Genomic DNA, 70,698 nt, shown 5'->3' with positions numbered 1-70,698 from the left:
ATTTTTTGTTGTGTGATTGATGCTAAGCATCTAATTTAACATTTTCATTTGTATCTGTATGGTTTGTATTCAATTTTGGTGTATTATAAAGAGAAATATGCTCTTCATGCTTGAACAATAGTATATGTATATAAAAATGATGATATACTGGCACTAAAGTGCCAGTGCCCTTCTTAGCATGTTTTGCAAAACATTATATTAATTTCTGCCATAACTGACTTTGGAAGCTCCATGCTGTATTGTTCATTTTTTTTATTTTCTTGATTGTATATTATTATTGTTATAATATGATGTTCAAAAGTATTGATGTGCTACATTCCTCCAATAATTTACATCTTTGCAAGTCATTATAGAACCATTAGAGGAGATTAGTGGCCTGCTGTAGGAGTAGGTGAAGGTCTTTTCAAGCAGCGTCATTTAAATTTAATCCATTTAATCAGAAGAATAGCTCTCTCTCTCTCTCTCTCTCTCTCTCTCTCTCTCTCTCTCTCTCTCTCTCTCTCTCTCTCTCTCTCTCTCTCTCTCTCTCTCTGTGCTGGAGTGAATTATGATAGATGATAATGGTAGTTTAGTAAAATTGTTCCAAATGGTACCCATGTTTTTTCTTTTGCATTTGAAACATAGACTAAACTGTAGAATGTGCCAATGATAATTTTTGAAGGACTGTCATAATACTTGGTTAGTTTTGGGCAAAGCATATAATTGAGTTTCTTAGGGGCTTACTTGATTTGGATGGATAAAAGTCTTGTAAATTTTCAGTGATGTAAATGAATATTTAAAATTCGTCTGTGGTAATCATCACTCCAGGCTAGATTTGGCAAAAGTTATGCCCAAAGGAACAGCAGGGTCATTCTATACTGTTGGTACTGTCTGTGAAAGATAGGTGACCATCTAGAAAAGAATTTTTATGCTCTTCATTGATGGATTCTTTGTTTGGTTATTTAACAGGTTATGCAAAATAATGCAGAAAAGTGAATTAGTTTTAAAATTTCTCACAAAAGAAGAAAATTCGGTTTGAAGCAGTTGAAAAGACCAAGGGTGCAGCAATCTATTAAAAATTATAAAATTAACCTGTGGCAAATATTGTATGCAGCTGAGTACAACACTTGGTGTGCTTGAATTTAATGTTTTAAGTGCCACATTTTATGTTGATAAGTATGTTTTGCTCCTTTGGTCACACCTAATGTATCACCATTGGTACGTTAGAAGAGAATTTTGATTTATATTTTGTTTTAATAATTAAGAGTGAGGTCTTCACCATTTCTTTTCGTTTAAAAATAAGTTGAAGAAAAATAAATTCCATCTGCAACTTTTATCTTGATTTTATTTCCTGCTCAAGCAATTTAAGCTCCACTAATACAGAAAGTGGTGGTGGTGGTCACAGTTCCTCAGATGTTTTAAAGTTTGTGTAGTACATAGGTACAGGCAGTCCCTAGTTATCGGCGGGGGTTCTGTTCCTGGGGGTGCAACGATAAGTGAAAACCACCATTAACAGAAACTCGGTGATTTATGGCGCGCCATAAGAACCCTTATGATGCTGATAACCGGAACTCGTCCCGTTATTGTGCCATAAGTTGCCGATTTTATGGTGCTATACATGCCCCATAAAACCGGATAGCCAATGACCGAGTCTGCCATTAACTGGGGACTACCTATGTAATCAGTTTTAGTGATGCTCCTAAGTCTTAAAATGCACATTATATGAAAGTAATTTTGGAGCATCCAAAATAAAACCTGTTTCTGATGTTATTTTGTTAGTTCCAAAGGAACAGTTTTGTTGCGTTAAATTTTATCTTGCCAGTTAGTTCACTTTAGAGAATTCACTGTAGATGTTGGATATTTAGTAACATTTCATGGAGTTGGCTGATAGGATGGCCAGTATTACTGAATGTAATAAAAAAAAGTGACTTGATCCTGAAGGTTAGTGCCTCATAGTACTTGAGTTAGACCGTGAGGAGAAAAGTGATGGAATGAATAGATATCAAGAAAATTACGAAAAAATTGTATAAAAAATGAAGGTGTTAACAGTGAGCTAGGTGGTCTTGTATTGATGCTTAAAATGAAGCACCTTGAATGTTGATCGTTAATTAATTATACAATAAGCTTCAGCCTTTCAACATGACCCAACAAATTTTTAATGCTGTAGACTGTTCTGATGGTCCTTATATCCCCTCCATACCTCCTGACCTTGCAGTTGTGATCTCCCAAACCATTTTTGTTTTGGGGTGGGGTTGTTTATAGAGGGCAACAACCCCCAGATCCTAGACTCATTTCTGTCATTATGGACTTAGGGAAAGGCATCTGAGAGGTTATGTCCCGGTGCTTTGATGGCTAGAGTTTCAAAACCTTGCACTTGGTCAGGCCTTGGTAACATTTACATTTTTCTTTAACTTTTTGTTAAGTCAGACTATATGATGAAGATGTAATGATTTTGATTATGGAAAATAATGTTCTTGAAACTTTGAAACAGGGCACTTGACTGTTAAAACTTGCCAGTGGTGCTGTGTCTGATATCAATGGACTGATAACCTTAAGGCTCAGATGGTAAGATGTATATTTAGTTGGTGCCTCCCAGGGTAGCTGGGCCATATTGATCTTTCCTTTGTAGGCCCCCCTGGATAAAGGAAGCCCTTCTTGAATTGATTTTATTTTGATGTACTTTGAATATCAATTCAGAACCTTTGACCTCTGACACACCCTAGACACTCGTTCTGTCTGGATTATTCTAGTCAAAAGAAAAAAAAAAAAAAGTTGCAAAAACATTCCTTGACTCATTTTTATACTACCCCCTTTGTAAAAGAGAACTGCTCTAAGTACTTGATACTTGAGAGTGAAAAATTATCATTGCAAAAACAAGAGAAATACTTGTTAAACAGACATTCAACAACTATGACACTGGGCTTGAAAATAAAATCATGGTTGATAGCAGCAATTGAAAAGAATCGGTCTAAGACTCACCTTGTAATATACAGTGGTACCTCAGGATACGAAATTATCCATTCCGAGGCGGCCTTCGTAACCTGAGTTTTTTGTATCTTTAACCGCATTTTACATGTAAATTGCCTAATTCGTTCCAAGCCCTTCAAAAACACCCCAGTAAATTTTATAATAAAGCTAAATTGACCAATAAACAATGAAATACAACAATTTGGACCATTCAATACCCAACATAATCTTTATTGTAGTACGTACCTGTAAATAAAGTGTATTAGTGTGCATGGTACAGTAAGTTCCAAAACTGAAGCGACAATTTTCAGAGGATTTCGTTCGAAATTCACTAACTGGCAACTACAACGCTTAGCTGAAAAATTAATTTTTTTTCTACAGTGAAAGCTCTATCAAGCAAAATAAAGCTAACATATGATGCACAAATATCAAATCTATGATATTTATAACAATCATAAGAAAAAATTACTTTAATAGTTATTATTTTAAAGTATAGTAATTACTTCAAACTATAGAAACGAAACAATTTGAAATTCTTGTTCCACACAGGATTACCAACGTTACCAATGTATATTTCGAGCAATGTAGAAACAAACATTTAATATCATAGTGTATTATCAATTATTTTAGCGAAGATGCATAAAACCATGAAAGTATCAATAGAATGTAAAGGAAAATCTCCGCGACATTAAACATAATCAACCGTGAATACACCTAGATTCATTAGAGAAGTTGGATGTGGTTGGTAGTTCTGATTTTATCTTCTAGGTCTGAGCATAAAATACCATCTTCGAGAAAGGCTCTAACTGCTGCTGCTACCTTCAGGTGACTAGGCCTAGTTCCGGGCATAGCAAAGCTTAAAATGCAGGGCCACTGTCTGTTATTTAGGAAAAAGTAGAACCATGAGGACCGACACCAGGACCTGTCCTTACACCTAGGAAACAGACTTGCTAAATGAAAAAATAAGAAAGACGGTCGCAAGCAACCAGAACAGCCTAAAATCACCTGGTTAAGTAGGGAGACAATAGACCCCAATAACCCCGCCTCACCCTCTACCTCTACCTATACCCACAAACCTAACCACCTTTGTCACTTCAACCTTTTACCTCAAATCTTCTAATCATTCCAAACATGAAATTTAAGACTGAATGTGCACAAGTGGGCGTATCATCAGGGAGTGATATCACCCATTTTCATATTTCCACGGGCAACCAGTAATCAGTTCGATCCAGTCAAGCATTATATATATATATATATATATATATAGATATATATATATATATATATATATATATATATATATATATATATCTCTATACTTATATCTCTATATATATATATATATATATATATATATATATATATATATATATAATATATATCTATATATATATATATATATATCTGTTATATATATATATATATATATTATATATATATATATATATATATATATATATATCTATATCTATCTATATATCCTATATCTCTATATCTCTATTTATCTCTCTCTCTCTCTCTCGCATATATATTTTATATATATATATATATATATTTTATATATATATATATATATATATCTATATATCTATATATCTATATACTTATATCTCTATCTCTATATCTCTATACTATATATATATATATATATATATATATATATATATATATATATATATGATATATATATATATATATCTATATCTATATATATATCGATACTATATATAATATGTTTGTATTATATATCCTATATACTCTATATACTATATATATATCTATATATATATGATATATATATATATATTATATTAATATATATGTAGATATATATATATATATAAATATATATATATATATATATATATAATATATATATAGAAGCACCGAGCATGACCAATAGGCCTAGTGCTCGTTTCTTAAAACAGGCCTCTGGTTATTCCTGACTAGATAAAAAAGGTCCTGAGAGAGAGATAGCATAACAGGAGATACTCGATACTGAAATAATGCTCGCCAAGCATATTCACACTCCGGATCATATGGACAAAAATAGTCTCACTTATGCACTGAAAAAAAAAAGGTGGAAACCTACGAAAATAATTGCTTGATGTGACCCTGAACGCAATTCCACAAGCAAAGATTTGCACAATTGAGGAATTAGATGAAATTATTAACTAACAAGCTGGAAAATATATTTCCTTGATTCTTGAATAGGCCTAACCATGTAGCCAATGCTAAACGCGCATATAACTTGGATATTTCTTTTAGTTTTTTTTTTTGTTTTTTTTTTTTTTTTTTTTTTTTTTTTTTTTTTTTTTTTTTTTTTTACAACTTGTGTCCTATATATCATTTAATCAGATACTAAACTTCTTTGTGCTTTATCAAAAGAAATCACAATAACTTCCGATACAACGCTATAAAAGTAGAAAGTTAATTTGTAAATTATGTTAGGCCAATGCTTATGCACTCGGTTCCTGCTGCCACTCATTGGTGAACACTTGATATCATACATTGAGAGCCACAGATGTTTCTATAGGGAAATTCGTTTTATTTTTTATTTTTTATTAAACAATTATTGAACAAACATTGATCATTCACTGGGGAAATACTTTCTGTGCTTCTACAGTTGATCACTGATACGTATTGTTAGATAAAGAGGATGACAATCATTGGAGTAAAATATACTAACTGGCAACCCCACAAGTTTCTAAAGAAATACGATCAATTCTGAAATTTGTCGCTTCACTTCTGGAACTTACTGTACAAGAAATACTTTACGTACATGTATGTACATATGTAGTAAAATGTGGAACCTAACCTTACCTTTCGAGTGAGGCGATCTCCGAAAGTGGCAACAGAGGAGGAGGACAAATGGCAGAAAACATGAACACTAACTTTACGAAACATTAAAAAATGGCAGAAAACATTAACACTAAACTTTACAAAACACATTAACAAATGGCAGAAAACATTAACACTTCTTGATTATCTCCATCTTCGTTCTCCATAGAAAGCATCCTCTTCTTTCCGTGAACTTCAGCAGCATTCTTGGGACCCATGGCTAATAATGTAAGTAATTAAGGTCACAAACAACACGATAAAGTAACTTACAGTGCAACGAAAACGAAATCACTAACATGAATTTACGTTAACAAACGAAATACGTATATGTGAAGGCACGAATTCCAGTGTTTACGATAACGCTGCTGCAAAAAATGGTCAAGGAACGCCTTTACATAGAGGCATGATGCTGACCAATAGGAGAGCAGGATCCTATGGCGGTGACTAGCATCAGGAACCAATGGGAGAGCGGGAGGATGGTGACGAATCTACTGTTGGCGGCGCGCGAGTTTTAAAATTGTTCTCGGTGGTCCGGGCGAATCTTGGGACTTTACAGTAACACCCTTTCGTAACCTGAATTATTATCGCATGCAGAGGCAAAAAAATCTTTGTATTCGCTTTCGTAACTTGAATTTTTCGTAAGTTGGGACTTTTGTATGTCAAGGTTCCGCTGACCTACTTATATATATCACTTATAAGTGAAAGGAACTAAATATGACAATGAACTGTATACAAGGAACAATTTTTGCACAATACGAAGAACTAGTTGAAAAGGATTTTGTTTGATTATAATTAGATACCATAATGTGTAAGTTTGAAACATATTCCAAGGGGTGAAAATAAAGAACCTTTTTTAAAGTAGCAAAAGTTAGATTTGAAGGACGATCTTTGACTAAAAATAAAAATTATTGTTCTAAATAGAAAAGTAAGAACACATGCAGATGAACTCTAAAAATGCAAAAATTTTAGTAAATATGGGCACTACAAAAAATGCCAAAGAAAGTCCAGATGTGCATTCTGTGAACCAAATGATAACACAAAATGGAAATGGTATACCAACTTGCACAAACTATCTTAAGAATCATCTTGCAAGATCTGAAGAATGGGCACATTCTTCAGATCTTGCAATATAAAACAACTAAAAACTTTTACGTAGAACTGGAATGACCATAGGAGACGTTAAAAGGTAACAAAGTGTGTTTAATGATCCAGCAAAGTACCTATGTTCATAAGCATGGCAGAAAAAAGCAACTAAAACCAAAATAACCATCTTAGTTAAAAAATGAAACAATCAATCAATCTACAAGGAATAACGAAAATAAAAATGATTAGATGAAGAGAAGTCCAACAGAATATTGCATCATAAATCCAAACCCATATGATGTACAGTCACAATTGAAGTTGAGGAAATTGATAAAAATATAAAGAAAGAAAACCACCAAAATAATGTTTATGAACTTCAAGTTAATAAAAGACCATTTGAAAGAGCTAGCCTTGAAAACAACAAATAAAGGTCATTCTACTGATGGGTGACAGATGTGTATTTCTTGTAATAGAAGTTCACTCTCGACGTTGTTCAGAAGTCACGTAAAGCCATTGGTCCCATTGCTGAATAACCACTGGTTCCATGCAATGTATGAACACCATACAAACAAACAAACAAAGCAATAAATAAAATACTAATGCTTTTTATGAAACAATCCATGAGTAAAAACCAAAAACAGGTTCTGATATGGAAATATTTTTTTTTTTTTTTTTTTTTTTTTATTGTAGGCACTGTGAGACCTCAAAGGAGTTATGGGATCCTTCAGACAAATTAGACAGCTATAATACTGTAAGGAATTCTCTCATAACGTATCTAGTGAGATGTAAATGAACTTTATTCTGCCTTACAATGACTACTGGGAAGGTCATGGTTCGTCCTTCCACAGATGTGGTAACAGTGCCACAGGCTTGCCAAGCTGTGTCATATCTTACCAAGTCTGTGAAAGAAACTTTCAGTAAAGATTCTTATGGTGGTTATGGAAAGTGAGTGGGTTTTAGAACAAACAGCAACTGCTAAAAACACTTTTCCCCACATCGATCAAATCTGTTTAATGAAAGTGTTGCCTTTGCTCATCCTCAAAGGAAAATATAAAAGAAATTGACAAAATGGCTTTGTACATTGTCCTCAAACTGGAGGCTCAGAAAATTTAGAATTGTTTCATTTCCAATTTCAACTGGGCTTTCCTTATGGAAGTAATCCAACCCTAGTTTCCATGGTATTGCTGGATAGATGGAGTCACTTCGTGTCTGTATCAGGTACCTAGCTCTTTAGATGAATTATATGTACAGTACAACAGATTTGTGAAATCTGCGCATGAAGGTGACGGCTCGGAAAGGAGGTTGCGTAGATGACTTTCTGGCTGTCTAGGATAGAACAATGGATGGCTGTGGGATTGATTTCCTTGCCTGCTGTTATAGGAAGATGAACCATTGACTTTGGCCAGTTTGGGGCCACCAGGTAAGCAGTTTCATTAAAGGTTAGCAGTTTGTTAAAAACCTTTGAAATCTGGAACAATGGAAGAAAGAGGTAGATTACCCTCCATTTGATCCTTTCCCGTAAGAATGTTTCTTGCTGTTACCTGAATGACCAGGTTTGGATTTTAGAAATAAATTTTTCCTGGGTACCAGCCCACTTAGGCATAATGGGCAATGAAAGGAAAGACAGTCTAGCAAAGATTATTGAATCAAATGATACTCTAAAATAGTCTCCTTTGTCCTTTATGGACTTGAACAGCAATCCTGATGAATGTAAAGGAGGTTTGGCAAGGCTCATGGGAAATTCCTGTTGGCAGGAATGAGATAATTTTGGAAATTACCAGTCAGCTCTCCCTTGGTACTACAATAAATGTTATCTGAGGGTTGTTAACTAAGAATTTGTCATATGTTTAAGCTGGTCTGTTTGAGGGTGTGGAAATCTCGGGAATGTTGTACCTAGGGTACCAACTAATCCAGGAAGGAAAGTACAGTACAATTCTTCTGTTGACATGCTTATTCTGTTGGGTTAAGTTATAACCGACTCTTCAAAGAGATAATGGCAGAGGGGAGGAATGTAACAGCAAGGTGACACTGGGAGCAACATGTTTGAGCCTACCTATGCTGCTCTTTGGGCCTTGAGGCACCATTCCATATTATCATAGAACAGTCCTCAGAGTGAACTTGAGTCTTTGCAACAATGGCCAGAACCGTTCTAGGCTGCTCCCTCATAGTCACTTCTGAGATAGTGATAGAGGGCAGACTGGATAGAGGTGGTGCCTCACATGCGGAGCTCAGAAATGGCAGTTCCACTTTACTTATAGGGGTGCCAAATTCCTAGGTAGCCATATTCATTGGGAGTTTTTCTTGTTCAAAAGGAAGGACAAGTGTTGCCCATTTCTATGTGTAGTTGTCAGATGACTGGGATGATTGAAACAGAATGGTTTTATCTATACTATTGACCCACACTTCCCAGCAACTGTGAATATCTGAAATTTTGCCATCATATACACAATTTTAAAGGTGTAATGGCAGAAGGCTGGAGATACCCAGGTTTGGGGTACTGGTTTTCCAGGATGGCTGAAGTACTGTAATAACATTTAAAACAGAAAAAAGTTGTTTTTGGCTTGGTTGCCATGCCAGCTGAGAGGGAGAAAGTCCCCTTTTAGCAGAAAGAGGGACCAACCCCTGTTCTGTATAAGGTAACATGGCTCTCCCTGAATTTCCACATTTTCACCATCAATCATTGTTATACAGTACAGTAACACTATGGTACATATCATCTAATGTATTGTGTTGTGTACACACGCTCAAACAAGTGGTGCAGAGTTTCATAATTTTTAGTTCACTTAACTGATGCATGATTTATGCCTTAATAAGGGATTTTGATGAAGGAAAAATCTATTTCTGGGCAAGGGCCCGTGTCGCCCAGTGAAATGTCCCTTTAGCACACATTTCTAAGGTAAATTATTGCTAACATACCAGAGAAAAAATCTAATAAGGAAATGCCAATATTCTGGCTCGCTCACCTTATTTAAAGGTGTCGGTATGGTTTCTGGGGCGAGTGAAACCACTACCAGAGGTCCTTTGCCATTTAGATTCATCCTCCTTCAAAATCCCTCTACTAGAGAGGAGCCGACCTAAGGCCCACTCCTCGCTACCGTTACGGTACGGTACGACCTAAGGCCCACTCCTCGCTACCGTTACGGTACGAAAGGAATGACGTCAGAGGCTAGCGCCTCTGACGTCATTCCTTTCGTTAGCACGATCCACACCGCACATATTTTTCTGCTTAGGGACAAGGCTCAGCTCTTCTCCGACCCTGAGCCTTCAACTTCTAAAGGAACCCGACCTAGGACTCCCAAAGAAAAGGTGGAACCTTCCCCTTTCAACCCGGACACCTTCTCTGCAAATATCTCGGCCAATATTATGCAGCAGATGGGTAGTCTGGTCGGGAACTTAGTACAGAATAAGTTTCAAGAGATGTTTACCCAGATCTCGTCTTCTTTGGAGGAGTCAGGCCAGTCAATCCGTGCCACCTCGGAGAGACTAGTCACTCAGGAGAACCTCATTGCAGGTCTCCGAGAAAATCCTGCGACAGTTCTTGCACAGCCCGGCATGGTAGCTCAAACCATGTCGGACTCACGTCCTACCTTTATGGCAAGCAATCCCTGGAGGATTTCTTCCCATGTTCCCTTTGTAGACGGGATGCTGACGTTGGAGGGCTGTGGAACTTGAAGGCTTGAGGACTTCGAGTTCCATCCGGAAGGTTTACAGCCCCTCTTCATCAGCTATGCCCGCCTTATGGAAGCGGAGATGAGGAGAGAAGACAAGATCCCGAGGGAGACGGTCATCCTTTCTCGGGATCAAGCTCAACGTGAATGGCTAAGGAACCTGGAGGAGTGGCAATGCAACAACACCAGGGGCCAAGCCTTTAAAAGCGCCTTCACGATCTTCACCGTGGACTGCGGAGACCCCCATCCCATTCACATCGAAGGTAGCAGAGCTCACCTTACAGGCCATGATGAAAGATGAGCCAATGCAACAGCTCCAGGAGACGGAACCAACATCCCTCCTGCTCCCCGGAACAGACGATCTATGGTTAGATCTCCCTCCCAGCCACCTTTTCTGTCGGAAAACTCAAACCAGACTGTGCCATCTCTCAGTTTAGCGAGAGATTACCTATTTTTCTTTTCGAAGATAGAAGAAATCTATGTAATGACGTTAAAAACAGTCACTGATATCTTTAGAACATCATGTTATATTATTGTGTAAAACTATTTTCCGTAAAGCAAAATTTACATGAACGAAACAAAGTGATAAAAAACGTTATATCACAACCACTGACATACATTACTAAGTAGACAGGAGACACCTATCACTATACTCTGTTTTTTTTCATCTGTCCACCCGCCTGTGGTGTTTTTGTATGGCAACAACTGCGGTCCCAGGGCTTTAGATAGTTCACATTCAGCTTACATTCAACGATTAAAATAATATCCTATTTCGAATATTAACGGTGTAATTCGCATACAGTAAATTATTAAAACACTTTTCAGATGCAATGTACACCCAGATATCCTTTTATTTACCTAAAACTTACACATAGCGTAACTATCTAAAGCCCGGGACGCAGTGTTGCCATACAAAAACACCACAGGCGGATGGACAGATGAAAAAAAACAGAGTATAGTAGTATCGCATAAACATAGTCCGTACATTATCGTTTCAATATTAAGTTGAAGGTAGTTGAATGATTCCATTTGTTAAATTTTACAGAAAACATTGGAAACTCACAAAATGCTATCAAAGATAAAAAAAAAGATAACCTAACAGTGTGAACCATGCGACCTCACTCTATTGCTTTTGATGTTGTTATGTGTGTGGGAATCTAATGCCAATGTGCCATTTATCTGTCTAAGAAACATCCTTTGCTGACCAAGAGAGAATAATTGCACTGCATTTGGTGCAAATTCCTGTTAGAGAGGTATCAAGAAAACTTGATATACTGAAGAGAATCGTGCAGTCAGCTCAAGAAGAATTGGTGTAGTTTCTTAATTCATTGTTCGTTATGGAAATATTGCCATATGCAGGTGCCAGATTATTTACTTAACGATAAATAATATTTCTTTTCAAAGGTGCTATACTTGAAATAAATTACATTAGAATTGGGTAGACTTATTCAACGTATCAAAGATAATTATTTTGCAAAGTAAGGAAAATATATACCAATGGGTCCACGAATTCTAATTTCTCAACTTCTAGCTTCTTGCCATCATTAGCATTTTGAAGTTGGCTTTGCTGCCACTTGAGTCTTGACCCAACGTATCGTACTGCACTGGGGTGTTGTCATTTCATCTCCTACAGTCGATAAATAATACATTAAGGCGTCAACATTCTTTAATAGCAATGTTTAATTAAACTAATTTTGTCTGTTGATGAATAAAATAATTTGCATGACACATTTAGAAGGGCCTAAATGTGACTTCTGATTTTCACACATGAACATGATTAGCCTAGGTCTATTTTCAGCAGTATACTCTCTTGGATATGTAATGTGAATGAATATTTAAATCGTCAATATCTATATTAATCTGCTTTATTTGATTATTCCTGTTATTCATTTTTTATTGGCCATGTTCTCCATTTTTCTTATCCTTTTCATAATTGCTTAACATAATTTACTCAGACCTAGCTATTCAAAGTAAAAAAGCAGCCATAAAAAAAATCAAACGAATATAATTCAATCTTATTTTTATAGAATTTCTTGCATATTGTAATAAAATGACATTTAATTTTCATTTCCATTAAAAGGAAAGGTGTTAATTTCTTTATCATTAACTTTATTTTAGATTTTGTGATTTACTAATTAATGATTATTAATTATTTTCAATTATAAGTGATATTTTTTCGCCTTAATGTTGGGGTAATGTGTGGCTGTCCGGGTTACTGTACACACGTGACAATTTAGGGGACAATCGTGGGTCCCAGTAGTGGCGAGCACTGCCATTCTTTATTGGTTATACCATGTAATTAAGTGTACTTATCTTCCTGAAGACGACGAACCAGCTAAGTATCTTATATAAGTTAATTAGCATGTTTGGCCAAATGTGTATAGGGGTTATATAAGAATGCTAGGTTAGTTCTCGTGTCTGCGTTTGGCGACTACCAACGAGTTTCACATAAGTGACTTACTAAACAATTACATTAGTTGTACGCTTTCTTACCTGGCAGTCGAAAATTCAAATTCCTGGTGGCGGTAGCAGCGCTGCCATTGTTCATGTAGGTGATACAGATCCCGCCCACTTTCGGGAATACCTGGTACTGCTGAGCTTTTAGACTTCAATTCGTTTTCTGCCAGCCACGGGCTAACACCGGTGGTTTATTGTTGCAGTCGACTTTCGTCGCCATTGTGGTGTTTTTCTTTTTGGTGATGTACTATTTCTTGGTTAGCTTTTTTGCTTCATCAGTTAGCTGCCTAGTTATTAACGATTGATTACGAAGATTTCTGATGCTAGTTCTTCTTCAGTTAGGTTTTGCAGCAGTGGTTGCAAAACTAGATTAGCTAAACTATGTTACGATCCGCACTCCAAATGTGTTAAATGTAGGGGTCAGTGCTGTAGCAAGGAATTAACTTGTGCTGAGTGCCGTAGTTTAGATGAACAAGGTTGGAAGACTTCAAGCTCATTTGGATAAGATGGACAAAGATAGGAAAAGGAAAGCAGCTCTTAGAGCGGGTAGTAAAACTAGAGTAGAGACAACTCCTGTGCCTTTAGAGGCAAACACTTTTATTGAATATTTCATCTATTGATAGCCCTCCAACTTCAGTACCAATTACTCCAGACCAGGTATCCCATGTTTCCGATCCCAACACCATTTCCTTGTTAGAGTCCAAGATGGACAAGAAATTTGAGTTATTGGCGAAATCTGTTATGGATTTGGGTATGTCGTTTCGTGCGTTTGTAGAGAAGTCAAGTGAAAAGGTCAGTGTTAGGCCAAGTGTCAGTGTCGTGTCCGAGGAGGCGGCTGTCCGTTCCCCCTGTTCTTCTAGATGAAGGTCACTGTCCCGCTCCCCAGCTCCCAGGAGAAGACATACCGGAGGTCGAAGGGAGACTGGGGGAGTTTGCCCATGGTCAGTCGCCGACTCCGTTGACGTAGTCGACTCGCGAGTGCCCAGGGAACGCCGCTGGAAAGGCGTAGATATCAGTGATGCGCAGTTGTCGTCCGACTCGGAAGTGCAGTCACCTGTGTCGAGGCGAAAAATGTGGAGTGATTTAGTGTCGCATCCTTTGAAGAGACATGCCCAGCGTACGAGAGGGATGTCGCCGCCTGTTAAGAAATCCAAGGAACACTGGAGTCCACAACCTTCATGCAGTTTCGCACTGGACCAGTTTTTCCGGGAAGATTATCAGTCCTCTTCGGATAGCATAACTTCGGACGGAGTCAGATGCTCACGTGCGTTACAGCGCTCCTCGCTGGCGAGACTGACTCCACTTGCCTCGTTGTGTATCGGTAGGAGTTTCGACTCGTTCGCCTCATTCGTCTTGAGCTGTTTCAACCTCGTCGCCTCATTCGCCTCGAGCTGCTTCGACTCGTTCGCCTCATACGTCTCGTGTTGTTTTGACTCCCAGTCGTTCGTTTTCAAAGAAGAGCCGTACGACAGCCACGACTTCGTCTTCACCTAAGGATGTTACGAAGGCCAAACCCTCGCTGGAGGATTCCGCTTTGGGTCCCTTTAAACATCAACTTCAAGAATTGATGGTCTTTTTGAAGAAGACAACGAGCCAGACAGAAGAGGAAGATGGGGTATCGGCTGTCCTGTCGGAAGAGGAAACTCAAGACCAGGATTCGAAGCCCTCTTCTGCTTATTCTAGTCTGTTAAGGTTTCTTTTGCAGACTTATCCAGATTTCTTTGAACCAGCTTCGCCTTCTTCACCTCCGTCGATGTTTGTGAAGGATAGGAGATCAGCGCCTTCGGGGTTACCGAAACCAGTTCTTTCTCAGTCCTCGAAGAAAGCACTGAAGGAAGTAGAAGAGTGGCTTGCTAAGAAGAGGGAGTCAGGTAAGGCTTCGTTTACCTTTCCTCCGTCGAAGCTGCAGAATAAAACCTACAGGTTTTATGCGACAGGAGAAGTTCCTTCTTTGGGAGTTTCTGCCTCCTCCCAAGGAGACTTCTCCGGTCTTGTGGACTCTCACAGAAGAGCAGCGTTCTCGACTGCGAAAGTGTTGTTCTCTTCACCCGAGTTGGATCACCTGGTGAAGAACTTATACAAGTTGATCGAAGTCTTCAGTTTTCTGGATTGGACTATTGCAGTGTTGGCCAGGAAAATTGAAGATTGCCAGTCTCTAGATGAAGATTTTTCTGCCGACTGGCTCAATGTGTTGTCCTGTGCGGACAGGGCAGTGAGAGACGGTTCAAGGGAATTGGCCGCCCTATTCGCTATGAGAGTACTAAAGAAGAGAGAACGGTAGTGCTCCTTCACATCTTGAGGAGTAACCACGAACCAAAAATTGGCTTTGTTGTTCTCCCCCCTGAGTAAATCTCACCTGTTTTCAGAAGAAACCATTAATGCTAAGGTCACACATTCACGTATCAACGCACGCACGCCCACGCATGAGCGGAAATTGGTAGTTGGTAACAGCTTACGTCAGTAAACCGTAAATGTAACGTAAAACATACATACGTAAAATCGTAGACGTACGGTGACAGGTCGTCCGGGCGCTAAGCTCCGCCCACTAGGTCGCCGTAGCCCACTCCAGTTTTGAAATGTTCAAAACAAGTCGTGGGTGGTCACGCCAAATGTCGCCTGACGTAGCTCCAGGCATTGCACGTGGGAGCCATGGTGACTGCTGCGGGGTAAGCGCTAGGGTCACCAGCATCGTTCGCCATCGTTGTTTTCTTTCCGCGGCGAAGCACGCGGGCCTCCTAATTGCGCTGTAGCCTACGGCAAAACCGATTCACACATTTACAACCCTGTACAACATGGCAACGCTGTAGCGTGGTATAAAAGGTCAGGTCGGCGCCCTTAGGTCAGCTGTTGTTTCCGTCTCCCAAGACCAGCAGTTTCCTTCAAGCTCTCCACAGCGCCCTTCAAGATCCCGAACCTCCTAAAACAACAAGGAAGGGACCATCAACGTCACATCTTGCAGGACCTTCTTTCGGCCTGGAAAAGACTCCTACAGCCACTCCTGCAGACATTCAGGACAGGGAAAATGTCAACTTCCACCTACAGGAGTCGGAGTTGGATGAGATTCTGACTGATGACAGCGACACGGAAACTCCATGAAGCTACCCCCATTGACGAGGGACAGAACGTTCCCTTGTCGAAGATATTTATTTCTTCTGAATAGCAGTCTTACAATAATGGTGTAACAAATAATGTAAATATCTGAGAGGAATTCTTATATACATCTAAAAAATATTATCTTGAATAGGTAGAATTCCTATTTATTTCCAAGAATGTTTGATAAGTTATTAGATGTTATTCTATATCGCTTAAATATAAATCGCCCATAGTCAACAGTTTTATATGTCTAAGTGTATGTCTGAATGGTAAAATCGAAGCAAGAAAATTCTAGTGCTAGTCTTATATAGTACTTATCCTATGTTCATTTATTTGTGATGTTACATTAATTACATATTATATATATTACAGATGGCTACTATCAAAAAGTTACTATAAAACTAAAATAGATAAATTTGTAGGAAAACAACGAAGAGACTAGTTGTTACAATGATTGTTTACGGAACGGCAAGCTCTGTTCACAGGCCCGCCCTTTTGTACCCTACGGCACCACAACGGTGGGCGTGGTCTTGATGTGAAGTTGATGTACATAGAACATTACAATATTGGCGTTAGTTTCAGGTAGACGTCCGACCTTGCTTTCTTTGGGCGTACATTTGCGGCACAATTTACGGTGCTGGCTTTACGTCCGTTAGCCCGTGTCTTATTTACCAGCTATTCAAGGTCATTTCACCGCGATGATGCCCACGATCCACATACGTGGGCATACGCCGTCGTGATACGTGAATGTGTGACCCCAGCATAAGCATGTGCTGTCGGACCTCGAGAAAAAGTCCACCAATGATCTTTTTCAGTCAGCGAGAAGACCTAAAGAGCCTCCAGCGACAGGAGCCAAAGCTTCTCCTCTACAAAAACATCCCTTTCGAGGAGATAAGTCGAGGTGGCAGCAGAGACCAAGAACAAATCTGCGAACCACCTCCAAGTCTACCAAGAAACCTTCCTTTAAGACAGAGAAATGATCGGAAGGTCCTTCACACACCCGTGGGGGCAAGACTCCACGACTACTGGGAGGAATGGAGTCGAAGAGGAGCAGAACAGTGGGTAATTCAGGTGCTTCGAGAGGGATATGTGATCCCTTTTACGCAGGATCCACCTCTGTACAATACACCTGTCTGTTTGACAGCATACTCGACAGGATCAACAAGAGCTTTGGCTTTAGCCAAAGAAGTAGAAGAGCTCATCAACAAAGAGGCCACAGAGGAAGTAACAGACACGAACTCCCCAGGGTTTTACAACAGGCTCTTCGTAGTCCCCAAGGCATCAGGGGGATGGAGACCTGTGTTGGACGTAAGTGCTCTGAACCTCTTCGTCCGGAAGACGAAATTCCGAATGGAAACCAGTCGATCGGTAATGTCAGCCATCCAACCGGGCGACTGGATGGTATCTCTCGACATGAAGGATGCATACTTCCATGTCCCCATCCATCAGGACTCCAGGAAGTTCCTGAGATTCGTCTTCAAGAAGAGAGTCTTCCAGTTCAGAGCCCTCTGCTTCGGTCTGTCAACCGCCCCTCAAGTATTTACTCAGATTCTCGCTCCTCTGGGAAAGTGGCTGCATTTGATGGGGATCAACACAGCTTTTTACTTAGACGACTGGCTCCTGAGAGCCAGATCCAGGCATCAGTGTGTGAAGGACTTGGAGAAGACACTTACTTTGACACAACAATTGGGTATCATAGTAAACACGGAGAAGTCCCAATTGATTCTAACTCAGAGGATTCTCTATTTAGGGATGATACTAGACTCTAGCTTTTCGGGTTTTTCTCTCCCCGAAGAGGATAGTCCTGCCTGTCGACAGTCCAGCAATTTCTGGTTCGCCTGTCCTGCTCAGCGCTCGAATGGATGAGCCTACTCGGGACCCTGGCTTCAGTGGAGAGTTTTGTCAGGTTAGGACGCCTACACATGAGGCCGCTTCAGTTCTTCCTGAAAGCAAATTGGTCTCGGAAGACACAGGGACTCACTAGTTTTCCCCCTGATGGAAGAGATAAAAATGGATCTTCGTCGGTGGCATTCGAGGAAAAGATTACAAGTAGGAATCTCCCTAGTCGTGTCGAACCCCGACCTGCAGTTCTTCTCAGATGCCTCAGACAGCAGATGGCGAGCCCTCCTAGGAGACAAGAGTGTCAGGTCTGTGGACAGAATGAGAAAAGACCTTGCACATCAATGGGAAGGAATTGAAGGCCATCCTCTTAGGGCTACAAGCGTTCGACCACTTAGTCACCGGAAGAAACGTAGCGATCTACTCGGACAACACCACAGCGTTGTCATATGTACGGAAGCAGGGAGGGACCCACTCGTTCTCTCTCAACAAGATAGCCGAAGATCTCCTCACCTGGACGAAAAGAGAAGAGGATCACCCTTTTTCCAAGATTCGTACAAGGGAGAATGAACGTACTTGCAGACGAACTGAGTCGGGTAAATCAGGTGTTACCAACAGAATGGACTCTGAACGAGAGATGTGTCAGGACCTCTGGAGGCTTTGGGGAAGACCATCGATAGATCTGTTTGCCACATCGAGGAACAATCGCCTTCCCATTTTCTGTTCTCCGATTCCAGAACCACTAGCGTGCAGAACAGATGTGATGCTGCTAGATTGGACAGGACTGGATATTTACACTTTTCCTCCCTTTGGGATGATAAGAGAGGTCTTAAACAAGCTTCAATCACACCAGAATGTGACAATGACCCTAGTAGCGCCATTCTGGCCCAGGAAAGAGTGGTTCCCGGACCTTCTCAATCTGCTGGTGGATTTTCCCAGACTACTTCCACAAAATTCATCGCTTTTCAGACAAGCCCATTTTGACCGATATTACCAAGGGTTGTACGCTTTGGCCCTGACAGGATTCAGACTGTCAGGAACCTGGTCAGGGTAAAAGGGTTTTCGTGAAGGGCGTCAGAGGCTATTGCTAGCTGCAGAAGAAGCTCTTCTGCCAAGCTCTACCAGTCCAAGTGGAGAGTTTTTAGGTCATGGTGCAGACGACATAGCATCTCTTCTTCTGAGACATCTATAACAGAAATTGCAAAATTTTTGTTATTTCTGAGGGACACCAAGAAGTTGGCCACTGCAACTATTGAAGGATATAGGGCCATGCTTTCTTCGGTTTTCAAGCATAGAGGCCTCGACATTTAGTCAAATCAGGACATCAGTGACCTGATCAGATCCTTTAGTTCCTCAAGACTTTCAAGCCTGAAGTGCAATGGAACTTGGATGTAGTTTTAAGGTGGCTCAACGGGCCCCTATTCGAACTGTTGAATTCTGCAACCTTGAGGGATGTAACTAGGAAGACACTATTCCTAGTTGCCTTAGCCACAGTGGGAAGGGTAAGCGAGTTGCAGGCGATGAGTAAGGAAGTGGGTTTCGCCCAGGGCAATGCAGTTTGCTCCTATGTAACAGACTTTCTTGCTAAAAATGAGGATCCTTCGAATTCTTGACCCCGTTCTTTCAAGATAAAGAACCTAACGGACTTAGTCGGGTCAGAAGATGAGGAACGTACATTGTGCCCAGTCAGAGCCATCAGACACTACCTGACTAGGACAGAAACTGTGAGAGGAGAGGAGAGCCAACTCTGGTGCTCGGTGAAAGACCCGTCTCGGCCTCTTTCAAAGAATGCAATGTCCTTTTTCCTGAGGAGTTTGATCCGAGAAGCGCATGCCCAAACTCAGGAACATGCTCTTAGGGTGCTGAAAGTGAAGATGCATGAGATTCGTGCAGTAGTAATGTCATTGGCTTTCAGACAGAATATGTCTCTATCCTCCATTATGCAAACTACATTCTGGAGGTCGAAATCGGTGTTTGCATTGCATTATTTGAAGGAGGTGGAAACTACTTACGAAAACTGCTTTAAATTGGGACCGTTGTCAGTAGCGGGAATGGTGTTGGGAGAGGAAGCATAGGGGGACTCGGTTTTTTCCCCTCTACTATCTCCTCGCCTTGAATTTGAGGTTTTTTGAGTTTGTGGGAAGCCTGGGGGTACATGTACCTGAAGTACCTACCAGTCCTTATATCTGGTTAAGGGTACCATATGGTTTTTAGTGTAGATGATGGTTTTTTGTATGGTTTTTTATCTGGTCTTTTCGCCCAGGGCAAGGGCAAATTATTGTTGTTTTTTGTCAATCATCGGTGAACTTCCATGATTGCAAAAAATCCCATTAGTAGGGACGACCCTGGCCTTTACTGCCACGTCTCCTACATGTGATGAGAGCGCCGACCACAGGCAGTATCTACCTGTAGCTGCTCTCTCACAAGGTAAGGTACTGCAGACATTATATATAATGTGAGCACATGACTGTTATTTTCATTCAGAAAGCTGTCCATATACCCGCCTTCCGGGTAATGTAGAGTCAGCTAATGTAATTGTTTGGTAAGTCACTTATGTGAAAATGATATTCTAATGATAAAATAAGGTTTCACGTATACTTACCAAACAGTTACATAATCAGAGCCCTCCCTCCTCCCCACAGATGGACGTTGCGGCTCCACGAATTGAAGTCTAAAAGCTCAGCAGTACCAGGTATTCCTGAAAGTTAGCGGGATCTGTATCACCTACACGAACAATGGCAGCGCTGCTACCGCCGCCAGGAATTTGAATTTTCGACTGCCAGGTAAGAAAGCGTACAGCTAATGTAATTGTTTGGTAAGTATATGTGAAACCTTATTTTATCATTAAAATGTCATTTTTAAGGTAAACACAAGTTGATTTCCGGTTTGTAATGAAATTCCATTGCCTAAAATTCCTACCGTTGTTGCCTTCTTAAAGAAAATTATGTGCTGTGGACCATGTTGAGCAATCGGAGGATATAATTTCACCACAGTAATAATTTTTTCTGGTCCTTTCAAACCGGATCTGCGATCGTCCTAGCCTAACCTTTCCCAGTTCTTGGTTTTCGTTTGCATAAACCATTCGCCGGTTATTATCGTTACGGCAGAGCCCAACCTTGTTTACATTCATATAGGCTAGGCTATGATTTCGCTATTGTTTGGATTTGGTCGTAACTTGTGTTTACCTAGCATAACCTTTCAGTAACTTGGAAGTTAGCCCGATTTTACTCTTTAGTATATTTATCTCCAGTTTTTAAACCTACCTAATAATTTGACATATAGCCTGCTCATTATATTCACGCAAATTGCAAAGAAATTTGTTACATTATTACTGTAAGGCATATTTATTTGTTTTCTGGGTTGTATTGAGAAGACAAAATTTTGAGAATTTGGGTATTAGGTATTAGGTAACCATTTTGGAATTTGTTAACATTTATTTCCAAGTTAGTGTATTTGTGTATTACAGTTTATTTTTGGGTAGCCTAGTGAGTTTGAGCTTAACCTTATTTGAACACTGTTGTCAGCTGCACATTTATTTGTGGATTTGCCTAGGCTAGCCCAAGGTTTTGGCTATTTGTAACAGCCTTTGGATTTGGCTTTTAGCCCATTTTGACTGTATGGTCAGTCTTTTGCTGTTGCCTTTGCTAGCCCAAGGTTTTGGCTATTTGTAACAATCTTTGAATTTGGCTTTAAGCCCATTTTGACTGTATGGTCAGTCTTTTGCTGTTGGCTTTGCTAGCCTGAGGTTTTTGGCTATTTGTAACAGCCTTTGTATTTGGCTTTTAGCCCATTTTGACTGTATGGTCAGTCTTTTGCTGTTGGCTTTGCTAGCCTAAGGTTTTTGGTTATTTGTAACAGCCTTTTGATTTGGCTTTTAGCCCATTTTGACTGTATGGTCAGTCTTTTGCTGTTGGCTTTGCTAGCCTAAGGTTTTTGGCTATTTGTAACAGCCTTTGGATTTGGCTTTTAGCCCATTTTGACTGTATGGTCAGTCTTTTGCTGTTGCTTTGCTAGCCTAAGGTTTTTGGCTATTTGTAACAGCCTTTGGATTTGGCTTTTAGCCCATTTTGACTGTATGGTCAGTCTTTTGCTGTTGGCTTTGCTAGCCTCAGGTTTTTGGCTATTTGTAACAGCCTTTGGATTTGGCTTTTAGCCCATTTTGACTGTATGGTCAGTCTTTTGCTGTTGGCTTTGCTAGCCTCAGGTTTTTGGCTATTTGTAATAGCCTTTGTATTTGGCTTTTAGCCCATTTTGACTGTATGGTCAGTCTTGCTGTTGGCTTTGCTATCCTAAGGTTTTGGTTATTTGTAACAGCCTTTGTATTTGGCTTTTAGCCCATTTTGACTTTATGGTCACCTTTGCTGTTGGCTTTGTTAGCCTTTTGGTTTGGCTTGTTTAGCCTTTTGGTTTGCCTACTGATTTGACTATTTTACAGCTAGCAATTTGCTGTTGCTAACAAGTATCTGAAATTTATGATCCATATTGCAGTTACAATTTGCTAGTGAATCATATTTCGTTAAATTGTATCAAGGCAAATTTCAAGATTACTGATCGCTCGCTTAATGGGTTCAAGGGAGCTGTTACTAGAGCGCTACATAATGCTACAGCAGCTATTGGTGTAGCTAGTCCAACTTTGATGACTGTAAAATCCAATGTGGAAACGTTACAAAAGCGTTGGAACAAATATTTGGAGGTATGGGATCAATATATATCCGAAAGAGATTCTTTGAATGATGAGGAGTTTGATGCACTTGAGAAGAATCATGCTCAATCTGAATCTTCTAAGTATTAACAGGTACTGTACTGTTTATACATGAGAAACTCCGATGGAAGTAATAATACATATGTAATAAATACATTTTAGAATTACATAATCTGTAAATAAAAACCCATGACCTGAGGTCATTGGCATTAGGAGGGTCCTACGTGACCAAGGCAGATCTAGATTACGCTATGCGATGTCTGCAGTAGCCTGGTTTAGGTTTGTTTAGAAATGTCATCATGTTGTATATTGTCAACCTTTCACAAACACCTTCCATGGGAAGCGGTTGACCTGTTAACCTACGCCGGAAACTTGTAACTTCCGAGCCGGCGGACTACGTATGTTTTTATGTGAATCGCTGAGATAGCTAATGTTTCGCTATCGACGTGATGCTCTAATGTAGCAGTTCATTTCTATCGATCAAACGAAACGGTCTCACGACCGAACTGTCTCTCTTGTTATGGAGTTACAGAATAAAGTTGTTGTACTATTTTCAACTTATCCGTTTGAATCATCTCCTTTAATTTAAGAAGAACCACTCTACTAAGATATCACATAGAAGAAAGAAGGAACCAGAAATACTTACGAATGACAGTCGTAAGGAAAAACAAACAGTCTTTCGCAAAAGCGAAACGACTAAAATTTAGTGGCAGCTATTGACGAAGAATAAGATTAACAAGACCCATATCAGCCGACCGAAGAACTGCAATCACCAACTTCCACCTATAAATCAATACTAAACAGAGGAAACGGGATCTTCAATCAACGCAACATTTTATGAAGACGAAGATATGTCCTTCATCGAGAAGAATACAAGCATCAACATCGACGATTGAGTGACTGTTGTCACATATCTCCGAGAATCAACACCGGACGAGAGCAGCATCGAACATCAACAGAAAGAAGAAAACACATAAAGAAAACAACGCGCGATCACTAGCAAGGACGCAAAGAGTAGGCCAAGAGGAAGCAACGCGAGGAAGGAGGCTGTGACGTCATCAATCTTGGACTTCTTCATGCAACGCGAGAAAGAGAAGAGACATTGACGTCATCACGACTTACGACGCGAAGATGACAGGAAACTGACGTCGTCCCATGTCAACAATCCTTCAACATATAACCCAGAGCTAAGTACAATTTTATCTATTCAGGTTTTTTCTCAGTGAAGTGTTGTTCATCAGGAGTCGATCGTCCAGTATTCTGGGGGTGAGTTATATAGTCTTAATCTTCATTCATTACAGGAATCAATCTTCAACTACGAGTTCTCGCCCGCAGACTTTTTTTTTTTCTCGTTGTTGCTAATCGTTTTCTTGCAGGAATTCTCCATATAATATCTTTATCAAATTATCTGTACTTATATGATCCTTTTTGTGGGTTTTTCCTATTATTTGCAACACATTTTTATTTTATATTGAATATGCGTTTGCGCAGTGGACGTTCGTATCTGTACAGTGCTAGTGAAACAGTTAGGAATCGTATCAGTCGGAAAAAACACGCATACAAGAGGAACACCTATAAAACCAAAAATCCGGAAGTAAAACTAACTTGGTTCAGGACACTAATTTTTCCTGTTCAAGGTCCTGGAGGTAAATATCGTTATGGGTTCTTCGAGTTCTACGCGTAAACAAGCTTCTATGGCTCAGCCTAGTGTTGTAGAATGGGAGGCAGTAATTGCCGACCGGTTAAATGAACATCAGGAAAACTTACGTAACTCCACGTGGGTTACAAGATCCAATATTGCAGTGAATGTTTTCATACACTTGATATATTAAATCTGTATGGCAGTCATGTTGCCTGTAGCTTTGGTGCGGTATTGTGTTAAAAAGCTAACGCCTGACAGTACGGAACTAGGTGTGTATAAACAGATAAAAGCACACATGTCTAAATGTACTGACTTTGATCCCCTGCTTACTCAAGCTTTTGCAAAAAATGAGGATAAGCCACAACAAGTAGACGAACTTAATCATAATCAAACAGCAGGGATGACTTGTTACAATTGCAATAGGCCAGGTCACGTAACGTCAGACTGTCGGACGCGTTTTTGTTCAATTCATAACAGTACCACACATTCATATAATCGTTGCTACTCGCGGAATCAATGGCAGAATCCTAATAACACGCAAACAGTTGCCTATGTAAACAAAAAGGAAGGTCCTCAGTACTATAAAAAGAAACAAGCAAACGGAAATGCTGCTCAACAGCAAAACAAACAAATCGTGCTTCAGGTATACCTCTGTTCCTGGGCCGTCTAGCCAGAACTTGCAAGGTCAAGCGAATTTTCAAGGAGTGCTGAACAAAGCAAATACCACGTATGTTTCGCTCCAAAGGGGCGGAGGGGGGGGAGGAGAGGACGAATTTGAGGGTCATCAATATCAACATCTTTTGTATCAAATAATCAGTTTAATCATTTATCAGATCATTGTGAGGCAATCAATTTTCCTATGAAACACGGCCGAATCCAAAAAATCTGTGCAGGTTCCCGTAGATTTGCAACAAATTCATGCAATTATTAGTCAAGACGAATTACGACCAACCTTACATGCAGTAAATTTGGACCATAAGTCATTTACTTAGTTCTTTGATTCTGGTAGTCCACGTAATATCATGGATTTTAAGGACCTCATCATTTACTCTTTTCAAACTTCCCTATAGAGAAGTCCGGAATAAGACTCTCGGGCATAGGAAATAATGAATTAAATGTGGTAGGAGTAACTCATGTTCAGTACAAGGTCGGTAAGCGCACGTTTTCCGATACCTTTATCGTTGTACAAAACATTAATATGTATCCCTCAGTAATTAGCGGATACCCGTCTATGGGCACTCAAAATATTACCTTAGCACCTGCAAAACACGGCGTGTATATCAAAGGAAAATTCTATAAGTCTTCTAATACCCTAAAATCAGTTTTAGATAATAAGGAGACAGACAGAGTAGTCACTTATATCGAAGAACCAATCACTTGTCTCATGAACCAAAAAATAATACAGGCGACCCAACAGAATTCTCGCTTGCCCGTAATATCAGCTTGCATGCAAACTCTCGAGCCGAACGTAACTTCGAACATATTAGTGCGTGTAAAGAAAACCTTGCCAGGATCTGAAATGTTAATCCTTTCCGACACTCTGAAAACACACGGATTATCCGTCACACAAGCCATTTATACAGTCGGCTCACAACAACAATGTAACATGAAGTCTGTAATCATTTGAATACCACTTTAGTAATCCACAAAAATCAACATATCTTGGATGTGAAGTTTATAAAACATCGCATTCTTACAGTAGCTGAGATCAATCACGCTCAATCAGTTGCGGATGAATCCCTTTTGCAATCTATAAAGAACAAAATCAATAAGGACATTCAAGAAGAAGAAATTCAGCAGAAATTTTTTAATCTTTTAACTGAATATCATGATGTTTTTTCCACTACGGATGGAACCTTAGGAAAAACGGATGTCATCGAGCATCAAATAAGGCTAAAGGACAAACAGAAAGTAATCTATGTACCTTCGTACCACTTCCTATGAAATTTCAGAATGAGATAACTGAGGAAGAGTGGTAAAATGCTAAAAGAAGGAGTCATTAGGAAATCAAACAGCCCTTATAATTTTCCGTTAATAGTAGTACCGAAAAAAGATCGAACTTGGCGGATATGCCGTCGATTTTCGTCGCTTAAATGAGGAAACAATCCCTGACCGATTCCCAGTACCATGTACTGACGATATTCTATCTCTACTAGGTCAGAACAAATATTTTACCAGCTTGGACCTACTAAAGGGCTTCCATCAGATTCCGTTGGAAGAAGAGAGTATCCCATACACTGCCTTGAGCACAGCCAGGGGACATTATGAATTTTTGCGTATGCCTTTTGGTTTACGTTGTGCTCCTATAACTTTTACTAGAATGATAAACATTGTGTTTGGAGACTTGTTAGGAATAAAATATCCTATATGGACGACCTAGTAATCTTTTCTAATACCTTAGAAGAACATCTACGTAAATTAGAGTTAGTGCTACAAAGACTAAGGCAGCATAACCTAAGGGTAAAGATAAGTAAGTGTGAATTTTTAAAAACAGAACTAGTCTATTTAGGTTTCACGGTGTCTAGTGAAGGTCTTAAAGTAGTCCATAATAAGGTATCGGCTATCCGTAACTTTCCGATACCTATTAACGTCAAGGGAATACAGCAATTTTTAGGCTGTAGCGGATATTATCGGAGGTTCATTAGGAACTACTCCATCATAGCCGCTCCCCTAACCGATCTTATAAAAAAGGGCGTAGATTTCATATGGTCTGAAAATCATCAACAGGCGTTCGATAAATTGAAAGATGAACTGTGTAGTTCTCCTATCTTGAAATTTCCTGACTTCAGTAAGGAATTCTTTATAGCAACAGACGCCTCAGACCTAGGAGTAGGTGGGGTATTGCTTCAACAATATGATAAACAGTTTTTCCCTATAGCTTTTTATTCACGTAAACTGAGACCTTCCAAAAGTAAATATGCAGTAATAGACAAGGAAGGGCTCGCTATTGTTAATTCACTCGTGCATTTTAAATTTATAATATACGGTTATCCCCTCAAGGTTCTCACTGATCATAAGCCCCTAACCGACTTCTTTAAAGGCTTTAGTCACAGCCCTAAGCGAACTCGGTGGCACATGATCATCCAGGACTTTGGCGCGAGGATCGGGTATTTACCTGGGAAAGCAAATATCATTGCTGACGCATTATCACGCAACCCCTCTTCATCTTGTACCGAGCCATTAGCTGAATTAATAGATATCTCAACCTCCACGCCCATTGTTAAAACTATATCGAAGCAGGAAGATCTGGGCTGGAGTGCTGAACTATTACAGACGGAACAAAGAAAAGATCCGCAAATAGAAAAAATCATAATTGCATTAAACGGAAATCCGAAGGAAAAGGAATATATAAAGTATAAGCAGCAGAATTATATAATCAAAGATAATATCCTGTGTAGATCCGTGACGAGGAAAACCCGCAACACACCACAGTTGAATAATAACCAGGTGGTGGTACCTATCTCACTCATACCCACTGTCTTAAAATGGTTGCATGAAAATCCACTGCATGGACACCCGGGTTATTCCCTAATGTCACAGAAAGCCAAATCTTTATTTTATTGGCATACGATGCTTACAGATATAAAAAAGCACATAGCAAATTGTCGCACTTGTCAAGAATACAAAGGGCACACGAAGACACCTGTCAGCCTAGGGGCTTACCCCGTGCCAAATCAACCCTTTGAAAGAGTACACTTAGATTTATTATCAGGATTTTACGAGTCAGACAGAGGAAATAAGCACTTCCTAGTAATCATAGATGCTTTGACTCGATATACAGAACTGATAGCGCTTAAAACAAAAACCGCAGTCGAGTGCGCTAGAAAGTTTTACGAGTGCTACATTTGTAAACATGGAATTCCACACACCATTATATCAGACTCGGGCGGGGAGTTCAATAATCATTTCCTTAACTCCTTGTGCGAATTCCTTTGCATAAAGAAAATCAATACCATGATCTATCACCCAGAGTCTAATGGGCTAGTGGAAAGGGCAAATCGTAAGGTTTTAAACATTTTAAGGGTCACCTTAGGGGGGGCAGACCCTAACTGGGACATTGCCATACCTGCGGTACTAAGCACACTTAATCACTCGTATCATGTATCTATTAAAATGACACCGCACGAGGCACTGTACGGTATCCCAGCTAGAACACCTTTCCATGTATTAACGCCTACAATTAATTTATCAAATCCTCTAAAGGATGTTATGGATGCAAGCATAAGTCGATATAATATACTTCGTAAGAATCTAGAAGAAGCACAAATTATAATGAAAAGAAATCATGATAAAATAGCTAAGCCAACTAGAACATATATATGCCGTGGGCGATCAGGTATACATACAAGTATACGTATGTAAAGGTTTAAATTATAAACTGACACCTAAGTTTGAAGGCCCGTTTAACATTTTAGAAACATTAACGGCCAATAGATTTAGGGTTCAAAATGTATCCAAACCCACTGATGTGAGAATAGTTCCATTGGCACATATCAGAATCTAAAGAAAGGTAGATGGAGTGAGGGAAAAAAACGGTTGTATTTATGAAACTTGTATAATAATTTATGTATATATATATCAATCATATTTGTATGTAAACATATTCTTTTACACGAGTTATTACATATATTTTACTCATTGCAGGTTTTCAAAAATGAATCTGTTATTGTTAGGAGTGATATTGTGTGTTCAGACATCTTTGTTGTATGGAAAGAGCGCTAAGACGAAAGAAATAGAATTTAATCATGGCTCGATTATCGAGAGAACAGAAGACATTTGTATGGTGTCGAGTAATATAGTCATAGAAGTGGATATGCAGGCCATATTTTTGCCTGAAGATGACGTCCTTAACTTAAAGAATGACCTGATGAGGTTTGCCATTTTGCTTAAGGAAATGCACCAACGTAATTTTCATGCTAACTCAGAGATTTCGCTAGCTCAAACCCTAAGCGTCGCGGAAATGTTGTCTTATGACATACAAAATAAAACCGCTGAGGCAGAGGAACTTGCTCGTGACTTGCTGATGTGGTCTGTGCGGCACAATAATCTTGAACGCCGCAACCCGCTTATTCTGGCTGGACTAAACATCTTGGGATCTGTTGCGAGTCTAGGCTTAGGAATTTCAAATCGCCTTAAGATAAATAATCAAAATAAAAGAATTGAGTTTTTGCAACACAAAACCGAATTAGCTTTGTCTGAACTTCACAGCCAGTTATCCTCAATCAATCAAATAATGAGTTTGGTAAACGAACATTCAAATAATATCGATCAGATTATGGAAGTTCAACATTTGCTGGCTACGTTAGCTTACTATAGTTCGAAAATAGATCATATCCGTGTGAAAATATCACATTTTATTGAGAAATCAAAAGACTATGTAGAAGCTATTACGTTAGCGACAAAGGGTGTGTTATCTCCACACCTCATGCCTATTAAAGATCTGACGTTAACTTTGGAGAACGGACGGGAGAAACTAGGTTATATTCCTTTATTAGACGCCCATAAAGTAGAGTTCTATTATAGCCTAATATCAGTCAGCGTTGAAAATTATAGGATTATGATCACCATACCTTTTGGCAATCATATAAAATAGCACCGTTTCCTACTTTCATGACGAATAACTCAAGTCCAGTAATATCCAATTTGACGGGGCATGTTCTGATTTCTTCTGATAGGAAATCATTTACAGTCATTAAAGACTTAGATAAACTCACTCACTGTTCAGAAGCCATGAATAATAAAATTTGTACAGCTGACTCTTTGAATTCTATCCTATATCAACGGATTCATGTGAGTTAGGCATAGTGCTAAACGGCTCTCTCTCTCATACACGCGAAGGTTGTCTGAAGAAACTTTATCCCTTTTACAGTAATAAGTTCAATTACAGAATGAATAATGGCTCCTGGATCCGATACGACAAAGACGGTTTTAAAGTCGAATGCCCAGATGGGACCACCGCCCATTCCCCAATCTTTGTAGCAGCTGATGGTTGTACGGGGACATCTACAAACTACACCGTCAGAGGGGTCAACACGATAATACGTGAGAAGGCGTATTTTGCGAACTATACCTGGGCGTCTACAATTATCCCATCACTACCTCTCCCATACAACGCGCGGGTGGCTCATCGTTTGACGCAACTGGCTGAGATGAACCACGCATCACCGACTTATGCAGGTGGAGAAAATCTTCGTTACTACGTTCTGCTGGCCGTGTTCAGCGTGACGGCCATATTGGTTATCGCCGTCAACATCTTTGCTTGGCGTAGGCTGAGGCGTACACAGAAGGATCTCCAAGGAAACGTATTGTCCCGTCCAGATGACGTACCCGTTACACTCAAGGCGTTTGCGTTCAGGGCCGCTTGAAACTGGCCATTTCATTTGGTGCCTAGGAAAATTGTCTGGAATTGTGTTGTGTGTGAAAAGCGGTCTGTATGCTGGCAAAATGTAGGACAAGAAAGACTCACGCCTTTGCATTTGAACAGTTAAAGTATCTCCTGGGCACCTAATAAAATATTATAGCCCTATATATTAATCTGTGCACAATTATACTATTATACAATTGTATATACTCCTAAAGGTATTTTTTGGGCACCTAATAAAATATACCAGCCCTATATATTAATCTGTGCACAATTATACTATTATACAATTGTACCATTATATTTACTATTACAAAGAGTGACAAGTACTCTTTAACAATTATCCATGATCATGTTTGTAATCTATCAGTAACCGCTATTCTTAATCAGGTTACCTATTACCATAATCTACCAGTAACCACTATTCTTAATCAGGTTACCTATTATCATAATAATCATGTATACATGTTAACCTTTTGATTTTTACCTTTTGATTATTTTTGGGTACCTAATCATTATTATTACCAAACATGGATCTAGATTTTCCATGCATTTATCTTTGTTTATGAATATGTCCAAAAGGGTATGTAACAGAACCTTTTTTATGCATTTAATCACTTATTATGTTTATATCTAAACATATGTTACGAGCACGCTCCTAAGAAACCATGTTTAAAGTAACTTTTGTTATTCAAGGCTTGAATGGTAGCTGTCCGAGCCTAATGTAATAAATACATTTTAGAATTACATAATCTGTAAATAAAAACCCATGACCTGAGGTCATTGGCATTAGGAGGGTCCTACGTGACCAAGGCAGATCTAGATTACGCTATGCGATGTCTGCAGTAGCCTGGTTTAGGTTTGGTTAGGAATGTCATCATGTTGTATATTGTCAACCTATCACAAACACCTTCCATGGGAAGTGGTTGACCTGTTAACCTACGCTGGAAACTTGTAACTTCCGAGCCGGCGGACTACGTATGTTTTTATGTGAATCGCTGAGATAGCTAATGTTTCGCTATTGACGTGATGCTCTAATGTAGCAGTTCATTTCTATCGATCAAACGAAACGGTCTCACGACCGAACTGTCTCTCTTGTTATGGAGTTACAGAATAAAGTTGTTGTGCTATTTTCAACTTATCCGTTTGAATCATCTCCTTTAATTTAAGAAGAACCACTCTACTAAGATATCACATAGGAGAAAGAAGGAACCAGAAATACTTACGAATGACAGTCGTAAGGAAAAACAAACAGTCTTTCGCAAAAGCGAAACGACTAAAACATATACAAAAACCTAACATACAATGGCACACACTGACAGCTTTGTCAAACTGCAACAGGTAAACTTTCTTAAATGAAAAATTAAAAACGAGTCTCTCTCTCTCTCTGTTGTTTAATTGACTGAATATAAATAAAAAGTATAAACAAAAACGATTCTTTCGTGCCAGCCCTGTGAGACCAATAAATTATTAGATGTTTTAGATCAACTACAGAGTGCAGTTCCTGGAATTTCCAATCCTGTTCCAAGAAAACAGAGTGCCAGGGTACGTTTACCTGAAGTAAAGATTAACAGCTTTGATGGAAGGGTAGAAGAATGGCAAACTTGGTGGGACAGTTTCCGTTCATTAGTTCATGATCGTAAGGATATGGACAAGGTATTGAAAATGACACACCTTAAGTCCTGTTTGAAAGGTAAAGCATTGTTAGTTGTCTCAGGATTTCAGGTCACAGACCAAGACTATGATGATGCTATTGCAGCTTTGCAAGATAGATTTGCTAACCCAGAGAAAGTAAAACAAACATTAGTGCTTCAGTTGTTCAATATGGTTAAGCCTAAGAATACTGCTAAGGAATTGGAGCAGTTTAAGCTAGATTTTGAAAGAATTATGAAGACTCTTCAACACTATGTTACTGATTTACAGTCTTCCCATTGGCTTATTGCTGTTCTGTTACAGAGCAAGTTGCCTACAGAGGCAGAGGCCAGAGATGTTCATTTTTCAGAAATTTCAGACTAAATATTTTACGGTTGATCAAATCAGCACAGGTCTTGCCGACCACCTTGAATTTCTTGATAGGATGCCAAATAGTGGCAAATTACAGTCTGATAGTGATAAATTTCCACAGGATAGTGGCAAATCTCAAGTTAGAGATAAAGTGAAATCCTCCAACCAGACACAGCAGGTATTTACAGATAAGACTCAGATTGGAACTTATTCGATTGAAGCAACATCTTCTAAAAACCAATGTTTATTGTGTTCATCAGATAGTCACAGAACCAGACGATGCTCAAAGTATGCTGATGCAACTTCCCGAAGAAGTAGGCTGATAGATATGGGACGGTATTCTAGATGTTTTAAGAAATAAGCATAATGGCCGGTGTTTGCAGCCTATTAAATGCTTTGTCTGCAATAAGACTAATCATAATGAAGTTTTTTGCTACAGCAATTTTGGAGGCAAGTTGCAAAGTGAGGTGAAATCAGATGGTACTGTAAAGTCAGATAAGCAAGTTAACAATACTACAGACAGTGAAGTTAAGAGTGTAGTTTCAAGTACAAAGAGTGCTGGGTCCAAATATTCTGCTTTAGCTACGGCTCAGATCAAGGTATCTAATAATGATAATTCCAAGACAGTATGTTCGCTGCTTTTTCGATCCTGGATCCCAGATTTCATTTATTACTTCCAAGTTAGCTACGGCACTACAACTATAGACTGTTGAGAGTCAACAACTTGTTTTGCAAGGTTTTCAGTCCCAGCCAAAGGAGGGACAATTTGATATCGTGACACCTCTAGTTTCTCTAGGTAGGAGGATTAAGAAGATGAAAGTTGTAATTGTGGATGAGTTACCAGGTAGCATTTCTGCACCAGGCATGCATAAGGTTTATCAAATGCTGCAGGTTAAAGGGATTAAAACTGCAGATGAAATTTCATCCGAAACTGTCTCAGGGATTGAATTAATGGTGGGTTCTGATTATTTTGCTGATTTTGTTGATGGTGTTACCAAGTATGAAGGTGTTAGATTGCTTGAGACACCTAGTGGTTACATTCCATTTGGTAGGATTTCCTAACAATTTTCCAATAACTTGGAAACTTCCGTTAAGACAAATGTTGTTTGCAGATTAACTGCTAATATTTCTCCTCTTCATGTTAGTGATTTAATTGAAGAGAATAATGAACAAGTTCATTAATTATGGGAATTAGAATCGATAGGCATCAATCCAACTACCCCATCTGTAGAAGATGATTGTGTCTACAAAAGGTATGTCAATAGTGTTGAGTATCAAAATGGACAGTATTTTGTTCGTCTTCCCTGGAAAGAAAATTGCCCTCTTTTGCCCAACAACCATAGAATGGCTTTAGGTCAAGTGTATACCTTAAGGAAAGATTTATCTAAGGTTCCTGGACGCTTGGATGCATACCATAATATCATCCAGGATCAGTTAAAACAGAAATTTATTGAGAAAGTTCCTGATGCAGTAGCTGGTGCTAATACACATTATATTCTGCATCATGGGGTGTTTAAAGATTCAGACTCTACCCCCTTAAGGATAGTGTATAATTGCAGTACTCGAGATGGAAAGGATAATCCTTCTCTCAATGATTGTTTAATCAAGAGACCCTCCCTGACAGAGAAGTTAGGTGATGTTCTGTTAAAGTTTAGAGTCGATGATTTTGCATTTTGTGCAGATATTAGCAAGGCCTTTTTGCGGGTAGGCCTGCAGAATGTTGATCGAGATTTTGTCAGGTTTCTGTGGTTCCGAGATCCGCAGAATCCAGAAGCAGGTTTAGACACTTATAGATTTGCTAGTGTGCTGTTTGGTAGCACATTATCTCCATTTTTGTTGATGGCAGCACTTGACTATCATTTGAGTAGGTCAGGTAGCCCCTTTAAGAATTTGATTGCCAAATCCTTTTATGTTGATAATCTTCAGGGTAGTATGTCCAATGAAGCAGAATTGTTAGAATTTTATACTGAGGCTAACAGGCAACTGAGGAGTGCCAATATGCCCACTCAGGACTTGGGTAACTAACAATGAGAAACTTAAAACTAAAATTGAAGAAGATAACAGTGGTTATGTTGTTCCTACCACTACTTCAGTTCTTGGATTGAATTGGGATGTCAACTCAGACATGCTTAGTCTGAAGTCTGCTAAAATATTTGTACCTAAAGTAATCACAAAATGCAATTTACTTAGTTTGGTCTCAACGGTTTTTGATCCACTAGGATTCCTTTGTCCAGTAATCGTATGGGGTAAAATCCTTATTCAAGCTGTTTGGAGGACTAACGTCTCCTGGAATGATCCATTAGGTGAAGAATTTTCAAGTAGTTGGATGGAATTATATGAAGAGTTCAAGCCACTTAGTGATTTTTCAGTACCTCGCAAAGTTGCAACTTAAGGAGTAAACTATGTTTTGCACATATTTTGTGACAGCTTGACCAAAGCTTATGGTTGTGCAGCCTATTTGGTAGGAAATGGAGAAAGTTATCTTATTATGGCAAAAGCTAAGGTTGCTCCCCTTAAAACAAAAACTCTTCCACAATTGGAACTGACATAAATTTGGTTAGGAACTAAATTAGCCAACTATATTCACAAAATTTTAAGATATTAATATTTCAAGAACTGTGATTTGGTCTGATAATGAGGCTGCTATTCAATGGGTCAGAAATGATAATTGCAAAATTACTTATGTCAAGAACAGGGTGGCTGAGATCAGAGAAGTGTCAGCCAATTATCAAATATTTCATGTATCTACTGGAGAAAATCCTGCTGACTTAGTGACTCGCGGAGTTGAAGTTAAAGACTTAGTGTCAAATTCTTTATGGTTTAAAGGTCCTTCTTGGCTACCATGTGAAAGTTTGTGGCCAAGTCAAAAGGATGAAGTTGTAGTTTATGAGATAACAGCGGAGATACAAATTGATCCAGTTAAGGTTGAATGTTTGTTTGAAGTTAGAGAATGTTCTTCTCTGAAGAAGATTTTCATGATAACGAAATATGTATTTCAGTTTCTGAAAAAATTGTTACTCAAGATATCACCAAATCGAGTGTCAAAGATAACTTTACCAGATCCAAGTTTATTGGCTGAGATATTATCAACTTACTAAGTTTAAAGAAACTTTTTCTTGGCCGTTTTATTCTGTGAATCCTGATCCTATTGAATTTGAGAGCTTGTATGATCTTTTGCAGAGACCAGATAGCTTGTCTGTGGAATGTTCTGATTTGATTAAGGACTTAGGTCTGTATTTTGATCCATCCATTGGACTGATGAGGTCAAGAGGTCGCCTCCAGCATGCTGAGATTGCTGTGAATTCCAAATATCCTGTACTAGTTCCACCAGGAGAACATTTAACTAACCTTTTCATTTTAAAGGCACATAGGTATATTTACATGGAGGAGTACAGGAAACTCTTGCTACTATTCGTTGACAACTTTGGATTCCCAAGGGAAGGCAAGCAGTATGCAAAGTGATTAGAAAATGTGTTCTCTGTAGGAAAGTTGAAGGTAAACCTTGTGTTTACCCTGGTCCCCCTTCTTTACCTTTACATAGAGTTGAACAGGCCATTTGAGAATGTAGGTGTTGATTATTCTGGACCTATTGTCATTACAAAGACTGAAGATAATGAAGGTTTATATCTGCTTGTTTACCACTACAGCTACAAGAGCAGTTCACCTAGATGTGGCTTTAGATATGACAGCAGAATCATTCTTATTAATTTTTCGTCGGTTTTGTGGCACCTGGTCTGTTCCCAAACAAATAATTTCAGATAATGGGACAAACTTTAAAGCAACTGCCAATTTTCTTGAGGAAATATGTAGTGATCCTCAAATACGAGAATATTTTAGTAATCGTGGTATTGTTTGGAAATTCATCGCTCCCAGAGCACCTTGGCAAGGTAGCTTCTATGAGAGGATGATTAAGGTTGTTAAGAATTGTTTGCGAAAGGTTTTGTATCATAAGAGAGTCAGTTTAGATGAACTTCAGACTGTGGTTGTTGAGATTCAATCTTGTGTTAATAATAGACCGCTCACCTATATCAACAGTGATAGGATGTCTCCAGAACCCTTGTCACCTTCATATCTCCTATATGGCAGATCGATTGAAGCTATGCCACCAGTAGTTTTAGTGGATGAATCTGATCCTACTTACATGGACCACGATCAATTGAATAAGCAATTTTCCTTATTGTCTTGTATCATTTCCAAGTTTGAGAAGGTCTGGAAGAATGAATATATAATTTCCTTAAAAGAACGTCATTATGGTTCTGATAGAGCTAGGGAATTGAATACTCTTAAAGTTGTGGATGTTGTTTTGGTCCAAGTTGAATCTCCAAGAAGTGAGTGGCCTCTAGGTAGAATTGTTGAAATTCGACCTGATTCAGAAGGAGTCATACGTTCTGTAGATGTGTACTGCAAAGGTCATGTCAGTACACGAACAGTTGAAAATCTTGTACCTTTAGAGGTTAGTGAACCAGTGAATGTGGAACTTATAGGTAATCTTGATGATAATGTGAACACTGATGTTCCTAGTTCTGAAATGCCTCATCCCCCTGGTCAAATGATTGAAACATGTCCTCAACGTGCTAGCAAAACTAGAGCTATACTAGAGAGGAGGGAGCTCTGTAAGTCGAGTTTAATTCTTATGTGAGAAATCACCCTTTTTTGTTGCTTAATTTTTTTTTTGGCTTGGCCCAAGAATGTCATAAAATGACACATTTAATTTTCATTTCCATTAAAAGAAAAGGTGTTAATTTCTTTATCATTAACTTTATTTAAGATTTTGTGATTTACTAATTAATGATTATTAATTATTTTTAATTATAAGTGATATTTTTTCGCCTGTATTTCGCAAATGCGACAAGAGTTTCCCTCCACTTTTTTTCCCGCCTTAATGTTGGGGTAATGTGCGGTTGTCCGGGTTACTGTACACAAGTGACAATTTAGGGGACATTCGTGGTTCCCAATAGTGGCGAGCACTGCCATTCTTTATTGGTTATACTATGTGTAATTAAGTGTACTTATCTTCCTGAAGACGACGAACCAGCAAAGTATCTTATATAAGTTAATTTGCATGTTTGGCCAAATGTGTATAGGGGTTATATAAGAATGCTAGGTTAGTTCTCGTGTCTGCGTTTGGTGACTACCAACGAGTTTTAAGGTAAACACGAGTTGATTTCTGGTTTGTAATAAAATTCCAGTGCCTAAAATTCCTACCGTTGTTGCCTTCTTAAAGAAAATTATGTGCTGTGGACCATGTTGAGCAATCGGAGGATATAATTTCACCACACATATCATCTCGTTTCATCTGGCCACGTTTAGTCCTGGCCCTAATGTACAGTCCCGTATGCATTCTTTTGTGCCCTAAATTTTTCAATTGCTGTGAGTAGTATGACCCTTGACCTTTATTCCTCATTCTGTCAGACATCTGGTTAGTTGGGCATAACTCCAGTACAAGCCCATTTAAATATGGTGTCTGTTGGTCGTACTAGAAAAATAACTTTTTTTAGTTAATAGGCTTCAGAAGTAAATTATGCTTCTACAATGGCAGGGAATCCATTTCTGACCTTAGTTTTAGAGTTAGAGATGTCATTAACCCACAAACCCAAGATAGTAACTACTGGCCAACGCAATTTCTTAACCCATTCTAAAAGTCTTCATGTATAAGTATTGATCCTTTTAGGGTGTGATTTGTGTGTAAAAGTGCATTAGTGTATGTGGAATTTTTTAAATATACATATTTTTTTATCATCTATTTTGTTGTGCTGTGTGGCCATTGGGCTTCAGGCATGGCTTTGTGCAGTAAATTTCATAGATCAGTCTAGAATTCATGGATTTTATTTTTGGAATTACTATGACAGTTTGAAAGATATTTGGGGTTTGTCAAGGACGGGTAATATCATCTACATTGTATTTTGAAGAATTTTAAAACAGAATGGTGATTCACAACTACAAATGAAGCAGTGACAAGAGAAATTCACCTACTTCTACGTTTTTATAGATTGATGTATCTATGAGTTTAATCTTTAGAAATGCCCTATATTTTTTTTTTAGTGAGGAGGGCATTTCATGCAATGAGTAATATAATATCCACACACTTTTTTTCTTTATAAATTACAATACAAGGTTAATTTAACTATAAATGAAACTTTTTTTTAAGGGACATATCATGGTGCAAAGAAAATTATAACTTATTTTGGTTTCAATTAGTAGTACGTTAGGTAAAATCGATTCAGTATCTGTATTAGGATAAAGATAGCTCATTATTAATCGTTGCCATCATCAGATGTACATGCCTCATTGCTTTTACAATCACTACTGTCTTTGTAGCAATATGTGCTACAAGAGACACTCCATGCAATGAGTAATATACTATCCACACACTATTTTACAAATTACAGTACAAGGTTAACTAAACTCCAAAGGAAACATTTTATGCGACATATCAAGGTGAAAAGAAAATTGTAATTAATTTCTGTTTCAATCAATAGCATATTGGGTATAATCAATCAGTATCTGTCAGCTTTGCAACAGCAATGATTTGTTTCACCACATTTGCTAATGCACTGCCAGGTAACTAACTACCTTGTCATCTGGAAGTGTCCTTAGGAATTTCATTGGTAAGAGATGGCTGCTTTGTCTTTACCACCCGAACTTTCCTGGTTCAGTTCATTGGTTGTACCTGGGATGAGTGTTAGTGCATTCTGTAACATAAAGAACCCACGGTATAAGTGCCCATGAACAGAACTTGATGTTGGAGGCAGCATTTCCAGTCCCTTAAATGCTGGCGACATATAGATCTGATGACGTAGCTCATCAAAAGTTGATGCTGCAGTCTTTGATCTTGCCCCTGCCCATGCTCGTACTAAGAATCTTTCAGCCATATGCAGATCCTCATCTGATAATACATCAGTCTCTGGAAAGTTCGCCAGTAGTTGGGTAGGACTGCTCTGAGTTGTAGGCATTTTTTGTAAATGTCATGTCAGTATGAATAATTTCACCAATGCTTGTGAAATGTGTAAGACCCCTTTACTGGCGAACCTTAGACATAAAATCCAGTAAAACATGGGTCTTCATTGGTGACTGCCAGCTGAATTGATTGTAATGCTCTGTTGTCAGGCATTGCTCAAGTTCAGCCACAAGCTGTGATTTACCTGTTTTTGTGGTGAAGTCGCCATCAAACAAAGGAGAAACGGGAAGGAGGTCATACTTCATAATCTCTGAAACTGGATTACCCCTCTCTTTCAATTTCCATAGTCCTATGTGCATGTGCAATTTCCTTAGCCACAACAGCAGTTTTGGGAGTTGTGACCAAGCTTTGGACACTGGCATTTGAGTCGAGATGAGGTAGATTGACTTAAAAAATTGTGGCACTTAGCTTTTTAGATTTTAATATAAATCTCACATGTCTGTATGCCTGATATTGTTTCTGACCATTTTTTCAAAGCACTGAGGAATTGTTCCTGTACCATGGGATTAACAATCTCTTTGGTGACAATGTTGTGCAATGGAACAACAACCTTGACATCATAGGGGTTCTCACTCTGAAGAACAAAGTCCAGTAACTTTGATACATTGATGTCAAACTCCATCCCTTTATGACCACATAGCTGTCATGGTAATGGCTTCATAGCATTGAATGATAAGTTAAAGGAAATGAAAATGCATTTTCTTCAAGTAGGTCTGCAGCAAAGAGGCTTTTGCGCGTGTGTTGGAGGCGCCTGTTCTCATGATGATTCTAGAATCGGCAGGAGTTTTGTGGAACGCGACACGGGCCGTCACATCGTGAGAAACGCAGCGATTCCTGATGCAATAATTCGTCGAGATCCTTCTAACTAAGAAGTTCCGGTAATCTCGGGAGCCTGTGATGTTCGCTGGTAGGCCACGCCCCCAGGTTGCCATATAAATACGACTGACGAAGTAGGAGGGAGCAGATCATCAGTAAGAGTCACAGATCAGATTATCAGTGAGAGCCCAGCAGCAGAGATCAGAGATCATCAGAGAGAGATAAGAGTAGAAGGAACAGACGAAGGATCAGAGAGGAAAAGGCGCTCGAGAATTTGGTCAGATTCTGGTCAAGTCGTCCAGTTAGGGAGAATGACCGAGGTATTTTCGTCGTTGAGCAAGCCTTGTGAGCAGAAACTTTCTACAAGAGGTTTCGAGGAGTTCCTGCCCTTCAAGTATCAAGAATAGACATTGCTTTCCTCAGTACGGAGTCAAGAAGACATCTAAAGTTCCGCAGTTCTCCTTTTGTGAAGCCACCGCTTCGAGCATAGATCTCCGACAGCGCAAAACTGGCCAGCAAGTACTTTCATTACCCCACTGTTTCCCCAGTTCGTGCATTGTAAGATTTTACCTTTATGTAAATAGGAGACACCATTCTGCATTTATCTTTGTTAGTAAGCTTGTAAATAAACCTCTGTCGTGTTTGTGTATCTTTCTATATTCGTATCCCCAATTTCAACTGTTGGTGTTGAATTCTTTTTGTTTATTTTAATATCGAACTTGGAGCGGACCTCTCGGAGTTCGTAACAATAGCTCATGATGGACACCACTTGCCTCTAAATGTGTCATGACCCCTGTGTTGTGAGGGAATTAAGGAGGTTAGAGATTCCTATAATTTCATGAAAGAGAAGCTCAAACTCGGCCTATGGACACATCACCTGAACTATCGACAATGACAGTTCACCTGGGCCTTTCTCAGCTCTATTAATGGACTGCTCCAGCTTCATATCAGGTGCGCCTGCACAAAACTTGCCACTCTCCCTGTCCTTGACCACAAACTTTCCCTTATGAAGTGTTGGAATAACAAGGGCTGTTCTACTTCAAGAACCGTGATCCTTTCAAGGTACCAAGAGGCATATCTGAAGTAGTTGATGCAATCGTAAAGCTCTCAATATCTTCATCGATGATCTGATTGCAGCAACTTGTAGTAACCAGTTCCCATCATGGTCAGCAGTAATTATTTGTTTTATTACATGTACAATGGACTGAAATATACCCAAATAACTACAGAGACCTGATCTGGCTTCACATTCTGCTGTAAACTTCAAGTACCTCTCTTGCAGCTCGCTACCCTTAGCACTCACAATGTTGAATTCTGCTGTAGAATTACACTCTCTAGCAAGAGAAGTCAAGAGGTTGGCAAGCGACTGCAATAATGAGTTGGATGTCTCAACTGAGTTCTGAGCAATGAAAGCTTTCCATTTGAGAGAGTCAATCATTTTCGAGACTATCAGCAGACCTTTGAGTGAGCGAACATAGTGTGAACCTGATAGGACAGATTGGAGGACTTTCTTCCCAAAATATTTCACACTCAATTATCCCATCATCTGGTTGTGTGCCTATCAAAAGTCGTCTAGCACAACCCAAGAGAATTCTGGAGTAGTGAAACATACCCATCATGGGAAATGTCATTGAAAGCATTTGGGTCATGTATCACAATATCCGCACCTGTATGGAAAACACCTTCATCACAGAACAGTGGTAGAATAGTCTGGCCTAATTGGTGTCGCACACTCTGAAAGTTGACGAGTACTTTATGAACTGTAGCATAGTATTTAGTGACAGGTGGAATCACTGGGAGAAATCCAACTCTCATAACAGGAACTTTAGACTCAGTACTGTTATGAGAGCATGTATACCACTCCAAGTTGGCAGCTCTCCTACGACTGCAGCAGAATGTGGTAAGCCACAGCGAACAAGAGTGAGGAGAAATTCTACTTTTTCAGACTCTCTGGCTGCACACTCAACCTTTTTATGATCTATATTGCAGTTTTCCCATGTTAAAAACTCAGATGGTAGACTGGGTCTGTGAATGGGCTTATGGTGAATGGGTACAATCTGGCATGGTAAATTCAACCTTTGCATAGGTGAGGATTTTGACCAGAGTGTTGATGAAAGTGGGGACTTTTAACCCGGTTTTTGTGCTGCATCTTGGAATAGTGCCATTTGCTGTGTAGTGCTTGCTTTGAGTCCCTGACAAAGATGATTTATCAGCATAATCACTGTTATTCATTGCTCCAATACAAAAGCCACTGTCACTAAAGTGGCTGGGAATAGGGGTACCATTACCCTCTGAGGCATGCACAGCATACGATGCCAGGAGATTTCTGGCTCTTTTCACTTCATTGTAACTTGTTGAAACACCAATGTGATTCAGTGTGGTTATAAAAGCCCGACTTCTTGTCTTACCACATGTACTTTGACTAACCATCGCCTGTAATGGATTCTTTTGTTTGCCTTTATGGAGATGGTAAGTGAGAATCTGGAATAGACAGTGAAGTTGGGTGAGCTGATTTATAGCACCTCTGGAACCATCACAATCATCATTAGCATCAGGTATCACAATTGGATGGACATCAACCATGCTAGCTTTTGGAATATTAAATAACGCTGAAAAGAATGTCCTCAAACCATCTGCCATTGTTGTAGCCTCCCAAGAGTTTTTCAGCTCTTCAGCATCACAAAACTTATCCCCAAGACCAAAGTTAACCTGTTGTAATATCCCTCTCATTATGTAGCGCATCATGAAGGATATTCTGGTTTTTTATCTTGGTTGCCAGCTCGCCAAGATGAATAGCTGATGAATACACCAACTCAGAAGCATTCCGGCTAGGATTCATATGAATATATATATATATCTATATATATATATATATATATATATATATATATATATATATATATATACACACACACATATATATATGTATATATATATATATATATATATATATATATATATAACCTCATAAACACATGAATAGCTCTCTGAATTTTCTCATGACACTGCTAAGAAAACCTACCCTGTAAATATATAAATAATTCTATACATTTGATTTCTGGGTTAATGGCATGTCAAACTTCAAAGGTAAGGTCAGAAATGGATTCCTAACCATCGAAAACCCTTATATAGAAGTATTATTTACTTCTGGAGCCCATTAACTAAAAAAGTACATTTTTCGTACAACAGACAGACGTCATATTTAAACGGGCTTGTCCTGGAGCTATGCCCAACTAGCCAGATGTCTGACCAAATGAGGAATAAAGGTCAAGGGTCATACTACTCATGGCAACTGAAAAATTTAGGGCACAAAAGAATGCATAAGGGTCTGTACATTAGGGCCTGGACTATTTAGCGGTTTTTGACCAAGTAACAACGTTAAGCATATATGAAAGGGCTGTTGCCTTATATAATAAGGCGCCCTATGAGGTTATGTTAGACATGTGATAATCTTACGCTAAGTCGGTTGGTTATGCACTTCCATACTCATTGGAGTGTCTTGGGGTTTGAGGATAATTTACAAAGTCAGTATCTTCTTTCGTTATGACGACGATGTGTTAAACTCATGATATCTTCTTTCTGATGTGAGGTTTCTAGAAGAAAACACTGAGTACAAAAAATAGTTCTATTCTCTGAGATTACATGATGAAGATCAGAGGAAATTTGTACAGGTCTGCCAATGATGATGGCTAATTCAAATCTACATGATGAAGCTTAGGTAAAGATGTACAGGTCTTCTAATGACGATGGCTTGATCGCTTCTGCCAATGATGATGGCTAATTCAACTCTGACTGCCATCTCAGTTACAAATCATAAAGGAAGCAGACAGTAGCTCGAACATATGAACATACATACAGATGACACATTACAAATCACGCAGGCTGTTTGAATTATAGGTCGTGGTAGTTGTCTCAAGCAGGAAGCTTTGACTAATGTTTTCGAAACAAATGAAGGACCACAGGTGACGGCACGTCATCTTAGCCTACTTTATTGTATACGTCATCTTAGCATACTTTATCGTCACTGGTCTGATCACATTCCTGCAAGCAATCTGGTTGACCTCTTAGTTTTAGTTTTTTATATATATGGAATAACATTCCATATTTTTATTATGTAACACTTACATAAAAGCTCGGTCGGCTACAAAACCAACCACTGAATATTACTCAAGCTTGACTTGCATTTGACTTATAGGAGTGTGATACAGACACTATGTGAATATATATAGATATATAGAAAATACTTATAAGTAAAAAATATTCATGGTGTACACAAATACAGATTCAAGTAATAAGATATAAGACATATGCATATGATGATATTCGTAAATAATAGTGATCACGTGATATATACTGATACAGTTTTTCACTTCATCTCATTAAGATACATATGCTACAGAAAATACTAATGTACTCTGATAATTGCATAGGATAAAGATTAACATGATAAAAATCATATTTTAACTGATAAAAATTCATATATGAAGTGGTAAAAATGATTAATTTTTATGCTGATTCATTGATTTTCATGCTAACTTTTATATAACTGCAGTTATTGGTAAGATAAATAAAAGGTAACAGATTGATTATAGGCTACCTGATTTGTTTATACATACACACACACACACCACACACACACACACACACATATATATATATATATATATATATATATATATATATATATATATATGGATTCATATAATTATGATCAATATATGTGCACTTAATGCAACTGATTAACATAAACGACTAATCTAAGTGATTAATCTAGGTGCACTTTAAATAGATTCCTAGTGCGTACACGCACAGATATATTTCGATTCTGTTATTTATGATCATTTATATATAGGATACATGATACTTTATATATAGGATACATGACCGAGGTGATACCCACTGCACATTCTAGCATTTCAAACAACTTTTCGTCCATTACACAGTTCCAGACAACCACCTATAGCCAAATGAAATGGCCAATTCCAAATGGTTAAAAACAAGGGGGAATTGCCTGGGCAGGGTCCAACGTTCTATTTTGCGCTCATGCATTGTTCTCTGCATCCTATGCCATACGAATACGTTCGCGATGAATGAAATCATCCCCAGCACGAGTCCTGCGCCAGCAACGTAGAGTTGAATATTCTCTTGGTCGTAATTGTCGGAAGTATGTCCCTTTGTAGTCAATTCCGCCGGAGCATTCCGCATTAAAAATGAGATTAACGATGGGATACGGGTGTCGGTCGAAGAAGTCCACGAAATAAGCTTGTTCACTTATGATGGTGCTTATTCCCTTCACATTGTAGGCGGTTGTTACTTCACTGCTGTCGTCCGCCGCGACGAACGGGGTTTGAATCTGTAGACGATGTGAAACTCTCGCACTGCAGGATACTGTAACCAGGTTCCGTTAATCAGCCTGTAAGTGAAATTATACTTGTCACAAGGCAAAGTAAATTCAGACAACATCCAAATATGGGAGGGAGAAAGCCATTAAGAACCAGACTTAACCCACATGAATTCGCTGATATTTTATGGAATTCAAAAGAGTCAGCTGTACAAACTTTTTTATCCATGGCATTATAACAATGAGTGAACCTATCCAGGTCTATGATGACTGTAAAAATATCCATAATTATAAAAAATACAGAGATATCAATATGAATCCCAAAGAAAATTCGATATTACTGGTAGTAAGTTACTAGACAAAGAAATGTGAAACGGAGCTATTTATAAGATTGCCAGGCAACATGAGAGTCAAAGAGAATACTAATCATGATTCTGTATTTCTCTACGCTTACTGAAATTAAGCTGTGATAAAATCTGATCCTATGTGCCCCTAACAAAAGTTTCATATTCAATTTTATCGCGCGCATCCTCTGAGGTTAATTTTTAGAACTTTAATAGGCAGGAGATGCAACGAAAGAACCCACTATGTAACTAATTTCTATATAAACTTTGGGTTTTTCAAGAAAATGTGACATTTTCCCATGAATATGATTTACTTGAATTGCAATAGGCTAATGTTGCAAGTAAAATTTTCATATCCATGACCTGATACTTCTAAATGTCCATTTACCAATGTCATTAAGCTGATTTATTGACTAATTGTCTATGAGGTTCAGAAAAAATTAATTCATTTTGATGTTATAGAAATTCTATTTGCTTATTTTGTTCATTAATTTTAAAACGATTGCAATTCCTTAACTAAAGTTGCTTTGCACACACGTATAGACACTTGTACCTAACGGCCTGCCTTGCCCATGAGAAGTTCGTGCTAAGCATTCCTCTCTCCAGCCAACCTGCTTTGCAAGCGGTTTATTGAGGTTAAAAGGAACAATGATGATTCGGCAAATGCGCCAGGCACCTTCAGGACTGATGACGTCGTCACCTGGCAGGAGATTGCTCTCAGCCAGCTAAGAGTTATGTTACTTGCTGTAATAAATACGACTTTAGTATAAATTGGGTATTTTTTGTTTTAATACTCCAACCACACGAGAAGAATGTCTTAAAAAACAGTACCAAAATTGAACAATATAATATTAGTTTCATGTTGGAAATCTGCATGATTGTAAAATATATGTAATTACTTATGTTAAACTAGATATTCCTTATTCAAACTAATGAAAAGGGTATCCATACAAATTCTATATATATTATTTGCCCTGTAAGATCCATATAGGATTATTCCATAGATATACATTTTCACTTCTAGACTTCCTGACTTTAAAATCTCTTTTATTTTATATATTTATTTATTTATTTATTTTTTTTCATTGACTACGAATATAAATCACCGGGACAGACAATATGCTAGTAGGTTTTGATATGTGTTTGAACTTTTAGCTTATTTGTTGTTACTAAAGCGTTAAGTTTGAGTTCAAATCTTTACGCATATGTATTTGGATATTTTATAAACACTTGCTGCATATGGTTACGTTTTGCTTATTGAGTTTATCGTGATTCCTTTCTTATTATAATCTGTAACCCTTCCAACTTCTTACGGAGTATATTATATCGACTCCACTTGTATCCATATTTATTTATTTATTTATATTATTGTTTTCTATATATATTTGATAAATTAATGGTTAGCTTGAATGTGTGGAAAAGTGTTCTAGCGGCGTACCGTATAAGGCTACTTGCGGTATCAATTCAATAGATACAAGATATGAATGATAGAGGTATTTAAAACCGCGAGAACCGCTATAATCCAGTTCGGATCCAATATCACGAGTGTAACTCGTAAGACATGACACTTTCTTATTTATCCGTTCTACCAAACCGATTGACTCTGGGTGATAAAATATGGTATTGGTTTTCTTAATGGAAAGGAATTCACACAACGAGTTAAGGAGATTATTATTGATTTACACCACCCGAGTCAGAGATTATCGTGTGTTGAATTCCATGTTTACTGATTTAGCACTCATAAATATTCCTAGCGCACTCAATTGCGGTGTTTGTTTTTTAGTGCTATTAATTCTATATAACGTGTCAAGGCAATTATTAACACTAAGAGGTGTTTATTTCCTCTGTCAGACTCGTAACTCTGTTAATAATTCTACGTGTATTCTTTCAAGGATTGATTTGGCACATGATAGGCCCTTAAACTGACAGGTGTCTTAGTGTGTCCCTTGTTTTCATGACACGTGTTACAATTAGTTATGTGCTTTTTATATCTGTAAGCATTGTAGGCCAGTAAAATAGTGATTTTGGCTTTCTGTGACATAATGGATTGAAATGCAACCAGTTTAGGACGATTGGTATAAAGAGATTATTACTACTACCTGGTCGTTAGTCACCTGCTGTGTTCTTTGGGTTTTCCTCGTCACGGACCTACATATAATATTACATTTGATTACATAATTCTGATACACATACTTTAAATATACTTTTGCTTTAGGGTTTCTGTTCGAAGTGTTTATTGTTTTGCTTAGCTGCTGACCCTTGTTTCCGTTCGAAGTGTTTATTGTTTTGCTTAGCTGCTGACCCTGTTTCCGTTCGAAGTGTTTATTGTTTTGCTTATTGCTGCTGACTCTTGCTTTGTTCAGTTTGTAACAGTCCTGTGCTCCAACCCAGGTATTCAATGTTCACGATCTCTTGGGTTAATGAATTTTTTGTTTAGATACGGTTTTAACAATAGGCACGGATGTTTCTATATCTTTTAGTCCAAATAATGGTTCTTTGCAGTATGGTGCGGGATTGCGGGATAATGCGTCAGCTATGATATTTGCTTTCCAGGTAGATATTGTATCTTGGCTCCAAAGACCTAAATGATCATATGCCAACGAGTTCCTTTGGGACTGTGTTTAAAGCCTTTGAAAAACTCGGTAAGTGACTTATGGGCAGTAAGGACTTTAACAGGATAGCCGTAGATTATGAACTTAAAATGTACTAGTGAGTTAACGATACCTAGCCCTTCCTTGCCTATTACTGCATATTTACTTTCAGAGGGCTTTAGTTTACGTGAATAAAAAGCTATAGGGAAGAACTGTTTATCATATTGCTGAATTAGTACCCCTCTTACCCCTTGGTCTGAGGCGTCTGTTGCAAAAAAAAAAAAAAAATTCCTTATTTAAATCAGGGATTTTTACGATAGGTGAGCTGCATATTTCCAATTTTAAGATATCGAACACCTGTTGATGCCTTGCCCTTCTTCGTAAGATCTGTTAAAGGAGCTGTCATGATTGAAAAGGTACATATTTACATACGATTGTAATACCCACTACAGCGCAAAAGTGCTGTATCCCTCTTACGTTAATAGGTACCGGAAAGTTATGAATAGCCGACACCTTACCATGGACTACTTCAAGACCTTGACTAGACACATAAAACCTAGATAAACATGTTCGGTTTTTAAAAACTCACATTTAGATGTTTTACTCAGAGATTATTTGTCTTTGTCTCTGTAGCACTAGCTCTAGTTTATGTGAATGTACTTCTAAGGTATTAGAAAAGATTACAAGACCAACCATATAGGCATGTAGGGTATCCCCTAAAAGTCTCCAAACACTATATTGTAATTGGGGCGCAACGTAAGCTGGAGGCATATGTAAAAATTGATAATGTCCCCTGAGTGTGCTGAAAACGGTGTATGAGGTACAATCACTTGGGTAATGGTATCTGGTGAAAGCCTTTAAGTAAGTCCAAGCTGGTGAAAAATTTATTCTGACCTAACAAAGATAAGATATCGTCGGTAGATGGCACTGGGAAACGATCGGGAATCGTTTCCTCGTTTAAGCGACAGAAATCTACGCTGATACGCCAAGTCCGATCTTTTTTGGCATCAAGTTTAAGGGAAAAATTATATGGGCTATTTGATTTCCTAATGACTCCTATTATTAACATTTTTTCAACTTCGTCATTTATCTCTATTTTGAAATTTCATTGGGAGTTTATACGAAGGTACGTATATAGCTTTATGTTTGTCCTTAGACCGTATTTAGTGTTCGATAACATCCGATTCCCCCAGAGATCACTCGCTAGTGGAGAAACATCCTGGTACTCAGATAAAAGATAAAAAAAAATTCTGCTGAATCACCTCAGCTTGAATGACTTTACGGATATTACTTTAGATGGAGTATAAGAGAGATTCATCTATGACTGGTTGGGCGTGATTAAAAATTAGCAACAGTAAAAAATGCGATATTTATATGTATAGGTTTTGTGGATTATTAGATTAACTTGTTGCTGTGAGTCAACCGTGTCTAGGGCTTTGTTCGCGGAAATTGTGATATTTCAGAGTGTCGGGAAGGATTAAAATTTCAGATCCCAGCAAAGTCTTTTTACACGCACTAAGACATTCGAGGGTGCATGTGTTTCGAGATTTTGCGTGCAAACTGCGACTGCGGTTGTGGGAGAATTCTGTTGGGTCGTTGAACAATATCACGATTTATGAGACAAATGATTGGTTCCTCTATATAAGTTATTATTTGATTAACTGTCTCTTTTTGTTCAAAACGGATTTTAATATGTTAGAAGGTTTATAGAATTTCTTTTGATAAACACGCCTTATTTGGCAGGACGTAAGATAATGTTTTTTATAACTATAGAGGTATCTGTAAGCGCTCGCTTCTTGTATTAAAATTACGAGAACCTGCTCTGATTACTTGATACGGTTGTGATTCATAGGAAAATTCCTTTTTAATTCAAAAAGGTATTGGCATGAATGATCCAACATTGCTTTTCCCCGCTCTGCTAGAGTCGCTTATTGTGTGGAATGTGCTATGCTTTGAACACTTGGCAGATTTAACTGACCCTGACCGTTTGACTAGATGACACAGTAACCAAGTTTATTGAAGCATGATTTGTTTGTTTCTGATTTTTAGGGCTACTGTTTTCCTGTTTCTTTTTATAATAATTAGGATTCTTCTCTTTATTACCATCGGCAACGTACTGTTTAGCATTCTGTTGTTGGTTACATATAAAGCAACGAACGTAAGAATGACTTGAACTATAAAGAATTGAGCGATTACTATTAAGACAAGTTATTTCTACTGCATATTGTTATTAACTATATGTACTTTGCTAAAATTTTAGATAGTGAGGGATCCAGGTCAGCGCATTTAGACATTTTGTTGATTTGTTTATATGAATGTTAAGTATGTTAGCCTAATGAAAGTTTTTACAGACAGTTGAGTCATAGGTTCGATTTTTTACGCATAACTAAAGGCTGAAACTGCGATCTGGACCTTGCAAAGGAGCATTTATTGTCCTGACCCGAAATAGTGTTACCTCTAATTTATCCAGATTTGTACGGGTGTTCCACTTGTTTTTGTGTGTTTTCTAATCACTACGGTGCCTAACTACCCTATCCATGTATCTGTATAAATACAGACGTCCACTGCGTAAACGCATATTCACTGTTTAATATGATTTGTTACGTAAAGAATTAATAATCACCCAAAATGATTAGTGAAATATCAATGATGTAGCTAATTTCTGTAAAAAAAGTAAGATTAAGAATGTCTCGTAACTTCAGCCACAGGAATAACGAAAATTCGACCTGCAAAGGAAACACTCAGTTACTCCAAATGAATAAAAAAAGGTTGTACTTAGCTTGATTTTGTGGGAAGTCACGGTGTTCCGATAACGACACACAACCTCCTCTGTTTAGCAGATGACCTGGTTTGGCTTGAGTTTCCCCCGTGCGCGTTGTTCGTTTGTTGGATGATTCGATTCCTTGAAGATCCGATGCCGCAGATGCGTTTGGTTTGTTTCTTGAAGTGCTGGAAACGCTCAATAAACGATGTTTTCTTGAATGATTCTAATGAGAGACGAAGCTTGCATTGCCGTAGGAAGAAGACACGTCGGGTTTGTATCTTGAAGTTATGCACTGCTGAAATCACTCACTAAACGATGATACTAAGTCGCTTGAAGAATCTGTTGCTTTCGTCGTCGTTGACTTCTGATATGATACATTATTCGTTATTCTTCGGAAGACGTTGAAGAGTTCTTCTTAAACGCTGCCACCAATGAAAGGGCTGTTGCCTTATATAATAAGGCGCCCTATGAGGTTATGTTAGACTTGCGATAATCTTACGCTAAGTCGGTTGGTTATGCACTTCCATACTCATTGGAGTGTCTTGGGGTTTGAGGATAATTTACGAAGTCAGTATCTTCTTTCGATATGACGACGATGTGTTAAACTCATGATGATATCTTCTTTCTGATATGAGGTTTCTAGTAGAAAACACTGAGTACAAAAAATAGTTCTATTCTCTGAGATTACATGATGAAGATCAGAGGAAATTTGAGATGATGATGGCTAATTCAAATCTACATGATGAAGCTTAGGTAAAGATGTACAGGTCTTCTAATGACGATGGCTTGATCGCTTCTGCCAATGATGATGGCTAATTCAACTCTGACTGCCATCTCAGTTACAAATCATAAAGGAAGCAGACAGTAGCTCGAACATATGAACATACATACAGATGACACATAACAAATCACGTAGGCCGTTTGAATTATAGGTCGCGGTAGTTGTCTCAAGCAGGAAGCTTGGACTAATGTTTTCAAAACAAATGAAGGACCACAGGTGACGGCACGTCATCTTAGCCTACTTTATTGTATACGTCATCTTAGCATACTTTATTGTCTCTAGTCTGATCACATTCCTGCAAGCAATCTGGTTGACCTCATAGTTTTAGTTTTTTATATATATGGAATAACATTCCATATTTTTATTATGTAACACTTACATATACAGTCCACTAAGTCCATCTTTTTCGCCACAGCTTCTTTCCCTTCTTGGTCCTTCGAACCGGATGTTTAAATACTTCCGAATTAGTTATTCTGGATACTGGACACATTATTTTGGATCTTTGTAACTTGGAATCAGATCATTCTATATCACCATCATTTGTTGTTGGATTGTTTACAGTCCCTTTCCCTCAGTTAGGGTCATTTTATGCTGGCACATTGTTTTTTGAACTACCACACACACACACACACATACACACCACACGACAGCCTAAGATAAAGGGTCGACAACTAGGTGAGTGTCATTCCCCCTTTTTGAAGGTAGATGTGGTTCACATATAAGTATTGAGATGTAAAGAGACGATGTGTATTCTTCCATCCCATTGCAATTTGACTTTTGAATAAGAGTCTTGTAATACAGTATTGACCAGTATTATTTTTGTAGAACACAGATTGTTAACTTGAATATTTTTCTTTGTATCAGTGTTTTCGAGGAAGTGTTGTTACTTCGATATTATTGAGATTTATATTGTAATTGGTATTGTCAACTTTGTATGTTTTGTAAGGTGATTTTGCCTTAAAATTTTCACCATGGATGCAGACAATTGTAGTCATGGACTCATTTTGTATGAGGCTGCTATGAGTGGAATCGAACAACGTTTGAATGAGGTAAAACGTGTTGAACAGTTGTCTACAGCAGTAATTAAGCTGCGTTTAGGGTCCCTTCAGAAAGCAGCTAATTCACTACAGACAGCAGCTTCTGAATATTATAAGGAGATTAAGGGTCATGAATTAGTAAATGCGATAACGAGGACTAACGGTTAAAGTAGGTCTACACCTATGCACTTTTGTGTTGCGGGCTGTTATGGCATGGGACCGCAAGAAACCGCACGAAAGCACACCAAAAGCTTGCGACGCCGCTGGCAGTGGCTGGCGTGGACCGTTAAAGTCGCACGGTGCCACCAGGATTTTAAAACTTTTCAAATTTCTGCATGGCGTATGGCAGCGTGATGAAGTCGCACGAAACCATAAGCGGTGTGGCGTGGCGCTGCAACAAAAGAGGTAAGAACCTGCACGGTGCAGTGCCACACTGCACCACATGCGGTGTGGTGCGGGTTTGTACCTCCCGTGCGGGAGTGTTACTGTGTGATGTTATGGTGCCATGCAGTGCCCGTGAGGTGCCATTACGGCTCCTTCATGCACGATTAACAAATGGCGCACACATGTTGCAGGGCGTGCGGCATGCGTGCAGCGTGTTACAGCATCTCCCTAGGTCGATTGGATGGAAGGTTGCCGCACATTCTGGGGAGGATAAAAGGGGCCGGACAGACCAAGGGGGCAGCATTCGCGCTCTGACAGCCTGTCGACACGGATACCCAGCCACTCTCACCCAGCCACGCTCACCCAGCCAGGCTCCAGCCACGTGACACGAAGATACCTCTTTGCAAGACCACCCCCAGGCCTACCCAGCAGTCCCATGACATCCAGGACACCCAGGACACTCAGGACATCCAGCCTGCACAACGGGAGGAGACGTCTGAGCACGACCACGATGAAGAGCTTCCTGTTGAGCCGACCCTTTCACTTGTGGAAACCAAGGACACCGCAGGCCCGAGTGGTATCGTAGTGCAGCCGAAGAAACCTATACCGCCCCAGCAAGAAGGACATACAAGACTACCCGTTCACGCCAGAGGACAAGGAGATCATCGTCGATTTCGTCAAGTCACACCCTACCTTGTATGACAAGCAGGACAGGCAATGGTCGAATCCGAGGAGGAAGGAGGAACTCTGGCATGAACTGGTAGCGAACTTCACCAATTGCACCTTCCAGGAAGTTTGGAAGTACTTCGAGGCTCGCTGTACTGACTTCGGGAAGATCGAGAAGAGGGAGTACAAGAGCAGGTCAGCTGCATGGAACAGGACACAATGGGAGGAGGAGGTGATGACTATGTGGGCATTCCTGGGAGGTCACATCGCCCATGAACCCACAGTAGCAAGCGATCGGTTCTCACCTGTATCGTCCCACAGAACTCATGCATAGGATTCCTCCACTGACATGTTGGGCCTGTCAGCAGCTTTGATCCAGTGGAGGAGGCGGCTGAAGCAGAAGAGATCGACTTGCCAGAGGAGCGACGGCTATCCGCCGACACAGTTGAGTCAACTGAAGGACTGCAGAGTCAACTGACCCAGATTATGACCAGCATCAACACACTGCAAGCACAGGACGCCCCCACGAGTTGAGAAAGAAACGCAGACAAAACCAGGAAATTCGACAGCTTCTGCACTGCAACCGATTCGGGGATCATCACACCAGTGGTTCGCATCTCAACCCCAACCTGTGTTCTTCTATGATCCCCTCCCTCAACAGCAGCCTCAGCAGCAGCAGGTCTCTCATCAGCAGGTCTATTCGACACAGGCGACACGGGTATCGACACCGTCATTCTTCCCCAGTGGACGGTCGACACCACTGAACTTCTCTCCAAGACCTTCAACTTCTTCGCTGTCGCCGCTAATCAACAGTCTCTTGGCAGACTTGTGGCCACCTACCCCAGGCGCCAGTATTTTGACCCCCAAACCTACTGCTGCAGAGGATCCCCCCAACTACGATTTGACCATCTCCCCAGGTGAAAAGGAGGACATTGACCCTGAATCAATGGAGTGATAGTCAACAATGTATAAATAAATGGAATTCTATTTTTTTAATAATAAATGATTTTTTAGTTATTTTCTTAATATTAAATGATTTTGTACATTTTATATCATTCATAATGTTTCTTTTTTTAATAAATATGTTGAAATACTGACTTGCATTTACATTTTCCTTATTGATGCTTAATTTATGTCATGACAATATATATGATGATATGATTGGGTGAAATGAAATTGAATAATGAAAAAGCATGGCCATAAAGAATAATAACGTGAAGAAATATAACAGGAAATCTAACATGAAATATGATATATGAAATATGAAATAAATAGAACTCGGAAAATAACTTTAAGTATAAAATGAAATGTAACATGAAATAAATATGGCCATCAAATGATATAAAACATACAATAATATAATATTGAGAATATGATCAAATGAACATGAACACATACAAATGATAATGAAACAATAATTAACATTGACTGGACATGGTTATTAACAGGGGAACAATGAAATATCAGTAACAGACTAAAGACATATTGACCTCAGTTGATAATATATGATATTTGCAGTTGAAAATGTTATGATATAAACCAAGTCCCAATTTAATTTTCTTACATTCTATGCTTTTTATGTTCATTTTCTTACATTCTGTGCTTTTCTTGTTTTTTTTACTTACATTCTATGCTTTTCATGTTCATTTTCTTACATTCTATGCGTTTCATGTTCATTTTCTTACTTTCTATGCTTTTCATGTTCATTTTCTTACATTCTATGCTTTTCATGTTCATTTTCTTACATTCTATGCTTTTCACGTTCATTTTCTTACATTCTATGCTTTTCATGTTTGTTTAGTATAAGTATTTGTTATGTCCGTCATTTGCTTCTCATTTGTCTCATTATTATGAATTATGTTATGATTACTTTCAGTTAATTATTTTCCAACATAATTTTTTATATGTACCAATCATCATTCCAATATTCTTTATTATATTAATATTGTTATTAGTTCTCAGGACAATACTAAAGTATGGGAGTATAAAACAATGAAAAATACATCATGATCTTTATTTACAATTATGTACATTGGTTGGGTTGTTTTATTACAGAGTTCTTTGGGTCCTCTAGTCGTCAGTAGCTGTCGTCCTTGAGGAAACACCATTCGCTCTTGCCATTCCACTGAGCCTGCATCCGATGAGTAGTACTGGGCCAGGTAATCTCTGATGGCCTTCGCTCGACGTGTGTAGTTCTGTCCCCTTCTTGCCATGAGTCGTTCCATGAGGTTCAGCAACTCCTGCCTCCAAGTACCTGGTATGACGTTATGGTGTTGGTCCTCATGATCGACGTCAGTGCCAGCACATGGGTAGCGTTGCAGTGCCAGGTTGTGCATGACACATGCGCACAAAGTTATCTTCTTGCACACCTGTTGCATTGTCGTCCCGAAGACTTGCTATCGCGATGTGCTTCCCATCCAGGGCTCCCACACAAATGAAGTAGTTCCACTTTGAGCCGAATCGTTTTGCTACATTGTTCCATTCTTCTGGTGTCTTGGGGCACTTCATCACTTCTGGTTTGTATGTGTCGATAATGGCTTGGCAGACTAATGGGATAAACCGGCATATGGAACTCTTGGTGACTCTGAAGCTGTATTGGAGGCTTGTATAGTCGTTCCCACTTGCCAGGTAGCGGACAGTGACCGCCAACTTGAGCCCACCTCTTGAGCAAGCCGCATTTTCGTGTCCTTCTCCTTCAAAATGGGTGTCAGCCTTTTGACCATCTCCTCGAACAATTTAGGGTAGATGCATAGAAAGTTCATGTGTCCTTTGCGGTCCTCCTTGTTCAGTTCTTGTAGTAGCTGGTCATAGTCTCCATGTAGTTGTCGCCGTGTCAGCCCCTCCTGAACCCAAATCCGCCCTGCCCTACCGTCTTTTCTGCGTAATTGTGCAGGTGGCTGTGGTACTGTAGTATGTCTTCTCAACCCGCCAATGACCTGGACTGCACAGAGACATAGGACAGCTACCAAAAATCTCTGGGTCTCCCAGGGTGAGAGGCTGTTGAGGTCCATTGCATGCTGGGTGGGGGTGGAATGAAGGATGTGCTTGGCAGGCCTCTATATATACCCAAGGTTCATATCCGGCATGGTGTGGCACGATGCATGTGCAACAATCATGCACCGTTCCACGTTGTGTCTTGTGCAGATGTGCGCGCACTCTGCAACAACACCGCAAGCCACCCACAACACACCGCTACACGGAGTAACAAAGCCGCAAGAGTGCGTGCCCTGGCATAGCAACAGCCACCATAAAACCGCACCAATGCCGTAACACTCAGCTAGACACCGCAACATCACCGCAACAACACGCAGTAACATGCCCGTAACACACCACATGGGTCTGCACCATACCGCCCAATAATGGTAATTTTTTCTCCCCACCGCGTCAATTTCCATGTGGTTTCTTGCGGTTCCATGCCGTAGCAGCCCGCAACACAAAAGTGCTTAGGTGTAAACCTACCTTTACCTCTCTAGCGTGGACAACGAAATCACCAAATTCACTGATCGGTTAGCAGCACCTACACCTGCGCCCACCCCAGCTCCCGCGCCCACACCTGTTAATCCAACACCTGCAGTACCTGCTACCCCTAGTTTCCTCAATTTACGATACCTACTTTTGATGGCAAAATTGAGCTATCCTTTTTGGACTGTTTTTAAAGCAGTTATTCATGATAGGCAGGACATGAATGATGTTATCAAGTTTACCATGCTGACTAGTTATCTAGCACGCGAAACCGTTGAGGGTTTAGCTATAACTCCAGCAAATTATACTGCAGCGATAAACCTACTGAAAACTCATTTTTCCAATGTTGGGAAATAAGAAGAGAACTTCAAGAAATCGGCTATTAAGTTTACCGCACCCTGAGCATGATGCAGAGCAACTGATGGATTTTCTTATGAAATGGAATAGCATTGTTCATTAGTTAGGTGCTTTACCAGGTATTATGAGCGGCGATTCTAATGAGAAAGCAATTATCAAGCGGTGTTTATCCAAGGAAACATTGCAAGCCTTGTATCAGAGATATGATACTTATGAACTCAGTGTAGATCAACTGAGAAAGGGCACTGAGAAATTAATTGAGCGTTTAAGTAGGAGTAATATGCATAACCCCACGCCATCACCATCCAACCCAGTTAAGAGTGGCAAGGATCGTAACACAAGTAAGAAAAACGAGCATCAAGCTAATTCGCCTAGTAGTGCTTTCAGAACTAATGTTAAAAATACCCCTAAGAAAATAACTTTTTCTCGTTTTTGTCAAGGTGAACACAGCGATAAGGTCTACACGAAATACAATACTTTAGAGACTAGAAGAGCTCGTATTTATGAATTACAACTATGCTTTGGTTGTTTAAGAAAGGGTCATCGTTTATTTGAATGTAACGGTAAGACACCTTGTTTCAACTGTAATGGTAAACATCATACATTCTAATGTGCTAGACTATTACCTAATTCTACGAGCGTTAATGTAAATTCGTCTCGGCAACCTTCTAGCACCAAATCAGGTCATAGTAGAGTTGATAATAAGCCTATAGAAACTGCTCAATCGCAGCCTAGTTTCAGTACTAGTCAGAAATCAGTGGCTACGAATAATCAGAGTAATTCTCAGAATAATATTAACAGTAATCAAGTAGCTGTGAAAAATGTCGCATCTCTTCGACCGACAGCGTTACCGACAGCCACGCTTCTCTTGAGTAATGATGGGAATCAGATCCCGGTTCGAGCTTTTTGGAGATAATGTTGAAACCAAAATGTTTGATGTAGTAAGAGTAATGGTTCGAGCAGGTACTAAACGTATCACATTAAATGCTGTTGTTTGTAATCATGTTTACACTTCCATACACACACCTGGTCTACACAACGTGTATCTGCGATTGCAAAGAACGAGGTGTTAAACTGGCAGATAAGAATATTGAATCAGATACCCTCAGTGATATAGGTTTGATTACTGGTGCTGATTATTATAATGCATTTGTGTATTGTCACTATAAATATGATGACATATGTTTGCGTGGTAGCACCGCCGGTGCTGTTATTTTTGGTCCTTTACCAAATTGGGCTTGTAATGTTATCAGTGATGATGAAAATGTAAGGTCTGTAATAAGTACACAGAGTTTAGTTGGCTCGAGAGTCACTGCTTCTGTAAATCCTCTTGACGGTGAGGATATTTCTAGACTGTGGTCATTAGATACGATTGGCATCGGGAAGGATGCACGATCCTATAACGATCAAGCAGCGATCGAACATTTCAATGAGACTATTGTAAAGACTGATAACTAATATACAATTGATTTGCCATTTAAGAGTGATGCCCGACCCCCTACGGGTTATAGAAAAGCCTTAGGTCAATTATATTCACTTAAGAGAACCTTTCAGTCTAAAGCCCCGCACACACTATGCATCATGATGCTCGCAGTGTAAGATGGATGCGTTGAAAAACGGCTTTTTCAACACGAGGCTGCATCACCAACGGGTTGTTGGGCCCGAGCCATTTCATTGCGCAGCTTAGTGTTGCACCAACGTTCAGAGGGGAAGGATGTCCGCTCACCACCACCCGCCAAACCCTTTGAGAGGACAAGGACTAACACTACATTTTATTAAATTACTGAAGGAACATCCATCTGTTTGGAACATCAAATGCAAGCATTACCAGATGAGAAAAATCAGGAGTGCAAGCTTGGAAACCATAAAATCAGAGTTATCGAGTTTTGTAAACTGTACATTGCGGAATGAAGACATTACTAAAAAGCTGCACGCCCTGAAGACACAATTCTACAGGGAAATGTCTGCAATCAAAGCATCACAGAAGTCTGGAGCTCCGAAGTTATGGTGTTTTGATGAGCTGCGTTTCCTGTAATAAAAAAATATTAGTGTACTTTGTACCTATATTTGAACCTTACTTTCAAATAATCCTCCCTAAGGACATTATAGATGGCTTCACAGGTTTTGGGGATGATTAGACTGAGGCTCTGTTTTGAAATCCTGGTTGATTATTGGAGGCTTGCATACGATCCTCCAGCTGCAAGAACAAGCTCCTGGTGATATGCTGTCTCGAAAGCTGGTGTCCTGCTTACAAATATATGGTTCAATTTTTTCCAACAATTTATAAAATGCAGGGATTGGCATTCTTGTGTAATTTTCAGTCTTGGATTTTCGACTTGTAGCTCCAAAAATATTTCATTGAAGCTTCCCTTGAGAGGTCGCCGAGAAAGCCAATGCTTACACCACAAGGTTCTATGTTTCTTCCTCAAAAGTTTCTTTTTTGCAGCGCAGAGCAACTATACCCCACAGTAGAGTCTCCTGGCAAAGTACATCATCGGCAGGCATCCTGATTTGATGAAAGCTGAACTACAACTGAGCAGCTCGCACGCGAAAACAAGTGAGCAGTGTTGCAGTATAGTTTGGCCGCTATTAATTTTTTTCAACACCACTACTGCATCACATGGCTGATACGTGATGGCATAGTGTGTACCAGGCTTAACCAGTAATGTTTGATCAATATCAGTCTGTTTTAGATGAGTATGTTAAGTCAGGATTTATTGAGGAGGTAAAGTTAGAAGATAACTCCTTTGATCCAGTTGATGGCATTAATCATTATTTACCTCACCACCCAGTTTTTAAGGAATCTGCTACGACTCCAGTTAGGATAGTTTTCAATGCAAGTAGTAAGGAGTCACGCCATGCAATGTCCCTCAATGATTGTTTACATGCGGGACCTAATCTGGCAACGAAATTGACAGATATGCTGCTGGAATTTCGTCAGAACAAATATGCTGTAGTAGCAGACATAAGTAAAGCTCTCCTTAGAACAGGAATTAATGAAAATCACAGAGATTTCACAAGATTCTTACGGTTTGCTGATAGAGATTTTAAGCATGCGTATGTTGTTAGCAGTAAGCACACAAGTCACTTGCTAATTAGTAAGTCTCGAGTAGCCACGAGCCCCTCACTCACTATTCCCTGTCAAGAATTACTTGCTCTGACTATAGGCATGCACCTAGCTGTTCATTTGTTAGAGATTTTTGGGGATAAATTTTCAGATTGTACTGTCCTGTTTGGAGTGACTCCCAAGTATCTTTAAGTTGGTCATTTTATGAAAGATCTAAAGAAGTGTTTGTAATCAACAGAGTAAAGGAAATCAAGGATTTGAAGTCCAGTCATAACATCAGGTGTTATATGTCAAGAGCGGGGATAATCCTGCTGATTTAGTTACACGAGGTATTTCAAAGTCTCTTTTGAGTAAATTAGGTTTGTAGTTTCATAGCCCGACCTGGATTATTGACAAAAATAAGTTTCCAGAACAAGAGGATGTAGTTTACATAGATTCTGTTAATGTAAATGAAATATTGTAGAACCAGTTTTGAGAAACCCTAATGATGATGTACTTGTATTTAATTGTTCTGAGTTCTCCTCATTGAAACACGCATTAAGGATTGTAGGTAGATTGATCTTGTTTGGGAAAAGAATATTTCCTGATAAATTCAAGGAAAGTAATAATTTACTTGTTTTAATCAAAATCATGCAGCGTCAAGCTTTTCCAACGCTATATTATGCGTTGACTAATGAGTTACAAACCAGTTTTAGTGTTCCCTCTGAGTTAATTAAGGAATCTTATCAGACAATTAGGACTTTATGTTGATGAAAGTGGTGTCATTCGGTGCTAAGGAAGACTTCTTAATGCAGAATTGCCAGAATTCGCTAAGCATCCAGTATATGTCGCCAGTTGACACCCCTTATGGCAACAACTTATAGTGTCTCATTATCACGTACTCAACTTGCACTGCAACACGAATACACTTGTGGTTATATTGAGACAACAGTTTTGGGCTGGAAAAATGAGAAAGCACAAAATCAACCTCTAAGTCTGCCTGGATTTCCCCCCATTACCACCCAAACGAGTTAAGCATCAAGTCCCTTTTTCCTGTGTTGGCATCGACTAGACGGGGAACATTAATGTGTCTGAAAATGAAGCTGAGAACGAGAAGGCGTATGTCTTGTTTACATGTGCTGCGTCAAGAGCAGTTGCCCTATGTGTGTGCAGATCCATGAATGCACAAGAATTCCTCTGTTTTTAGACAATTTGCAGTAAGACACAGACTTCCGAAAGTTTAATAAGTGATAATGCGCCAAACTTCATTGCAACCAGTAAGTTTCTAAGAGATATCAGCGAAGAGCCCGAATGAGGAATTATCTGACGGATCATAATTTAGAATGGAAGTTCATAACACCCCGATCACCATGAAAAGGCGGCTTTAACGAGAGACTGATCGGAGTGGTGAAATCGTGCTTACAAAGGGCCCTGTACAGAAAAAGTCTCTTTTATAGAACTCAATACCATCGTCGCTGAAGCCGAGAACATCATCAATAACAGGCCACTAACATATGTCAACGAAGATAACGCCGACGTCGCGCTCACCCCTGCCAGACTCTTATACGGCAGAACTATTATTATAGCTCCTTCTTTGAAAAAGTTCGTCGACGTACCTTTCAATGAGAACGTCGAATTAAAGGAGAACTATGCAAGACTGTGTAAGACGATAAGAAAGTTTGAGAAATCGTGGCTAATTGACTATTTGTCTTCTCTTAGAAAGAGGTACAGAAACATCGAGTCTTCAAACATCTGTCCATTAAACATAGGAGATTTGGTCCTTGTAGTAAATGATAATTGTAAAAGATACAAGTACCCTTTGGGAATCATCAAGAAACTCCACGCAGGTCCTGATAATGTTTTAAGGACAGTCGAGATAAAAACAGCAAGTGGAAATTTTACGAGACCATTGAATTAAGTCATTCCACTCGAATGTAGTGTCAGAGAGGAATCATCAACAGAAAGCGGACAGAACGAAGTAGGCGAGACCAGCGAGGCCTTAAACGAGGCTAGCCATATAAACAAAACAACAAAGAAGACGATAGAGAGCCGATACCAAGGACGTCGGAGACGGCCTAGAGACTGTTGCGGAGGATGACTCTACGACCTCAACAGGTTTCCCACCACTACATAGAGTGATATCTGATCGTCGGCCCATGAGAACTGCTGCTAAGGCCGACAACAAAGAAAACAGTTGATTCGAGAAGGAGCTTTATAAGGACAATATACATGTGTTGTATAAATTTTTGGTGGGGAAGGGTGTGAGGAATTCCTCTCACAACGATTTTATTTTCTAATGTTTTGTGTATTCACTTGTTTCTGTGCTATTTGTCTTTTATTATAGTTATTAGTGTCTGTCTCATAAGAAATTATTGATTGATTTTCACTGCGTATTGCCGTCTGTCAGGTAACCGACAGACAGGAACTATGTTATTGTATTAGTATTCATGTGAAAACCAAATATATTTGCATGCCCATATATTTTGTAAAATATGTACGTCTATATTGCATGACATAATAAGGGTGAAAGAACCACATCTACTCGAGAATGACACACTTTACATTATTTTATCTGATTTTGCTATGTTCTAGTGCGTAGTATCTGTGGTGCGGTTAGCACCATAAAGATGGTTTTACACAAAGACGAAGTCTTTTGACATAAACGTCAGTAGACGTTTTAGTAACGAAGTATAATTACTGTTTTAGTTATGATCATTCATTTGTCCTTATGAAATTGCTCTTGGTGAGTGTATTGCGCATATCAAGTATGGTAGGAGTTGAAGGTGTTATTGGGTCTTGTTTGTGCCTCTCGCCAGAGAAGCCATTAGGAGAGGTCAAGAGATCGGGAGGGGAAAGTAAGGGTAGTAGTTCGCCCCTCTCATCGCTCCTTTGCGTGCCCCTCTAGGGGTGTATATGCGTATGTGCATAGTACACTGTATGGGCGTGATATCGACCAAAATTGTACTGACACACACCACCAATTAATTCACTACATTTAATAAATATGTTGAAGTTGCACACTATTATATTTGGAATTTATTTTTGACAACGAACTTGATAATTATTGTTAAGTTTTTTATGTTCATTAAAACCTTGTAAGTCAGTTCTGCATTCGTGGTAATTGTATAACTTGTCTTCCCCAACAAAACCCGAATGCAGGACGGAACGAAGAGCTTCTTGGCTCAACTCTTGAGGTGACCTTTCATCTAGTGTTGTGTAGTGATGTGTGTGTGGATTTAGAAAGGTCGATTGCCCTGATTCCTTGAATTTCGTCGTAATTTGTTTCATTTGAGTGCCATTGAGTTATAATTCCAATTGAGTGGTTAATTTCATTTGTCATTATATGTTGCTCTTTGATATGTTTAACTTTTAGTTATTAAATTAATTTTAACTGTAAATTTATCAAATTCGTTTCAATATCCCTCGATTTTATTTAATTTTTCCTGTGTTTCAGTTTTATGAATGGTGAATATAAATTGATCTGATAAACCTTTATTGTGTTCATACTTTAAGGTTATGCAAATAACTTTTAGAAACGAGATAACACAGCGGTCCTCTAAGATCTGAAAATCAACTCGCAACATTTTGAGAGAGAGAGAGAGAGAGAGGCGTGTACCTCTCGTCGTATCTCGTATAGCAATTTATGATCTGAGTTCATGCCTACAAGGACTGCTCAGTAAGTGAAAGTACTTAATTGTGGAATAATTCATTAATGATATTGGTGTGTTATCCTCGTTGATAATGAATTGGGTTGAGAGATATCTCCCCGTAATTTAGAAACCGCAAAGGGAGTTTTGTGGAATTGTTACGTAAGGCTTTTAGCAGTTTTTGACCAAGTAACAACGTTAAGCATATACAGTCCACTAAGTCCATTTTTTTCGCCACGCATGGTATATCAACATGTAGAATTTCTGTTTTCAAATAAAACTTCTTGTTTTCTAATATCACTGGTATTTCCATTACGTACTCCTTTTGACTTATAAGATGTCTCACCGAAACGAAACACTTCATTAGACTCTGTCATAGTATCGTTCATTCTCATCAACTCTTCCAATCCTTCATTCTCATCAACTCTTCCTGACTCAAACTCATGGCAAAGCATGCTCGTCACAATTCCCCACAAACTGTCGATTTACATCCTGTGTCTAAAATTGCATCAACCACTTCCTACGACTCTTCCTCTATTTTATTAATTTCTCCTATATAAACTACTACTTCTCCTAGCCCAGTCTCTGTTTTCTGCTTATTTTCTTCATTTTGTTTCTGTTTTCTTTCTATTATGAAAATTCTGAAGACACTCCCTAGCCCAATGCCAATCCGAGCTGCATATTGCACATAATGTTACTTTCCTTTCTTTGTTTATAGGATTTCTTCCACCCCTACCTGTTTCATCTTCCCCGATATCTCGGGTTTTCCCTCCCTCTCCCAGAACTCATTTGTTTTACATTTTCCATGAGATTAGCTTGTTCCAATACATGAAAACCCTTGACTTCTCCTTCAAGCGTGCTTTTCCCCATTGCTCTGTCACATTCTGATGCTGCCTTTTCGTATCTAATTAAAAAGTCCCTCATCTTTTCACTCGATTCTCTTCTCATTTGAATATAGTTTTTCATTCTACTGTACTTCTCCATTAGCGCGTCTTTTAGATAGGCTTCATCTAAGTTTGGATAGGATTATCTTTGGTCCCTCTATACTCTTCAGTTCATCTCTATCTATTCCTTCCACTACTTCTTGGGCTTGACCTTTTAAGCTCATTCTTATCTCTATTGCCAGGTATTTTGTATCTTCTCCAAACAACAATAGCCAATCTTCGACTTGACCTCTCTATCCTTTGTACTCTTCTTGTATCCCACTAAATCTTGGATATTCCCTTCTCTATCTAATCTCCCTTTGTTCACTGTCTGATCCAACCATCTTTGATCAACCACGCTCTGCTACAGGTTTGAATATTTTCCTAGCTTAATCTTTCCTTTCGAACACAAATGTACGATCTACCCACCTGTTCACGTTCCCAGTATACTCCAGCTTACACCTTTGAGCACCACAACAAGACTTACAACCCAAAAACTCTTATCTGACAGAGAGCTCTCTCCAACCAACCAAATAACCCTCGCACGTGTCTCCTTCTCCACTCTGTTATTCTTTACATTCACCCGATGCCGCCGCCGTCTTGTCTTCTATGACGTCACATCCTATGAAGTCACAACACAACTTAAATACATCAATAGACACCTTCTAAAATCAACCATCTGCTTCCTATACATTGGACATCCACCATATTTCAACAATGCAGAAAAAACAATAACAATGAAATAACTGGCTAAATTATATATAATCAGATGACAGCTCCTCTGGACAATTAACATCAGGCACATGCGATACAGTAAAGGCAGGGGTGGTCAGACAGCCAGTCAATGCCATGATTGTAAAAGTCATTGCAGTCACCGTAGAAGCAGTAACAGGAGCCAACTTAATAGAAGAGAGGTGATGAGTATAGCTGAGATACTGTACTCTTCTGATTGACCCAGGGAAGGCCATAACTTCCTGAGTCTCTCAGCCTTCATCACACCTGAAAATGCAGTTACGTTAGTTAGTGGCACCTTCTTCCTTCTGACATGAGACCAAGTGTCTGCCAGAGGAACCCTCTTCATCAGACTGAAAAGAGGTCTCCAAGGAAGTGCCAACTAACATGGCTACTTATCAAAAGGAATAAAAGTACCGAAGACCACCTTAGGTGTCACCAATGACACAAGGAAGAACTTCCCTCTTTTCTTTGCTATAAACATCACTCAGAATAAGGCCTATCTCCATTTCTGAAATGTTTCTTGAGTACCCACCTCCATGAAGGAGAGAAACCTTTTACGAGGCCTGTCCTTACATGGACAGTGCCACATATTGAAAGGCTTCCTTGGGATGGAAGAAGTCTAAGTGATTTGTGGATTTGGCTCATTATGATATTTCAGACAAACTACTATGAGATTCAGGGCCTCTGTAACACAGTTTTTTGGACTTTGCTCCTTATCAAAGCATCAGATGTAGCTGAAAGTTAACATATGTATATTTTACAACCACACACAAATTTTGGCAGCATTATCAATGACCTAAACCTGATAGTTTTAATTTTTATAGAGTAAAAATTATCCAGCCGACGCCATGGCCAATAATTACGAGCCAAGAGTTGAAAAACATCCATTACGTAAGCAAGGTAAACAACATTTGACGAAATGTTGTCCCGCCCATCCACCAGAAAGAAACTCATTCACCTTATTCCATCGGCTCTGAAACCCATAGCAATCAAGAATGGCTAACAGGATTTGGAATTTTACCTGTGGTTGCAAAACTGCATTTGTCTTACGACTTGCAACTTTTTACAGTCAAGAGAAAGCCCGTGGCCATGACAAAGACTTTATGAATGGCGGAACAATACATAAATGTGGGTGGGGTATCTGTGCTAGCGTAGTAATACTACTGTAGTAGTAGCAGTAATATACATGAATTAAACTTTTAGGCCAAGTGCTGGGATCCTTGAGGATCATTTAGCACTTCTTGCAACTACTCGAGGAATGAGTTTTTATAGCCAGAAGTTAAATTTTCTAATCCAACAATGCCCATGATAGCCTTCAGTGTTATCCTGAATTATAACGAGGCCAAAGTGGGTGGAGCCTCATGAAGTCATCATTCTGACGATAATTATTGGTGAAGGTTCAAAGCCAAAATGCGGTAACGGCTATTTTCTTTTTCGGTAAATAGGTAGATGGCCAAAAAATAAAAATTGCTTGACATTGGATATAGCAGTTATCAAATCAAGCTTGTCTACTATGTTTTTGAAAATTACCAACTATTCCCTACATCTTGTCAATCTGATTGTGACCTATAAAGTAGATTATAATTTCTTAGGACACTTATTTTGGGAGTTAGACTAATAATCGAAGTGTTTTCGTATTAATTAACATATTTTGTTGGTTTGTTCATTATGACAATTATCAGTGGAGAGGATTCAGAGTTCGTAAAGGTGTACTGCTTTGCTTGTATTTAAATTTTTGTCATTGTTGTCAGAGGTATAGCCTTCGTTACATATAGCCAATCATCCATCGAGAAAGAGGGAAGAAATGCTGTCATAAGTTACGTAACGAGTGCGTTCGAAACCTTATCTCTGAGTAAGTTGGCCCATCTTCAAAAAAGTCACTTTTACTTTATAAGTACCAAATTGATTCAACCTGCGTAATGCAGAATACAGTCAAAATTTATGTGTAGATATAATGTGTATTCTGAATAAGCGTTATATCTATGAAATGCATAGATAAAAAGTTATTGCCAAAAAACCGTGTTACAGAAGCCCTGAATCTCATAGTAGAAACACATGACAAAAGACAAGAAATACTCAAGTAACAAAGTTAATTTGCAAGAAAATACATTGGTACCTCGTTTGTCGAACGCTAAAGTCGAACTTTCCGTTTTTTGAACAAAAGTTTTGAGAAAATTTTGTATCGTTTGTTGAACAAATGCTCATACTTCGAACTGACTGATAATCTAGTTTATACTTGTATTTGATGGCCTACTGGGTCTTACAAGTTAAATTGTATCAATTTTTTTTATTTATAATATACAGGCAGTCACCGGGTTATGACGGGTTCTGCTTATGACATTCCAAGGTTAAGGCGCTTTTCAATTATATTCATCAGAAACTATTTCCAGGGTTACGAAGCATGTTCCAGGGTAACGCTGCCTAAAACGCTGGTCTGGCAGAAAAAATATGACACCAAAAATGCAAAATAATCAATATTTGAAGGTGATGAAAAATGCAATAAGAATGCAGTTTACATTGTTTTGAATGCACCCAAAGCATTAAAAGTAAGGTTTTCTTAGGATTTTGACGATGTTCTGACGTGTGGCGATTTTCGGCTTACGACGCGTCTCAAGAATGGAATCCCCGTTGTAACCCGGGGACTGCCTGTATAGTTTAATGATAACCATATTCGACAAAGTTTAAAGCTTTTAATATAAAAACTAGCTTTCAGTATAAAATTTAGCATAAAAGATGTATAAAATCGTACGTAACTGCAGTGACGTCCAGCTGACTTGAGACTGAACGAGGGAGCGTTGATATGTTGGGGAGAGTAGGAAAAGAGAGAGTTAAAATATTACTGCATGTATGTAAAAGCAATAACAATTCACATAAAAAAAGGAATTTCACAATAAATTTAACGTGATAAAATACAAAAACAATCAAATGCAATACAGAAAAAAAGAAAAAAAAGTCTAAATTGAGCCAGTGTTCGGCGAGTGAGACGGTCCAGTTGAACAATATTAATGAAATAATAAATGAAAGAACAAAGATTTTCACAATAAAATTTAGCATAAATGATTAACAAAATCATTCGTCATTGCAGTGAGGTAGAGGGAGAGAGCGTTTATATTTTTGAGGAATAATGGATGAATGATTTTAAGTTATTGTATGTCGTGGTATTGGTGAGGAGAGAAGAGACAGTAAATTCTTTACTATAAAATGTACATAAAAGCAGTACCAATTCACATAAAAAATATAATGTTATTTCACAGTAAATTTAACATAATGACAAAACATGAAAACAATAAAATGCAATCGTTAAAAAAAAAAAGCTTGCTCAAGTCTGTGTTCAGTACACCGAGTGTGAGACAATAGAAGAGAAAGAGAGAGAGGAGAGGACAGGGAAGAAGGGCTCTGCTTCTCACTGACTTATCAGGTGGGCTGGGATGATTATCCGCCCATTTCTTCACTTACACTCAATCGGTCCAGATCACTTATATTTTTGTTACGATTGCTTTTTACGATTTTTTACTAATGTAAAAGTAACTCGGCTCTGTAATAAATAATCTGGCCTGCTTCAGTTTCTGCATGCCTTCAATTGTTTGTTTAAACGGCTTCCTGTGGAAATTTATTTCATCTTCCTTTCCATTTCTTGCATTCTTGACTTATTACTTATTTGTTTGCAAAATCCTCATGTTTATTTTAAAAGTCTGCCATTTGCCAACAGTAAGTTGATGTAATGTGGCATAATTAATCTCTTTCGTGCACTTAGGATCGAATTGTAAACTCTCTCTCTCAACCAATTCGGTTTGCTCAAATGGTTTTCCCGTCTCTCCTCCCTCCATCCCCCAGCCGGCCGACGCCATTTCTACCAAACAGTTCGTAAATCGTACACAGAAGAAATAAAATTTCGAAAATTTTACTTCATATAACGTAATGTTTCATTACTTTACACTCTTAATTTAACTTCCGAACACATTAATAACAGAAAAAAGGTGAAAAGGGGGACTTTTTGGGTTGGCTGGAACGAATGATCCTGATTATCTTTATTTCTTATAGGGATATTTGTCTCATATTTCGAACAAATCGTACTCCGAACAGCCTTCTGGAACGTATTAAGTTCTAAGTACGAGGTTACTCCTGTATAGCATAAGGCAGGGACAGAGTCGATGGTGACCAAAAGCAAAGGGGAGTGCTGACCAAAAAGTGGGCTGGCGATAATGAACTA

The 70,698-nt window shown here is 38.9% G+C and overlaps 2 protein-coding genes across 2 annotated transcripts; both read left to right on the top strand.

Annotated features, from left to right (window-relative positions):
* Positions 1-20,503: 20,503 nt before the first annotated feature.
* On the top strand, positions 20,504-31,912 carry LOC135224509 (uncharacterized). Its single transcript, XM_064263544.1, has 2 exons — positions 20,504-20,710; positions 28,916-31,912. The coding sequence occupies exon 2, from the start codon at positions 28,926-28,928 to the stop codon at positions 29,862-29,864; it is 939 nt and encodes a 312-aa protein (XP_064119614.1). The 5' UTR covers positions 20,504-20,710; positions 28,916-28,925; the 3' UTR covers positions 29,865-31,912.
* A 25-nt stretch (positions 31,913-31,937) lies between these two features.
* Positions 31,938-32,648, top strand: LOC135224790 (uncharacterized). The gene is made up of 2 exons (XM_064264115.1): positions 31,938-31,973; positions 32,127-32,648. The coding sequence occupies exons 1-2, from the start codon at positions 31,938-31,940 to the stop codon at positions 32,646-32,648; spliced, it is 558 nt and encodes a 185-aa protein (XP_064120185.1).
* Positions 32,649-70,698: the final 38,050 nt, after the last annotated feature.

Source organism: Macrobrachium nipponense, chromosome 12 (assembly GCF_015104395.2).
Source record: "Macrobrachium nipponense isolate FS-2020 chromosome 12, ASM1510439v2, whole genome shotgun sequence".
NCBI lineage: Eukaryota > Metazoa > Arthropoda > Malacostraca > Decapoda > Palaemonidae > Macrobrachium > Macrobrachium nipponense.
Note: the sequence above shows the minus strand (reverse complement) of the source record. Positions and strands in the feature narration are given on the sequence as shown.

What these genes read in the sequence shown, in the direction of transcription:
- LOC135224509 (XM_064263544.1), top strand. Translation starts at nt 28,926, where the DNA reads ATGAATCTGTTATTGTTAGGAGTGATATTGTGTGTTCAGACATCTTTG.
- LOC135224790 (XM_064264115.1), top strand. Translation starts at nt 31,938, where the DNA reads ATGGCACACACTGACAGCTTTGTCAAACTGCAACAG. An exon ending in GCTTTGTCAAACTGCAACAG is followed by an intron (nt 31,974 to 32,126) that starts GTAAACTTTCTT and finishes GATCAACTACAG; the next exon opens with AGTGCAGTTCCTGGAATTTC.